Source organism: Rhinopithecus roxellana, chromosome 15 (genome assembly GCF_007565055.1).
Source record: "Rhinopithecus roxellana isolate Shanxi Qingling chromosome 15, ASM756505v1, whole genome shotgun sequence".
Taxonomy (NCBI): Eukaryota; Metazoa; Chordata; class Mammalia; order Primates; family Cercopithecidae; genus Rhinopithecus; species Rhinopithecus roxellana.
Window position 1 is genome coordinate 29,977,693 of NC_044563.1, and position 72,089 is coordinate 30,049,781.

The 72,089-nt window shown below is 37.9% G+C and overlaps 1 long non-coding RNA gene across 1 annotated transcript; it reads left to right on the top strand.

The window, feature by feature from the left end:
- Positions 1–18,258: 18,258 nt before the first annotated feature.
- LOC115893457 lies at positions 18,259–30,925 on the top strand. The gene is made up of 3 exons (XR_004053447.1): positions 18,259–18,310; positions 22,772–23,221; positions 30,621–30,925. It is a non-coding gene; the product is annotated as an uncharacterized LOC115893457 (long non-coding RNA).
- Positions 30,926–72,089: the final 41,164 nt, after the last annotated feature.

The following is a 72,089-nucleotide window of genomic DNA, read 5'->3' on the forward strand; positions in this document are numbered from 1 at the left end:
CCAGCCTGGATGACAGACCGAGACTCCATCTCAAAAAAAAAAAAAAAAAAACATAAAAAAGAAGATCATTTCAACAAATGGTGCTGGAACAAGAAGATATGCATGTGGAGAAAAAGTAAATCTCAAACTTTACCTTACACAAAAAAGTAATTAACTTAAAAGGACCATTAACCTAAACATAAAACTATAAAATTTTTAAGGTAAAATAGAGGAGAAAATCTTCATGACCTTACTGTCAAAAAAGATTTCTTAGGATATATAAAGCAGAAATCATACAAAGAAAAAAACCTTTAAAACTGGGTTTCATCAATATTCAAAGTCTTCTCACTGAGAAACATTGTTGAACAGGAAGCTGCCAACTGAATGAAAATATTCACTATATGTATATCTGACAAGCACTTATATCCAAAGTACATAAAGAACTCTTCCAACTTAATCAGATGACAAAATAAATCAATAAAAAATGAGCAAACAGCTGGGCCTGGTGGCTCACGCCTATAATCCCAGCATTTTGGGAGATCGAGGCAAGCAGATTACTCGAGGTCAGAAGTTCAAGACCAGCCTGGCTAACATGGTGAAACCTCATCTCTACAAAAAATACAAAAATTAGCCAGTGTGGTGGTGCATGCCTGTAGTACCAGCTACTCGGGAGGCTGAGGCAGGAGAATCACTTGAACTCAGGAGGCAGACATTGCTGTGAGCCAAGATGGCACCACTGCACTCCAATCTGGGTGACAGAGGAAGACTCCATCTCAAAAAAAAAAAAAAAAAAAAAAAAAAAAAAAAAAAAAAAGAGCAAACATAATAAACAGTTGTCTAATAAGCTCCGGAAAAGACATTTAAGATCTTTATTAGAGAAATGTAAATTAAAACCATAATGAGATACTACCAGGCACACATTAGAATGAATAATATTAAAAGAATTGACAATGCCAAGTGTTACCAAGAATGTGAAGAAACTGGAATTCTCATAATTCTGCTGGTAGAAACGAAAAATATTGCAATCACTTTTGTAAACAGTTTGCAATTGCTTATAAAGTTAAAGTTACAATTACTATACACCCCAGAAATTTCTCTCTCAGGAATTTATGACAGAGACATTAAAACATACAGTCATACAAAGACTTGTATATGAATATTTACTGAAGTTTAATTCATAATAGTCAAAAACCGGAAATTACCCAAATGCTCAATTGGTGAATATATAAACAAATGTAGTATATCCATACAATGGAATATTATTTAGTAATACAGAAAAATGAACTACTAGTGCACAAAGTAATGTGGATAAATCTCAAAAATATGCTAAGCAAAATAAGCCAGATACAAATGAGTATATAATATACGTTTTCACTGATATATAAAACTAAAAAAGGCAAATCTCATATATAATGGTAGAAAGCAGGTCAATGGTTATCTCAGGCACAGGTTAAATTTGGGGGACAATGCTTTATATTTTGATTGTGGTAGAGGTTACATGTCAATATAAATTTGTCAACACTCATAGCAATATAAAACTACAATACATGCATTTTGCTATACTTAAACTGTATTTCAATAAAATTGATTTTAAAATTTATACAACTCTCATTGTGACATTTCTCATCTTCTCCTAATTTTCAGTCCTCTCCAAAAGCCATGCACATGGTAGAACATGACAGGAGTGGAGGAAACACATTATCAAGGGGTATAAGTGTTGTCAGCCTGTCACAGGACCTTTAGCACCTTAACAGTGGCCTTTCCTCTTCTATTTATTCTCTGTTAGAACTATGTGACCTTCGGAAGCTGCCCAGAAACACTTAAGCATCTCAACCTTAGTGAGCATTTAGCACTAAAAACTTTACCTGAAATGATACCCCAAGTCCACATTAATACATCAGAGAAACACCTAAATTGTATAGATGTGCCTTATCAACTAGAGAAGAGAGGAAGAAGATTATAGGGAAACAAATGAATGCTGCTTATTTCCTCTATTCCGCTAATTGACATAGATACAGAATGGCAGAGGAATGACAGTGAGCTGTACAGAAGAGCAAGGAGAGAAAACAGAGCACCAGACCCCACAATTAGCACCTAATTGGAGACAAAGGCTGGAGTGTGGAGGTTGCCTTCACAAAAAAACGGTGCAGAAAACTTGAGAACCACTGCAGTGTGTGTACAAGAGACCAAAACAGAATTGGGAGAGATGACATTAAAAGTTTTGCTTAAACATGAATTAATATGCCATTTCCTGTGTTTTGTGAGAGTCTAATATCTGAATTGAACTTTTAATTATGATTGGTTATTCACTGGTATAATTGGAATGATATAATTCCTACAGATATACTTTCAAAGAGCTTTGTGGCTTATATAGATTATTAAAAGAAATTAAGTACCTCCTCAAAAGGCAAGAAGAGAAAACAGGGTAGAAAAATGGCAACATTTGGGTGCCATCTCTGAAGATGAGATCTTTTCACTGGAAAAGCACAAGATTCTTCTTAAACCCATTTTGGATTTCTGTCATCTGAACTTCCTTTCTCAATGAGACTCTGAGGATTACAGGATGCTTAGATCCCTTCTTACAAATCCAGTAATAGTTAAATTCAAGTTACAACTCCCTCCGTTTGTCTTTATTTTGATATCTTTTTAGTGTTTTTAGTTTAGGAAGTAGCACAACTGCTTTTTTACTATTTCATACATTTTAAGACCCAGAGTATAGCACAAAAATAAACGTATTCCATCTACCATAATGATGGGAGAGAACAAAGCATATATTATACATACGTGTGTTTTACTTGAGCACAGATAAGCCATCAGGCTCACACACACAACAGCTGAAGTAAACATGGTTTTAGGATATGTGTACAGGCACACAGTGAATCCACAAGAAGCAGTGGCTCAGCAAATCAGAGAGTCTTTGCAGAGGCTGTGTCTCATTTCCTATGGGACAACTGGGGGGTCCATGTTTTAAGAAATTTCATATTTGTGAAGTTATGTGACAAACAGCCTGGGATCTCTAACTGAGGTTGTTACAGAGCTTGGTCACATGGCAGGAGTAATAACAAAAGCCAACTAACCTTGAGTAATTAGTATTAATATGATTCCACTTTTTAACCTGAGATTGGGCTTGGTTGGTCTGAAAAAAAATGCAAGATTTATATTCTACGATTCTAAGTTACCTCCAACATTTTGGCAAGTAGACACAATATGTTAAAAAGAATAACACATCCTTCTAAAATTTAAATGTTTCCTCTGTAACACCCCCTTAATCCAGATGGCCTCTTTTGAAAATTTCATAAATTCTTGTATATATCCAGAAACTCTGGGTAACTCAAAACTGACTTTTGCTTCTCCTAAAGAGTACTTCCAAACTTATTTCTCATCCTCTCTATAAAATTGTAAGCTGAAATTGTCTTCAAAAATAACAGAAAGGATTTATCTTCTATTAGATTATAAACGATACCTTTTTCTCACTCATATATAAATGGGAATATCCAAAATATGAAAAAAAATGAAAGCACTGATGAAGTCAACAAGAGTCATAAACAGAACAACAGGGCCATGCATTAACTCCCCTTAGAGAGGGACCATAAATCATATCAGGACCCCTGCTATGGTCTGAAGTTTGTGACTGCCAAAGTTTATGTATTCAAATCCTAACCTCCAAAATGATAGCATTAGGAAGTGAGGCTTTTGGGAGGTAATTAGGTCACGGAGGCAAAGCCCTCATGAATGCAATTAGTGCCCTTATTTAAAAAAAAAAAAAAAAAAGGCCTGAGGGAGACTCCTTGCCCCTTCCACCATGTGAGGACACAGAGAGAAGGCAGTGTCTATGAGACAGAAAGCAGGCCCTTACTTGACACTGAATCTGCAGGTGCCTTGACCTTATACTGCCCACCCTCCAGAACTGTAAGAAATAAATATTTGTTGTTTATCAGCTACCCAGTTTATGGTATTTTGTTATAGCAGTTTAAAGACTAAGAAAGCTTCCTTTCTCCCAATTTGTACAGAGTATTAAATAATGAAATATAATTTGAGTACTTACTGTCAAAGAAGGCTATCAGGGTCACCTACAGAATTCTACCCCATATCTTTCTGTCTAGACATGCATCACCTTCTGAAAATATTACTCAATATTTAGAACCAGAATTTATGGTAAAATTTTAACTGTAGCACAAAGGCCTTGAATCAACCTAAGCAAATTGCATTTCCTTGAGATACTCAGTATTTAAGATTTGGAAGGACAAATGCCCAACTACCTATATTTACTTTCACCCATATCACCTCTCCTGAACTTGCATGCTATCGAGTAATTCTTTTATTTCTTTTAAGTTTCATTTATTTTGTATGTTTGTTTATTTGTTTGAAGAACATTTTATGACAGTCTATTTTGTGCCAGGTATTGATTTTGGTATTGAGGATATAGTAGTAAATGAAACCAAGGAAAGCCTACCCTCACATGGCTTACATTTTAATTGTTGTAGATTTCTCTTCAAGAAATATTATTGGGAGTTTCATGTGAGTCCATTTGTGTTGTGGATACAGAAACAAGTTCAGCAAGGCAAATGATAAATCAAGATGTTCTCTTTAGAAGGAATCTACAGAGATCCTGTTGGAGACATCTTGAATTTTAAAGCAAAGGCATGATCTCCTTTTATTAAAAATCACTTTTAATTTCCTACTATGCATTGGTAAAGAATGAATTCCAGGTCTTGAGACACCAGGTGACCCTGACACTGAAGCAGCTGGTTGAAAGGAAATCTGGGCTTGGTAGTAGAGGCAGGAAGTATAAATACCAGCCATGACTCTGCCCTGTGACTAAAGGGGAAATAAGGATCACTATGCCTGCCCACAGTTTATTTCTTACTGTTTATTTACTTTAAATAAATTTCATTTGTTTTCTTCTTCCTTTATTCTACTATTTTATGTCAGATGTGTTATCGATGGTTATCATTACAATTTACTCCAGAAGTTAGAGAATATCAAAGGGCTCATGATGGAACTAGAGTCAGACTCGCTATAGTAACAGATTATTAAATACTTACATATTAGAGCTTATTTTATCCCATGTCTTTTTCCAGGCACTTTACATTAACCCATTCAGTATTTCTAATAAGTGTAGCACATAGATGCTTACAAAAAAAAAAAAATTGGGGAGGCAAAAATCAGTAAGTTGTCTGAGGTCAGAAAGCAAGAATATGATGGAGCTCGAGTTGTTCTCAAGCAGTTTGGGTTTCAAAGTCTGCAATCTTAAGCACAGTGCTATAAGGACTCTAAATAAATATTGGGTTGGATTCCATAAGGCAACTTGATTTTCCAAAGATATCTCACATACCACTGGATACAACAAGTCACAGGGGCCATGTAAGATAGGTGCTTGCACTATGGACTGGATCAGCTATGACATGGACTGAAATACCCACTAATGACCCACTAATGAGATACCTGCTATAAACATGACCCTCCCTGCTTTTTAGGGTAAAGGAAAGCACATTTTATTTTGTGTACAAAATAATTGCACTATGTTAGGCAGAAACATCTGGTACTGTTGTAGTTTGAAATTTAAACATCGCCTAACTGTGTAATCTGATATTGCACAAGGGGGTGAATTGGAGTAGAGTTTTTTTTTGGGGGGGAGGGCATATGAAGTCTTTGAAAACTCTTTTTACATTTACAGAATTCAGTACCTTATGAGATCACTAATCCCTTTATAGAAGCCACATGTAGAAGCTTTTACAAAAAAAAAATACTTTTTGTAGTCAGATTGAGCTGCTTCAAAAAATATCATAAACTGGGAGGCTTATCAACAACACATATTTATTTCACACAGTTCTGGAGGCTGGGAGGTCCAAGATCAAGGTGCCAACAGATTTGGTGACTGGCAAAAGCCCACATTCTTCTCCATAAATGGTCCTTCCCTTCTAGCTTTTCCTCACATGTTGGAAGAGCAAAAAGTTTTCTGGGATCTCTTTCAGAAAAGCATGAATCATATTCATGAGAACTCTCCCTTTTACCTAATCACCCAGAAAAGGCCCTTCCTCATGTTGAGTTTACTATTTCAACATATGAATTTTGGGGTGGAAAAGAAACATTCAAACCATGGTAATACATCTATATTAAATTATTTTAAATCAAAAAGCTAGTGTTAGACAACAATGTGAATATATTTAATGCCACAGGACCATCTAAGAATGGTTCAAAATGGTAAATTTTATGTTTTGTATATTTAATCATTTATCTTTATTATCCCATTTAACTGTCACAAAAATAAAAGGAGATGTAAACTGATTTTACTCTTTACAAATGAAGAAAATTACGACAAATGGAGCTAAGCAACTTGTCTCAAGTCATACAAGTAGCAAATATAGTAGAACCAAGACTGCAATCCAGGTTTACTTGATGTCAGTTCCTATTCTCTTAACCACTGTCTTATAAAAGTTACTGATTGATAGTTCTGCACTAATATATTCCAGCGATACTGTACTTTAAAGACTTAAGAGAAGTAATATAAAGATTTTAACTAATAACAACTAAACCTAAAGTCTGAAGAGCTCAGTTACAGATCTGGCTCTTGGGTAGTACATGAATCTCAGCCAGTGACCCACTTTCCTGGTACTGAGATTTCTCTTCTGTAAAATGAAGGATTGCATCAACTGAGTCAAAATCCTCTACAACTCTGCCATTCCACAGTTCCAGACTCTAATTAGATGTCTCTCCTCGTATCCACCTTGTTAACAAGAAGAAATACAAAAGCTATTAATTCTCCATAGAACTTTGAAATTGTCCTTATATCCCCCATCTCCCTCCTCCTTGTGCCTGGGTAGAATCATGATCTGATAAAAATTCTAAGGAATATTTTTATGTGCAACCCAGATAATCCAAGGTCAGGCTGTAGAAGCTATTGTGTAACCGTTGGTTGAAAATCAATGGTACATGTCCTGTATTCAGGGACATATACACACAAATAAACACAAATCACTTACAATGACATCTGGTCCTTTGATTTCATAATGCAAATGCCAAAGGGTTATTTTATTTTTTCCAATGTCATCTCATAAAGGCAACGTATTTCATGAGGCAGGCTTTGGACTCGAGTATGAACAGGGTCATTATTGCTGAATTTTAGGATTCTCCCTGGGAATTTAGGTGTCACTAAAGCAGCCATGTTGTCTTTGGCCTTAAGCAACCAATCGATACCCATACACCAGTTCTTTTTGTCACTATGACTGGTATATAGGCTCTAATATTATTGATATTTCCATCACCCAAATTAGTTTTCAGGATGTACTGCCAGACTGGAAATACTGGGTTAGAGACTGTGCATTCCACTGTAGTATTTTAATGTAGTCGACTATTAATAAAAATAGTTACATCTGTACTATTTATTTAGTCTGTGCAGGCATTTTGGATAAGAGTTTTATAAGCATCATCTAATGTTATGGCAACCTTATATGTTAAGTACTATTATTTTTATCTTTAATTTATATATATAGAAACTTAGGCTTAGAGAGAAGAAATGATTTCCCCAAAGTCACACAGCTAGTGTTGAAGGCCTATGTGACTTCAGACCTTATTCCCTTAACCCCTTCATTATTGAGATAACGACTCCCATTGAGAATCAGCCTGCCTAAAATATACATGAAATAGAATCTTATTTAGAAATTCAAACAGTGTAGCAGAGCTCATCCTCTTTCATTACTGAAGAAAGGTTCTTTTCAATCTGAGAAAGCCATTCATTTAGACTGAGTTTCAGGAAGGAGAGACACATAGGGATATACCAAAATTGGCTGGCTAGTGTCAATGAGGCATGACCAAAGAGTACATGGGGACAAAAGCAGTGATTTAACTCCAGGTCCAGTCCCAGAGGCAAAGACTGAATCAAGGACCAAAGCCACGGTCACTTACTAGGTACGCGAATGGAGCATGCCAAGTGAAGGAAGAAATCATGAAATCATCAGTTAGCAATGACAAAAAACAAAGTAGCTAGAAATTGGTCCTTTTATAAAACTAGGTAGTAACCAGTCAGAATAGCTATTATTAAAAAAATGAAAAATAGTAATTTATGCTGGCAAGGTTGCAGAGAAAAGGGAACACTTAGGCACTGTTGGTGGGAGTGTAAATTAATCCAACCATCATGGAAAGCTGTGTGGCAATTCCTCAAAGAGTTAAAAGCAGAACTACCATTTGACTCAGCAATCCCATTACTGGGTATATACCCAGAGGAATATAAATCATTCTACCATAAAGACAGATGCATGCAAATCTTCATTGCAGCACTATTCACAATAGCACAGACATGGAATCAACCTAAATGCTCATTGGTGATGGATTGGATAAAGAAAATGTGGTACATATACACCATGGAATACTATGCATTCATAAAAAAGAATTAGATTGTGTCTTTTTTGGGAACATGGATGGAACTAGAGGCCATTTATTTAGCAAACTAATGCAGGAACAGAAAACCAAATACTCTATGTTCTCACTTATAAGTGGGAGCTAAATGAGAATTCATGAACACAAAGAAGGAAACAACAGACACTGGGGTCTACTTGAGGGTGGAAGTTGGGAGGAAGGAGAGAAGCAGAAAAGATAGCTATTGGATACTAGCCTTAGTACTTAGGTGATGAAATAATTTGTGCAACAAGCCCCTGTGACATGAATATAACTATATAACAAACCTGCACATGTAACCCCAGACCTAAAATAAAAGTTAAAATGAACAAAAATGAAAAGATTAAAAATTGGGTAGTAAAAGTAGAGGAATTTCAGTGGTCCTACTTAAAATCAGAAGATAATCTTACTTCAAAGAGGTTGAGTCATGCCTAGTCATTAAGATATAATTGTGTACCTGAGCTGATGAGCTTAAACAAAGCTAGTACGGAAAAAATGACTAGACTTCACAGTCCAGTGAAAGAGCATTTAAAAGATTGGTGCAACACAGAGACAGAGAAAAAAAAATAAAAGACTGATTCTAAATTAGATGAGCCCAGATTTTGAAACAAATACCTGCAATAGGGAAGGATAAATCATCGGGCTTATAAAACTTTATAGATATATTTAAATTGCACTCAGTATGCAATTGCTTCATAATTAAACCCTGCTGCGTAAGCTCACTCACCAAAAAGCAGGTTGAGAGTAAACCTGTTGAAAGGGTGAAGAGAGTCTTACTTGCAGACACCAAGTTCTGATTGACAAAGATTTCTCCCATTACAAAAATTGTATTTATTTTATTTATTCCTATTTATTCAGTAGAAAATACTTTTCATGTACATTTTGAGTTCTAGACATAGAGTGGTAGGCATAACAGACAAGATCCCTGCCCTCACTGAACTTGCATTCAATTAGAAAAAGTAAGTCAACAGTCAATAACAGCAGCGTGGGATAATGCAGGGTGCAAGGGAACCTAACCAGAGATATGGGGACAACAATGACTTTCCAGAAGAAATTATACTTAATTTTGGACTAAGGGATTAGTAGGAGTGATTCTGGAAAAAAGAGGCAGGGGGCAGGGTATTCTAAGATCAATGAGTAGCATCTTGAAAGAACCATAGTCTACTGGAAGTATAATCAATTTTACCAAGTGTCAAACGTTTACTATGCTCAGAGTATCATTTGCAAACAGAGAACGGAAAGACATGAGGGTGGCCAGGTTCACAGGAGGTAGAACAGCAGAACTTTGTAGGTTAAGATATTAGTACCTTTCCTGAGACAAATGGAAAGACACTGATGGGTGCCACTGATGAGTGCCAAGGAAGAAAATGAAATGATCATATTTACCTTTTAGGAAAAGTATTTTGGTTTAGCTCCAGGCTATATTAGTTTGAATGGCATGTGTTATTTCCCTGTAAACAACTGATAAATATCTTCAGTCATCCCAGAATGAGCTAATGAAATTCACTTTCTCAACCTATAAAGCTGAAACAATCCCCTGAAGCTGACACCACACAGATAGAAACAACTATGTAGTTTCTCTTTAATTACCGAAATATAATATACAGTGACAGTGACTTAGGAGTCTCAAGTGCTCCATTAAAAAATCCACATCCTCTCCATTTAGTTAATTCTGATTGCAAATTGATCACTAGCTTGCATAACTGTTGTTCGTAGACAAAAATGATGGTTCAAAATAACAAAGATAATGGACAGTAGTCTTTTTGCACCAAAATTTTTGGTTGTCTTAACCTTTTAAAATAGAACTTCACATAATAATGCCAACTGCTCATTGAATAGGTTTCAGCAAATATTGTAAAGACTTTATATGCATTATCTTACTTAACTTTATACTTCTTTGAGGTTAACACTGACATTATCCTTACCTCTCAGATAAGAACACTGAGGCTTAGAGAGGTTTCAGTAGCTTGCTGACGGATGTAGTTACCAACTGCAAAGCTTGCCTTCAAACCCACGTCTTTCCAGTTGCAAAACACATGCTTTTAACCATGATCCAATTCTGCTTCTTTTTCATAGAGTGATGTGAGAAATGTCACAGTGCAAACTATCCTATCTGGCAATGAAGGAAACCATTGAAGAAAACTGTCTATGTTGGAGCTCAAATGTGAATGCACTCTAGAACTTGGTAGAACAACACTGTTGAAAATGACAAACATATGTAATTGTTTATAATACCTTTATGTTCATCCTGCACAAGCAAGGATCTGGAAAATCAGACAGACAGAGATTTTAGGATTTAGAATTAAGTGACTATATGTATGGGAAGTTAGCCCATAACTTCAGAACAAGAGGTTAGAAAATATAGTAAAAATAGTCAGAAAAAGCACTTAACCAAAAGAGAGACTAGACAAAATTTTAGTCAAAATTAAAGATGAAACACTTCGTGTCAGCAAGACTGACCAAGTTCTTATGGTTGAGAAAGTAATGAGAGGCAGACAAAGAGATTCTGCAGGCAGTTCTTAACACACAGACCCATATGCCCTGTGTAGAGAACAGTAAGCTGGTTTGGACTCAGCCTCCCATCATTTGTAGGAGTTTTACCCATGATAGATTGATAGAAAGATTTATCATTCACCTCCACTTCAGGAAAGACACTTCGTATAGATTAGAGCCTTGAGTAGACCAAGGCATTCTCTAAAGCCCAGAAAGGCCTATACTGTAAGAGGCACTATAGGAGAATGGTTTGAGAACAACTTTCTAGAGGTAGACATCTTAAGTTTGACACACAGTTTCAGCACTAACTGTATGTCCTTCAGAACCTGCCTTATTCTCTTTATGCTTCAGTTCTCTCATCTATAAATTAAGATAATAATATCAATATCTACATCATAAGGTTGATAAAAGGAATAAATGAGGAAATCCAGTGGAAAACCTAGCACAGTGACTTGCACAAAATCATAACCTAGAAATATCATCGTCATTGCTATTATTACTATCAACACTTTCATAGTTACATACTTGCATTCTGTAGTTATTAAGATACTCCTTCAGAATACAGAAGTTTTGGTAAATTGAACAGAATTTCAAACAACAACAACAATAAAATCTTTGAAAAGTTCAAGGATCTTGAATAAGGCCAGTGTAAATTAAAGTACCAAGCAAATGAGAAAGCGCTGATGAGGTGGTAGATGTAGCAGGAGTCTAATCAGGTATGTCTTGCAATTCTAATGAAAAATTCAGTTTTATTCCAAGGGCAGCATAATCATCAATAAACTAGGTTCCTTCCCCCAAGGGGCAGGTGGGCAAATAAGTGGATATTTCAGTGCACTATGATAGCTGTGCTAAAAATTAAAACAGGAGTTTTAGTGCAAAGATAATGGAAACTTCACACAGCCTTCGAGGAGCCTTCCACACCTTAAAAGAGAGAGGGGAAACATATATATAGCTACAATTTCATAAAAGGAAAGAAAATGAGGCCTTGACTTGATTTAAGTCTTATCAGAAGGTGTTTCCATCCTCTTTCTATGCAAAATGCTTACCATCTGGGTCACTATTACAAAACAACAGTAATATTATGGAATAAAATTATAAAAAACAAGAGTAAATTTGTATTATGTCCATGCCACTGTAGAATGTCAGTGTACATGTTGGTTTCTTCAATTTTTCCACCAATAAATCTCTTGCCAGGAAGCCCCTGCTTTTGAAAGTTTCAGGGTTGATGACCTTTCATATCATGATAGATTGGAAGGAAACTCAAGTCTATTAATGGTCAGCTGGGCAAAGTAGCAGGCAAGCAGATGTACATTTTCACAATACCCTCAAAGGAGAAATTTGAATTCATTACTTATTTCCATTGATGGAGAGAATGGTTTATAGTAGGCAGAGATTTTATGAATATTCCTGAAATTCTGAAGCTCAGAAGGTGCCATCTTCAGACTTCTTGTATCTTGTGATTTTGAAAGCGTAGTTTGGTCAAGTATGTTGGCAGTTTAGCTGGAAAGTTGATCTCAGGCTCAGATGCCAGCTAGTATGGTCCCAGGGTACAGAGGACTGGCAAGGTCATCATACTGGATGACATCTGGCTCTTGCATTAATGAAGAACAATTGGGTTTTGGCCTCTTAGCCAAAGACACTCACTGAAGATATCAAACAGTTTAAATATGTCCTGACGTCAGGAGGCAAATAGCTGAGGCCCCCAGTAGAAACAAGATTCCAAATCGTGTAGAGATGTCTCACACAAGAATTCAGCAAACAGTTTATTCTTATTGCTCACCACCTGCAATGAGCCTTCCACTCCAGACATTTTAGCTTCAGTAGACTTCCATATATGACACGCATAGTTTTATTCTCCTACCTTGATTCCTGCTGGTCAACCTTCCTCTCTAGTTCTCAAAATCCTGACAATCCTTTTAGATCTGGCTCCAGAGCTATCTCCTCTATGGAAAAAGGCCTCAATTTCCCCATCTGAGAGTAGGACAATTGCCTTCCTCAGAACTCCCTCATCATGTAGTTTCTAGAAGAAAACCTCAACCATACCTACGATGATGTAATTAATACATATAAAAGAGCAACTATAAATGTGTATTCACAAAATAAGCTGTCAAACAAAATTAGCAATTTCCTAGCTTTTTCCATTAAATATACAGTTACTGGTTAATTTGTTATGTCTTCAATGAGCCCTTTTATTAGCACATAAAAGGTATAGGTATTAATGGTTTGGTTTAAAAATGTGTGGAACAAAAGCTTAAGTTAATAAATAAATCATTGTCACTTTTAGTCTTTTCTGGGAATTGGAGAAATGCCAACCTTGTGATATCTTAAATACGAGATATCTCAGTATATCCTATAGAATACCAGTGTTTGCTCTTAACATATTGGGACCTAGTGACCCAGATTCCTTAAGCCTGTGTCCAGATCTGTCCAGTCATATTTGTTATGCTTCAACCAGATACAGATTGAGCCTCCTGTGCCTGAACTACCTGAATTTTTGCCTGGCTAATCAGCTGGCAGGCAGACAGACTGTTGGACTTTTTGATGGGCCAATTGGCAAGTTCCACTGGAAATATATAAACTCAATAGAAATAGGTATAAATATAGCATTTTAGTAAGTCCTGGAGTCAGTTCTTTTTAAAAAGTACCATCTTTAGCCTGAACAAAACAAATAAGATTAGGGATTTGTATAATTGTTTTTAACAGATCTTCCTAAAATATACATTCTCTAAATGTGGAAGAGGCAACTAGGAGCATCTGTGCCCACAACATGAACCTGGTAACATAAAATGTGTTCATGGACAAACAGGAGGAGCTTTCATTGGAATCCATAGAGTGCCCTGCCTTGGGGCTGAAGGAAGTAGTTAGTATCTGTTGGGGACCTGTGGCTGTCTTCTCAGAAGGCCAATTAAAGTTGGAATTCAGAGTATCTGTGGTCTCCAGTAGCTCTCTTGACTGACTCTTGGCTTAGGGATTAGTGAACTATAGGAAGCCAAAGGTTAGACAGAAATCAGTTGGTAACTTGGCTGAGACACTGCTCCTCATCAATCAACTCCCAGCAGCATGGAAGGATATTTCATCTCTACTTCTCATATTTGGTTTGAATCAATTAATTTGTAATACTCTAGGACCAGGAAAGGAGGCTAAAAATTTTGTTTTTTTCAGCCACAGCTTTTTCTCCTAACCCTCCACTTCTCTATCTTGAACACATAATATCAACCACATTTTCATCACATTACTGTACCCAGATGATAACACTGTGGTATAAGTATTATAAGTACCATTCCAAGTATCATTTAAGATAGATGAGTATATGTATTTGATAAAGGATGATTATACAGTCATATGTAATATGGAATCCAGAGGCATGATACTTGGCTGGATTAAATTGTATCCTCTAGTATTTTTGAGAAAGTCATTTAAATTGCATTGGCCTCTATTTATCTGTAATAATAGGACAATACTTTCAGATCTACTGTTAGGGTAATAATTAAATGAAGTCATTGTTAAGAATTGTTTTTTAATCTAAGCACCAAAGTAATAAGGGATTATTAATATTTTTGTATAAAACAAAGATTATTGAGAATGGTTACGATATTCAGTTCTAGAGGCTCTCATCAACAGCACTGAATTCAAGTCCTAGGGCTGTCTGCTTCTCATTAGCTGTGTGAACTTTGTAAAGTCTCTAAACTTCAATACTGGCTGCCTCTTTTGTAAAAAAGGAGTGATAATAATTCTACCTCACAAGAGTTATTTTAACAGATTTAAATTACATAATGAAATTAAGCTCTTAACAAAGTGGCAAGGAATAAGTGCTTAATAATTAATCAGCTAGTATCCTATTGGGAAACATATGGCTCATACAGTTTAGAATAATTTGAGGAAGGTTCAATAAAGGGACAATATGCAAAAAGTGCAGCGCTGTTAGGTAACTACAAGAGATAGGGCAGAGATATTACCATCACTATATAGGAAAAAATGCAGGTGTATGGAGGTACCTGACCCAGAGCAAGAGGTTAAGAGGGAACTGCCTTGAGAAGAGCTAAGAACTTTGATGGAGGGACATTTTAGCTCAAGGAGACCTTGCATAGAGCTCAGTCTTTCCCCCCCCTTCTAATCTCTAGCTCTGTTCTCCGTCGACCAATGAAACTGGAACTGTGAAGGCAAGGAAGCCTAACACAGTCCAGAGTTCAGTAATATTTTTTTTTCTGTAGAGTCAGATAGTAAATACTTTTGACATGCAAGTCATATGGTCTCTTGTAAACAGCTAATGACATTATGTAAATGATGGGTGTTATTGTCTCAATAAAACCTTAGCCACCTAATGAGGCAACGGTTTACAGATACCTGATGTAGTCTATTCAAATCGGATTCCTGATGCAGAGGAGAAAACTGGAAAATTGATCAGAGGGGCAGATGAAGGATATCCACTTCAAGATAATGATAGCTGTCTTAACTGTTATGCATGCTCTATTATGAATATCATTTTAACTATACATTAGTTGAAGACATTATCATCTTGTTTCAGCTATATAATGGCTTTTGCGTAACCATACCAATTTTATATGGGTGTACTACAGAAAACTACAAATAATCAAAGCTATATAAGCTCCATGAAGGTAGAGACTACATTTTATTTACAACTGTAAATCCTAGGCCTACCTCAGTGTTTTGGTGTATTGCAGATGCTCAATAAATGTTGGATAGATTAATGAATCCCAAATTGTATTAGATGTGCTGAAAAGGATGAAGTCATCACCATTTCATATAGAAGCATAACATACATAGAAAAATGTACACATTTTAAATATATGGGCTCAATACATCTTGACAAAATTAATACATCCATTTAATCATCACTCAGATCAGAAAAGACAGTATTACCAGCATCTCATAAAACTTCGTGACCTTCCTCCAAGTCACTATCGCTTTTCCCCAAAAAGTAACTACTGTTTTTATTTCCATTATCATAAATTAGTTTTGTCTTTTTGGTTTGTATCAGGTTTCTTTCATTCAACATCGTGTTTGTAGATTCATAGGTGGTGTTGTAATGAACAGCAATTTGTTCATTTTCATTGTTGTACATTATTTCATTATATGACATAGCACTATTTATTTTTCTAGTCTATTGTATGGGCATATGAGTTGTTTCCAGGTTTTAGTTACTACAAGGATGGCTTCTATAAAAATGTTTGTGGATGTATTTTGTTGCCCATATGACTACATTTCTATTGGAGATATGCTTAGCAGGGGAAATAAGTTGGAAAACATGGCACGAGGTTGTTTGGCTTTAGTACATACTACTGTAAAGCCCAAGTAACAGACAAAGTGGCTGTCTAAAAGAAAATGATATTTATTTGGAATTGAGCATTGCAGTGGGAATATGCTGGGTACACTCAGGGAGGTAAAGGAAGACAAGAGTTTTTAAAGGACAAATGAGGAGAGTTGCATGAGTTGTTTTGAAACAATTATCCTTGGCTATAAGGATTAATAACAAGTGTGATGCCAGTCCAAGTTTGAACAGGCAGTTGCTGGGCAGATGTCCTCGTAGAAGCATTTTTGTGTGTGTGTAAGGGTTGCTGTGGCATTTGTGCAATGTTGTGGTTTATGCAGTCTTTTGTGAAAGTTCCTGTTACCAGGCATACTTGCACAAGAATCCTCCCTTCATGGTCTTGCCTGGTCCCATTTTTCAGGGTTTTGATACAAGTGACTCCATTTGATTCTGACAATTTCCACACTACCAAATGGTTTTCTACAGCAACCCTAATAATTTGCGCCCCACTAACAAGTATATAATATGTTTCACATCTCAGCCAATACTTAACATTATTCAACTGTTTAATGTCAGCCATTCTTTCAGGGACGTAATAGTAACTTGCTGTGTTGTCTTCCTATTTTGGGTAATGAGGATAAAATCCTTTCATTATTCTTACCAGCCATGCGGATAACCTCTTTTGTGAAATGCCTCTTCAACTCTTTTTATTTACCTTTCTATTGAGTTTTCTGTCCTTATCCTAGTATTTAGAGGCATTAAAAAAAATATTTTGGATATGTGTTTTTATTCATATACACGTATTAAAATATCTTTTCCTACCCTGTTTCTTGCCTTTTTACTTTCTCAATGGTATATTCTGAAGATCAAAACCTTTTATTCCAATGTTGCCTGATTTACCAACTTTACCTTTATGGTTTCTTTTTATGTGCTTGTACACCCTAATAACGTTAAAATATTTTTTGACATTAACTTCTACAAACTTTATCGTTTCTACATCCCCCTAAAATATATATGTATGTATGTGTGTGTGTGTATATATACACATACGTATATGTATATATACACATACGTACGTACCTATATGTATACTCATTCTAAAGAAATACATTTTTGTGTATAGTGTGAAGTAAGGATCAAGAGTCAGTCTTTTCTTATGCACATCTAGTTGACTTCTAATCATTTATTGAAAAGACCATTTCTTACTCATTGTGCATAAATCCCAGCTTTATCATAGATCAAGTGACTGTATACATGTGGACTATTTCTACATTTTTTATTTTGATCAATTGGTCTACTTGCCTAAGTTACACATCTTAATTATTAAACCTTCATAAGTATTGATATCTCAAACTCTCTTGATTTTCTTAGCAATTTCCGGCCCTTGGCATTTCCAAACATATTTTAGGATCAGCTTTTAAATTTCTATCAAAATATGACATATGGTTTTATTATGATTACATTGAATCTTTAGATGTTTGATAAGAAGTCTTATTTTTGTGGTAATGAGATTCCTAATACTTGAACATGGTATATACCCTTTTATGACTTAATATTTTGCAGTTTTTTGTTCACACATTCACAATTCCTATATTATATATATTTCTAGGTATTTAGAGTTTCAGGTACTATTATCAATGGTATCATTTTTAAATGTTCATGAGTTTCTGCTTTTGGGCTATCAGTATAAAAGTTATTTTTGTATATCGGTGTAATGTCATGAAATTTTACTGAATTCAATTACTATTTCTGTAGAACCTTTTAGATTTTCCATGCTGATTAGTCTGTTTGAGCTGCCATAACAAAATACCACAGACTAGGTAGTCTAAACAACAAAAATTTATTTTTTCACTGCACTGGAAACTGAAAAAGTCTCCAAGATTAAGGTGCAGCCCTGGTTTGTTTCTAGTGAGCCTTCTGGCTTGGAGACGACCGCCTGCTTGCTATGTCCTCATGCAGCCAGTCCTCTCCATGCATGTAGAGAGAGAGAGAAAGAGAGTGAACACATGACTCTGGTGTTTCTTCCTCAGGGCCCCACCATTATCACCTCATTGAATCTTAATTACCTTCTCAAAGCTCCTATTACCAAATATAGTTACATCGGGGATCAGGGCTTCAACACATGAATTTGGGGAGAACATAAGTCCATGACACATGTGTACAAAACTTTCATTGGTATATAATGACAATTTTTGCTCTTTTCAATATTTATGCCTTAGTTTACTTTTTTATCTTATTGTATTGCCTAGGGCCTCCAGGATAAAGTTGAATAAGAACAATGAGAGCAAATATTTTTGCTACCTACCTAATCTCTGTGGTAAATCTTTTAATATTTTCATTCAAAAGATGTTTGCTATAGATATTTTGTAGATTATCAGAAAGTTTGCTTTTATATCCAATTTGTTCAACACTAATGAGTATTGAATATTATCACTTTGTATACATGGTGAAATGACCACAGGAATTTTCTACTTTATTTCTAAAAGCTATGAATGTTATTGATTGTTGTTTGAATGTTAAGTAATTGCATTTCTGTAATATAGTTTGGAATATAGTGAAGTCAGACATTATTCATTATCCTTTTAATACATACACAGATTCAATTTCTTAATATTCTGTTTCGGTTTTTTACATCTTTTATCATGAAAAAAAACTGTCATGTAAGTATCTTTTTGCAATAATACTATCAGTAGAAGTATGCTCGCCCGGGCGCGGTGGCTCACACCTGTAATCCCAGCACTTTGAGAGGCCGAGGCAGGTGGATCGCGAGGTCAACAGATCGAGACCCTCCTGGCAAACACAGTGCAAACACCGTGCAACCCCGCCTCTACTACAACTACAGAAAATTAGCGGGGCATGGTGGCGGGAGCCTGTAGTCCCAGCTACTCAGGAGGCTGAGGCAGGAGAACGGCGTGAACTCGGGAGGCGGAGCTTGCAGTGAGCCGAGATCACGCCATGCACTCCAGCCTAGGAGACAGAAGGAGACTCCGTCTCAAAAAAAAAAAAAAGAGTACGCTGGCCTTGGCCGGGCGGGGTGGCTCACGCCTGTAATCCCAGCACTTTGGGAGGCTGAGGGGGGCAGATCACGAAGTCAGGCGATCAAGACCATCCTGGCTAACACAATGAAAACCCGTCTCTGCTAAAAATACAAAAATTAGCTAGGGGTGGCGGCGGGCGCCTGTAGTCCCAGGTACTCGGGAGGCAGAGGCAAGAGGATGGCGTGAACCCGGGAAGCAGTGCTTGCAGTGAGCCAAGATCGCGCCACTGCACTCCAGCCTGGGTGACAGAGCGAGACTCCATCTCAGAAAAAAAAAAAAAAAAAGCATGCTGGCCTCACAAAACAAGAGCTGTTTCCTACTTTTTCTAATATCTGTGTGTATTTGAGTAAGATTAGAACTATTTCTTTCATTAAATATTTGGGGGGAAAATGGTCCTTGAAGCCCCAAGCACTTGGAGATTTCTTTTTGTTAGAGATTTTAGTCACAAAATTAAATGTCCCCAAAGATATAGGACTAAACAGATTTCAATTTCTTTTTGTATAAGTTATACCAGTTTGGGTAAGTAATGTTTTCCAAAGAATTTTTTCCATTTCATTAAACTTTTCAAATATCAGCATATAGTAGTTAACAATATCCTTTTCTTATTTTTGTAATATTTTAAGGATCTGCAATGATATCTTCTTTTACATTTCTGATATCAGTAATTTGTGCCTTATTATTTTTGGTTGTTTTTCATCAGCCTTGCTAGAACTTTATATAATCTTTGCAGTGGCTGAAGGATGACTCCCCAAAATACATTCATATCTTAATATATAAACTCTTTAAAAGTTAATTTGTTTGGACAGAGGTAATTAACTAAGGATCTCAAAATGATGTCATCTTAGGTTATCCAGCTGAGCTCCTAAATCCAATGATAAGTATCCTTAAGTGACAGAAGAAAAGACAGAGAGAAGACCATGTGAAGAAGGAAGCAGATTGAATCTATGCAGTCATAAGCCAGGGAAAAACTGCAATGCTCTAGTTAGGTTTTTAAAGCCATTTCTAGATCAGTTTCACAATAGCCAGATAATAACACTTTTAAATCATTTCAATCCACTAAAATCTGTTGAAACTTCATTAATGGCCAGCACATAATTAGTTTTGACAAGTATTCAATTAAAAACAATGTATACTGCATTCTGCAGTTACAGGTTTTATTGTTTCTATTCATATATGGTAAAGTTTGCTAATCATGCTTTCCAGATCTTCTAAATCATTGTTGATATTTTGGATTATTTGTACTGTCAAATACTACTTGTTAAGCTCTCCAACTCTGATTTTATTTTTATTTTTCTATTAGAGATGGGGTCTCACTCTTTCACCCAGGCTGGTGTGCAGTGGTGCAATCTCAGCTCACTGCAACCTCTGCTTCCTGGGCTGAAACCTCCCACCTCCACCTCCCAATTAGCTGGGACCAATGGCATGCACCATCATGCCTGGCTAATTTTTTTTTTTTTTTTTTTTTTTTTTTTTTTTTTTGTAGAGACGTGTTTCCTCATGCTGCCCAGGCTAGTCTTGAACTCCTGAACTCAAGTGATCTGCCCACTTTGGCTTCCCAAAGTCCTGGGATTATAGGTGTGAACCACCGTGCCCCACCTCCAAATCTGATTTTAGATTTTTCTATTTCCCAGTTAGTTCTGACAATGTATCATTTGTGTATTTGTAGGCTTTATAATGTGCACACAAATTTATAATTGTTATGTTCTTCGGACAGACTGACCTTTTATCAATATGAAAACACTCTTTTTATCTTTAATAAATGCATCGTGCCTTAATGACTATGGCATCTGATATAAACATATTCACACCATTTTCTTTGGTTAATGTTTGTGTGGTAAAACTTTTTTATATCTATTTTCAACATTTTTGTACCTTATCTCTGTAAATTTCATTTTATAATTTATTCAATATTATAAATTTTACATTTTAATTAGAATAATCTTTCTAAATAAAATGTAGTTCCTAGGGATTTAAATTTACCTTGTCACAATTTGATCTGTCCTTGACTCATTCATATTATGTTCCTTTTTTCTCTCCTTTCCTGCTCACTTTGGAGTAGTCAGGCCTATTATTATTATTATTACTATTATTATTTTTAGTGTATTTTCTGTTCTACTAGCTATACACTACATATTATTTTACCACTACTTCAATAGTTTACCTTACAGAGGTAGTTTTCAAAGTGTCTTCCTCAAAAAAGTGGCATCTGCAACTTTTAGCAGGAATGTAAACTTTTGACCCCACCCCACCACTCAAAAAGTTAAATGAGAAACTTTGAGGGTGGTGTATAGCACTCTTTGTTTGAAGAAGCCCTTCATGTAATTCTAAACAACTCTAAAATTTGAAAATCACTGCCCTACAGTTTAAATATGTATCTTTGACTTATTAGAGTTTAATATATAATACATAAGGATGTTAAATAACTGAAGTTCTATTTATCCCTTCTCTATCCTCTTGTGTATTATTGTCATATATTTTAACTACACAAACATTTTAAACAGAGCAGTCATTTGGAGTGATGCACACATTACTTTGTTTTTTCTCTCTGTATTAGTCTATTCCCACATTGCTATAAAAAATACCTGAGACTGTGTAACTTATATTAAAATAAGAAATTTAAATGGCTCATGGTTCTGCAGGCTATACAGGAAGCATGACGCTAACATCTGCTCAGTTTCTGGGGAGGCCTCAGGAAACTCACTGCCATGGTAGAAGGCAAAGGGGGAGCAGGTATGTCACATGGCCAGAGCAGGACCAAGCAAGGGAGGAGGTACTATGGACTTTTAAATGACCAGATATCTATCGATTTCTCTCTCTCTCTCTCTCTCTCTCTCTCTCTCTCTCTCTCTCTCTCTCTCTCTCTGTCTGTCTCACACACACACACACACACACACACACACACAGAAAAACTTCATTAAGTATTGTGAAGATAGTACCAAGGGGCATGGTGCTAAACCATTCATGAGAAATCTGCCACTATAATCCAATCACCTCCCACCAGGCCCCACCTTCAACACTGGGAATTACATTTCAGTATGAGAATTGACTGGGGGCACACATCCAAACTCTATCACCCTCCATACCCACAATTACCTGAGTGTTTTCTCACCTGCCAAACCTCTAAGGCTGGGCATGCACAGCATTAGAAATCATCACGTAAAAATTGTATGTAAAAGATGGAGCTCAGGTAGACACAGAAAACGCAAGTAATGTTAATGACTAAGGGACTCATGCTACTAGACATCGATCCCTGTTGCACTGTCTTAGCTCCATTAATTTTTTCTCATAGTATCATGAAGAGTTGCTTATCACCATTAAAGAGAAAAACCTCAGGTATACTCTATGGATAATTTTGCATTATATGCCAGTGCCAACTGAAATTCAGTTAGTCTAGTAGAGTTCTACAATCCAAACATGAGTGTCTCTAAAATACAGTAGTGAAAGGATATTTTTCCTTTGGACAGAATGTTGATCAATGTATTTTACTGCTTATTTCATCTAGACTTATAGATAGCAGAAGCATGGGTATACTGATTTCTGGACATTATAAGGATCTTAAAATACCTCAATTTCCTTAATGGTATTTTTCCTTTTGCAGTGATGTTATTGTCATAATAATAATAATATATAACAACATACAACAGGTCAACCAACAAGCTTAACACCTGAGAAAAGATAGGTGCCTTCAAGAAGAAACAAACATGAGCACTTGATTACCTACAGCATACATAGCACAGAGCAAGATATAATCACCGTGAAAGTGGATGAAAAGAATTCAGCTAAGACATTTATCAAATTACTGAAGGCCAAGTGTGAACACTAGTGAAGATCAGTTGCGGTTGGAGAAATGAAGAATAAAACTCTAACCCTGGGACAGGAACAAGATTGCTGAAAAAGCTTCACCACACAAACTCAGGGGCACTAAGACTGAGGCTGAGCTGTAAGGACAGGATTTTCCCACTGTTAAAGCAAACTAAATATGGAAGGAGAAGGACTGGGTACTTCTATATTCGAGTCCTTGTAGACTAACTGCAACCTAGTTTAACAAGTAAACAAGATTGAAAACCCAATTTTCAATTACAGGCTCATGCCTGTAGTCCCAGCACTTTGGGAGGCCGAGGCGGGCGGGTCACAAGGTCAGGAGATCGAGACCATCCTGGCTAACACGGTGAAACCCCGACTCTACTAAAAATACAAAAAATTAGCCAGGGGTGGCAGCGTGCGCCTGTAGTGCCAGCTGCTGGGGAGGCTGAGGCAAGAGAATGGCGTGAACCCGGGAGGCGGAGTTTGCAGTGAGCCGAGATTGTGCTACTGCACTCCAGCCTGGGCGACAGAGTGAGGCTCCATCTCAAAAAAAAAAAAAAAAAAAAAAAAACAACTTAGAAGTATGCGCCTGTAATGATAGCTAAGTCTTAGCCAACCGCAGTGTAACAGAAACTTTGAGAATAACCTTTTACCAACCCATAGCCTACAGAGACGATGCCTGGAGGAATTTAAGGATTGTGGTGCACTGAGAGCAACGAAACTGAAATCCAACTCAGAAGTGGGGAATTCAGCCTCCCACTGTGCTACTGCTGATCCCTTTCTGCATTTCTATTCTTCCCTTTGGAATTATCTCCTCCTCCTGGAAGACCATATGTTAGTATTTAAGTGTAGATCTGTTTCCAATTATTTCTATAAGATTTATTTATTTTTATCTGAAAACAGCTTTATTTATTCTTAATTTTCAAAATACTATCCTGCAGGGCATCAAATTCTCCTCTTAGAGTTACTTTGTTTTCGAATTTTATAAATGCCTTTTTATTTTCTTCCAGCATTCATCATTTCTGTTGACTAATAAGCTATAATTCCTATGGTTACTCCTTTGGTAGCAAGATAACTTTTCCTCTGGCTGCTTTAAGATTTTAACACTGTCTTTGTTTTCCATAGCTTTACCCCTGACTGAGGTTTATAGAGCTTCTTTAGTTTTTGAGTTAAAGCATTTTTTATTATTTTTGGAAAATTCTCTTTCTTCATTTTTCAAAAATTATTTTCACTTCATTCTCTCCTTTCCTCTGGTACTTTAATGTCATGTAGATTAGGCCTCTTCACTATATGCTAAATGTCACTAATGCTCTTTTGTGTATTTTATTTTTTCTCTGTGTTTCCGATCATTTTTTTCCCTCTGTTCTATTTCTCTGTATTACAGGTCACAAATCTTCTCTTTGGATTGTCAAATCTGGTATTACACGAATCTTTATTTTCTTAATTTTAGTTATGGCATAATTTGGTCTCAAATTTTTATTTGTTATTTAAAATATTTATTCATCAGGCACAGTGGCTCACTCCTGTAATCATACTTTGGGAGGTCAAGGCAGGCAGATCACCTGAGCCCAGGAGTTCAACACCAGCCTGTGCAACATGGTGAAACCTCATTTCTATAAAATATATAAAAATTAGCCAGGTGTGGTGGTGCGTGCCTGTAATCCCAGCTACTCAGGAGGCTGAGGTGGGAGAACCCCTGGAGCCCTGGAGGTGGAAGCTGCAGTGACCTAAGATCATGCCACTGCACTCCAGCCTGCGTGACAGAGTGAGACTCTGTCTCAAAACGGAAAATAAAAAAAGATTTCTATTCACCTGTGACACCCTCCATCTTGCCATCTGCTTTCTTAGACATATTAATTGTAACTACTTTTTAAGGACACTATTTCTTTTACCTATTTTTTTCTATTAGTGTTATCTTTTTGTGTCTTTTGTTTAGTTTTGTAATTTTTAATGCACTTATTTTAAATAAAGTAGTTCTAGAAGTTCTAGATGAGTCTTCATGTCTAAAAGTCAGAGAACAAGTCACCTTAATCCAATAGAATATAAAATATTTCAAAGCTGAATTTAATTTTTTTTTGTAAGTTCTAATCTATCTGTGGTTTACTTTTACTCCTATGATGTAATCTTTCAGGGACTCCAAATGAAAACTTGGGTTATCAGGGTGCCTCTTTTATTGGAGTCAATAAAACTCCAGCATTTAGGTTTATAGCCTATAAGACTGCCAGAAATTCCAATTATCTCCTTAACTACTTAATTATCCCCCTTTAACTTGACTTCTTCATATATAAGTCCATGTTGCTTATGGTTGGCAAATGTGATGAGGATGAGAGAAGTCTGGGATGTCGACATCACTTTTCTATGCTTGCTTCTTGTCCTGTATCTTGATTCATCAAGTGTGAGCTGCTTAGGCAGCCCTGAGCTTCATTAAAAAAAAAAATCTGCACAAATGCATGAGACTGTCAAAAAGCTGTTTTGAACTTCTTAGCTTCTTAGTAGCAACTTACTACAAAGCATCTCAACCTTTTGAGTCATGACTCTTAGGCATCAGTGAATCTCTCAGAAAAAGACGGGCTAGTATGTTCCATTCACTTAGCACAATGTTTTTCCTTTCTCTGAGATGTAACCCCTCTATTCAGATACTTTAATATTTCTCTGATGCCTTAAAACAATTTATTTTAATTACTCTATCCATCTTTTTCTGTTGTTTTTGATGGGTGGATTCATCTCCTAGCTAGAAGCAGAAATTAAGACAAACTTTGGGAAGTTCTTGAGAGAAGAGACAGCGAATTGGAGCTTAGTAAGAATTATGTAGCATAGAGATAGTGAAAAATATTGCAAAGAGGTGAATCAGTATTGAAAAAATTTCAGAGGCAAAAATAAGTCTGTAGTGGTAGAGGGTATGTGTTAGAGACAAGATTTGGCAGGCAGTCAGTTATTGATTGAACACCAGCTACTGGGCTACATGCCAATAGAATATAAGGACATAGTGCCTTGTTTCTGGGACTTGTATCATTGGAGAGGAGATAATAGAGGTTACCAAACAACGACAAAGCAAGGTTTCATAGATATATGCCTTATAATTTTTAATATATACTTTTTATTCTAAGGGAGTTCTGATAAGGGAGAAACCAAGGACGGCATTTTAGATGGGACAAGAAAAAAATGCTGTTTTTACCAGGCAACAAGGAAGGAACATAGAGCATATAGGATAAAATAAGGAGAGGGAACAAAAAGTGTGGTATAGTGTTTGAGTGGTTCTCAAACTTCAGCATGAGTTATACTCACATGCAGGGTTTAAAGACTTCTGGGCTCCATCTCCAGAGTTTCTGATGCAATAGGTCTGGACCAGGGCCAGATAATTTGCATTCCCAACAAGTTTCTAGGTATGCTGATACACTGATGCAACTGATGCTGCTGGTCTGAGAGCCACATTTTGAGAATCGCAAGTACTACTAAAAGAATAGTAAAAGAAAGTGTAAATAATAGCTGACAGAAAGGCAAAAATGAATTTTTTAAAAAGTACTTGCTTCAGATAATTTATAATGTGCTTAATTTGGTGGAAACACAGGGCATGGGAATAGAGTTCTGCATGTAGGATCATAAGTAATTTGTGATGAGAAAAAAGAAAAAAATTGGAATTTGCTAAGAAATGTGATGGTCGTGCAACTAGTAAGAAGAATAATTACTTTATAAATCATATTCCCTGAGCCAGCATCTCGTTATCTTGATCACTGTGTAAATAGTGCAGTTTCCCTATCCAATATTTTTCCTGAAATCCAGGCTGATTATTCTAAGAGCTGTTAGTAGCACTCCATGGTAATTGAACTTATTAATAATTATGAGGAACAGAATCGCTAGACAGCATTTTTGCTTTAATTATACACCATGTGACTGTGACTATCCACATTACTGGGACAGAGTTTGGTTGAACTATCCCTTCTGATATAATGAAACTAGGTGAAACAAACTTCCTTTAATATTTCAGAAAAATCAAATTGTACTTAGATATAACAAAGTACTTATATTTAAAGTCAACTTCAGAAACATCAAGTTATCTGTAGAAATAGCAAATGACTTATATGTTTACAGAAAATGAAAAGAAAACATTGTTTTGGTGTTAAAATTAACAATAAAGGAAAAATGAATAATCAGCATACTTCTCTGTACAATTAAAAGGTTATGTTTATTTTAAACATTGAATACAAATTTGATTGTGGGAAAAATGGTCAATGTCCTATTCTTCCATCTTTGCTTGGAAAAGTCTAAGTGTCTTCAATAATTATAAAACTATTTTCTTTAAGTAAAATGCATGTGATTGTTTTAGGAAAGCATAGCATCTTTAAAGAAGGTACAAATACTCCAGCAAATTTCCCAGCTTGTCCTTGCAGGCTAGTCTAACAACTGGTGATGGGTTAACTTTCACTATTTCTGAAAATTCTTGTATAGATAAAAATCACAGTGGAAATCTCCAGAACTCAGTAGATTAGTACATTAACAATTTGAAAAAGGTAATGAATCTGGGAATAGAGTAGATGAAAACCTGGGGAAATGTCAACTGTGATAACATCAATAATGAAATTCATTCTATTCAGGTATAGATGAGATTCAGTGAACCAAGTCTCAGCTCTTCAAAATGATTCTAAAATGTCCAGTAGTTTCCATCCCCCTCAACCTGGGTCTGATCTGCTAGCAGTGAAGGAAAGGCAAATTAGATTTTTAAGTTTTAAGCGCCAGGTCAGCAAATCCCTTATTGGTTCTTGGCTGTTTTAAATAATTGAATGTGTGATTTTATTAAGCAGACATTAAAGACACAGGAAGTAAAATACTCCCTGGAATGAAGAACCATTCTGATTTAATCAAAATAGAATGCCCTCCTCTTTTGTAGTAAAACATCAAATTGTCTGTGGTTACATGGAAATAATTCAGGGTCCTAGAATTTACTACCTCCTTCAACACTGTATTAAAACACACTGTGTCCTCTCAGAAATGTTCCAGTCTTTGATGACCAAGCAAACACAGTCAGGCCTCCTGGGGTTGATGGGGAACTATTCTCTCTGGATCACAGCTCAGGAAGCTGTCTGCTAACATTCCTGTTATTTTCCCACAGGAAAAACAATCAATCTATAAAATAAAGTTTCCTCTTGCTTTCTGTAGCTTAACCAGATGTGCTAGGGAGTTGAATTGTATGTTTGTTAATTTCAACATGCGTTGAATATTCTTATGTTTTACCTTATTTATATATAAAGTATGTTAAAAAATGAAATATTTTTTTTTCTCTGCCACAAACATAGTTTTACTAGTGTGGAGTCCTTGATGAATGTTTTCTATGCATGAGAATTCTTTAATATGCAAAGATCCTATACTCTTTCTTTCAATTCTGAATATGGCAAACTAGTTCTTTAAAGGGTTAGACAGTGAATATTTTGAATATGTAACTATACCATCTCTGTCATAACTATTTAACTCTGCCATCATAGCACTGAAATCAGAATCAGATAGACCTGAATTTGGCATCCAGTTCTCCCATGAATGACTTAGGCTAAGTTATTTACTGTCTATCAGCCATAATTCATCTGCAAAATGGAAGCAAGATCTTTCTCATAAGCATGTTAAGGAGCTTGCTATTGAGTCCCTAGTATGTGCCAGGGACAGCAGCACACAATTTCACCAAGTACCTCATCCTCACAATAGTGGCATATGAGGTAGGATTAGCTCCTTTGAGAGTTATGGCAATAGGTTCAGGGAGATTAGCTCTGGGTCACACCACTAGTACAGAGCTGTGGTTCTGAACCAACATTTCTGAGACTCCAAAGTCCTTTGTTCCTTCTAATCTGTGTTACCTGGCTCTCACTGTACTACCTATTAGGAATGAGAGGGCATATTAAAAAAAAAAAAAAAAAAAGTGACTAGCACATTCTGTGGCCTGTGTTAGATGCTAAATAAACATTGGCTTTCTTTCCCTCTCTAGAGAAGCTATCAAAATTTGTTAATGGGAGCACTCGAAACACAGCCTGATAAATCTTCCTGAGGTGAGGAGAGAGGGGGGAAGATTACAAAGAGTAGAAAATCCAGTAGTTGTCTAGCTCTCACGCAAGAGTAGTTTCTGATGGGAAGCAAAATAGGGCTTGAGACCTGAAGCCTGGCTGCAGCCACAAAGTCTCCACAGAGAATATGTGTCTGTTAGATTTTAAATCCCAGATCCCACATCAAGCATGTAGCATTCTCATTACTTTCAGAAGCTTTGGTTCAGCATGTCCAGGAATTAAGAATATTCAGCAAAGGCATCTCCTAAGCTTGCCTTTTGCTGCAGCAGCTCAGATGAACCAGAGTATATGGCAAGGGCAGTGGGAGAAAAAGAGGCTTCTAGATTCAGGCTTCTAAGTACTCAGTGGTTCTACTTGACCCTGAATAACTTGGCTGCCCGTATGTTATCCCCTTCTTCTTTGCTTTTAAAGAAAAGACTTTTGATGGGTTTGACATTCCTTCTTAGGAAGCATGCTGTGGGGCTCCAGAGAACATAACTACAATTACACAAGGCAAGTGAACATTTTTTAAGGACTATTACAAAGATGCCATACCAGTCATGGTGACTAGGCTTTGTTGCGCCAGCAAAGTAGGCCTGAAATCTCAGTGATATAGTAAAACAAAGATTTGCTTCTTGTGCTTGTAAAGTCTGCTTCCAGCAAGTTGAGTGACTCTGGGGAAGCTGGCCGTGGCAGTGACTCAGGATCCAGGCAATTTCCATCCAGACTCTTGGATGCTTTGGTCCAGAGGTGATATGCATTATTCAGATTTACAACCCTTGTCCAGAGTCACTTGACCTCTCCTCATTGCAAAGAAAGTCAAAAAACAATGCGGAGTAAGGGAGCCGAGACAAACCTGTGGAAATTCAGTCAGCCATAAATGTCTCTGCCAGAGGTGAGCCTTCTATCAGTGCAATGGAAGTAAACCTTTTTCTGAAAAGGTTTTGTGAAAAACACAAAACCATTCAGTGTTCTTCACATTGTCTTTAAATTCCAATAGGAGACTACAGTGTATGACGAAATGCTATTGAGTAACTCATTATGGCAAACATGAATCGCCTTAGGCATGGCTGAATTTGCCCTAACTCTTGTTTTTTGCCCAATATCTTAATACCTGAGAGGTGCCATGTTTGTGTTGTTCCATGAGGTAGAAGCAAGACCAATGATATTACCAGGTTTTGCCTTTATGTCGTCTACTTTGAGCCTAATTCATGTTTCGACTGACCAGGGGAGAAATAGCAAAGGGAACTCTGGAGTTAACGCTTAGGTTCTGAGCCCTTTTTTTTTTTTTTTTTTTTTTTTTGGTGGGGGATGGTGTTGTTTTTGTTTTTCCTAGGGAAAAGGCAGGAGAGCCTGAATGGATCACCAGAATCCTCAGACAGGGCTAAAGGAAAAGAGTTTGTCTTTCAGTCTTCTCTGGTATAAAGTTAGGTAGGCCATTCTCAGAATTTTATCTGAAATACAGTGTTAGAGAAACACACCCAAAGTATCTTCTAGGCAAGAGAACCAGGAGAGAGTTGAGGAGTTAGGAGGAGCTCAAGGTTACAATAGGGGAATCTGAACAAATTACTCTGGTGGGCTAACTTTTCCAGCTTTTTTCCTTTTCTTCTGTTTGTACAGAGTAAGATCATTTAAAGGGACCAAAAATGGATGAACATACTGGGCACTATGGACTAAAAGATCTTCGGCTAAAGAAGAGATGAAGACTCATTCAACTACAAGTGAATTAAGGAGCTCTGAGAAGGCAAAGCCAGCCCAGGAGGGTGGGAAGATTAAGAACAGTGTGCCTTGTCTTGATACACAGTTGTGGTATAGGTAACAAAAACTGAGTATCCAACCTAAGATGGTACCCCTCACCAGAATACCACCAATCCCTTCCCTGTAAACACAGTAGAAACTCCTATAGAAAGTTATAAAGCAGAAAAACAAGGTATCTTTTGTAGAGTAAAGAATGATTATGGAGGGAAAACACCAAATTAATTGTCACAGCAATAATTGTGTCATTCAGTGGAACAGTAGCTCTAAGGAAGACAGCAGTAACATTCAAGGTACAGCCATTCTTCTGGAACGAGTCCCATCAATATGAAGCTGGAGTCAATGGTGGTGACAGTGGTGACATTGCTGAAAAGTAAGAAAGTTGAGGGAGGGATTCAGGAGAAACATTGCTGTTGGAATTAGACACCCAAGATCTAAACTAAATGGGATTAGTAATGATAAAAGGATACAGGGTTGATTTCGGCCATCACCACTTTGCCTGGAAAAACAGGAACCCAATGGTATGGTTGAATGCTCTAGAGCTACTAACAATAAAATGGGCTGCAACAACACACACACACACACACACACACACACACACACAAAGTGAGATTCTTGTTAATGGGGATATTTAGGAAAGGGTGGGATGCTCACTCACCCAGGTTATTGCAGAAAACATCCTGCTTTGAGAAATTGTGGAGGATGCCTAAGGTCACTTCTGACATCTATGGAATTGTAAAGTCTGTTTCCCAAGGGGTATAGTTTTGTCAGATTGTGACTATGTATTTGTGTATGTATTGTGTATGTATATTTGTCTTCCTATTAGACAGTGCTCTGTCAACCCATGGTTGTTTTGAGAATCAAAGAGATAACATGCAGGAGGATGAAATGGGAACAGATTAGCACAAGATGTTCATACTGCCTAGTAATCATTGCTTTCTCCCTATTTCTGTCCCTGTCATCAGGTACAGCTATTCTATTAAATAGCTGCTCTCAATACACAATGGAAGTGCTTATTTTAATATCTGTCTGAACCTGGATATTGATTGGGAGCAAGGTTGGAGATTAGTTGATGAAGCTACATTTTGCGGGGGGGGTTTTTTCCACTAGAAACCGCAACAGGCAGAGACAAAGTTTGTGAATCCCAGTGCATCTCTTGACAGGCAAGCCTCTAAGCTTTCTCTGAAGCCTTCCCCACTTCAGCTCTTGAGGTAACACGATTCCCTTCCCCACCCCAGCCAGGTGTCCCATTCACTACCAACCTGGAACAGAAGGAAGCTGGATGTTATAACTTCCCTTCAGGCTGGGGCTGACCACAGAGTGGTTCTTCCTCTTCTCAGTTCTAAAGCTCAAGCCTGCTCTGCAGCTTCCATTGGAATAGTTTATGTTTCCCTTTCAGGCCTTCCATGGTGAGGCCCTGCTCATTTGGATGCAGTGCAGCCTACCTCCTGCCAACATGATTTTTCTTCCATTCTTGATCAACAAGTCACAAGCCTATTTGGCCTTTTCCCAGCAATGAGAGATGCATGGCTTGAGGTCAAAAGGAAAGAAAGCCAAAACAGACTCTTCCTCTGCCTAGTATTTATCTCCCATTTGCCCTTCACCTCCTCCACCATGCCAAGGTGTTTTCCTACTCCAAGGCTAGAATTCACATCAAAGGGAGGAAAGACTAGAGGAGAGAAAAGAGGAAAGGATGGGAAGGAGGAATGAAAAGACAGAAGGATGAGAGAGGAGGAAGAGAATGGGAGCAAAGAGGGAAGCAATATGTTGAATTGCTTGAATAAATACAGAAAGGAAGAGAAAAGAATTATCTTTCTATTCTGGAAATAGGGTCACATACTCTTATTATTCCCACTGGCTTGAAGCAGAAGCCACAGCCTAAGCCCTTTCCTATTCCCCTCCACAAGCCCTCCAGCTCCCTCTGCTTGGATCCAGCATGCCCAGCGAAGCACCAGTTGTAGGTTTATCCTTAGATTCACAGGTTCCCAAACATGGAGACAATAGTTGACTCACTGCTTGCTTGACTGACAAAGAAAGAGCTGGCTGGGCATGGTGGCTCACACCTGTAATCCCAGCACTTTGGGAGGCCAAGGCGGGCGGATCACGAGGTCAAGAGATTGAGGCCACCATCCTGGCCAACATGGTGAAATCCCGTCTCTACTGAAAATATAAAAAATAGCTGGGCGTGGTGGCACATGCCTGTAGTACCAGCTACTCAGGAGGCTGAGGCAGGAGAATCACTTGAACCCAGGAGGCAGAGGCTGCAGTGAGCCAAGATCACGCCACTGCACTCCAGCCTGGTGACAGAGTGAGACTCCGTCAAAAAAAAAAAAGAAAAGAAAAGAAAAGAAAAGAAAAGAAAAGAAAAGAAAGAGAGAGAGAGAGAGAGAGAGAGAGAGAGAGAGAGAGAGAGAGAGAGAGAGAGAGAGAAAGAAAGAAAGAAAGAAAGAAAGAAAGAAAGAAAGAAAGAAAGAAAGAAAGAAAGAAAGAAAGAAAGAAAGAAAGAAAGAAAGAGGGAAAGAGAAAGAGCTATTAGCTATTGTCTGCTCCCTATGATCTGGGCTCTATTCCAAGTGAGCCCCAAGTGTTCTTGCCTCTAGTTTTCCTCATCTTATGTAAATCTTACTCTTAGCTTCATTTTCTGATGAAGAAACTGAGGTTAAATAAGTTGCCTCAGGTCATAAATCAAGAAAGATGCCATGATTCAGTCCAGAATGGTCTGCAGCTGGACTCATGCTCCTCATCACCCTGTCCCCTGCTTCCCCATCCACCCAACACTGCTTCCTATGAAGGAAAAGAGAGGCAGGTCAAATGCTTATCCCAGACTCCTAATTCACCTAAGCTACTACATCCTCCAATGAGAAAAAGTATGACTTTCTCAAAATCATTGGGGATTTGGAAGATGCAGCTCCCTCATGGAGGTACTTTGGAGCAAAGTAGAGCAGGTGCTTGGATAAATCATAGTACTGGAAAAAAAATGTATCCAAGCTGTTTATTTCAGAAATGAAAACCCTAAGGCCCTCAAACCTGAAAGAACTCATAAACTTTGCTGAGTGTAGCTAAAACCAGAGCTGTTGAATTAAAGAACCTTAGAAGACATCGATATTTCATCAAGTCTAAGCTATTTGTTTGTATCTGCCTCTATTTTAAAGATGTGTGCACTAAGAAACGCCAGTAACTGGTCTATCTTTGAATTATAGTATCTACTTTTCTGCAAAATGTGGAAGGAGTTAATGGCAGATGTCCTGGTCAATTTTACAGAGGTATTAGAGTCTGCCACAGAATAGATGGTGATCAGAATAATGATCAGGTCAAGTGAGGAGGGCTGCATTTATGGTGGCTGGATACAGTAATCAATCAATAAAGACACGTTAAATGCATGAATAACTTGAAGCTTTAAAAGTAGAAGGAGAAACAAGTGAAGATTTTTTATGACGTTTCAAATATGCCATTTTAAAGTCTTCCCTGATGATAAGAGAATTCCATAAGACAAGTTCTGAAAGCTTCCGTGTTAAGGAACTCTTTTGGTAAATAAACTGAAAAGAACATTTTTGATGTTGGGACAAAAGTATGAGTGGGCTCCAGGATTTTTATTTGATTTGCAGTTTCATCAGCCTTCACTAGTATGGCAAATCGAAATGGGAGACAGACTTTAATTATCCTAGTGACCTTTAGACAAGGCCCCAGAGTCTGGTGCCATAGGTTGCCATCTGAACACAGCCTCATCAGAGATGCCCTCAGGGTTTATGAATTGTTCTGCTTGTTTTACATTTGTCCCAAATCACCTGCTACTGTTAGCTATCATTTTATTTATGTCTCCACAAATGAATACTTTTTAGAAATGCTACCTCACAGTATAATATAATGGTCAGATAGAATCCTGGGCTATAGGGAAAAACAGCTCTTATTAAAATTGTGTCTCCATCACTTAATAACTATAAGTAATATCACATTATTTAATCTCTCTGACCTCTGTTCAGAGCTCATCTATAAAATAGATGGGGGTAATAATGTTCACTAACTTAACAGGTTCTTAGAGCAGAGAATGAAATATGCAAGTATTCTGCAGAGATCTCATGTCTAACCTTCAAGAAGTTGCCCATACAATCCAGACCTGACCCAAGCAACTCCTCTCCTGACCACTAGTAGACAATAATATAATGACTTCATCTCCCTTCCCCTCATTTTACTTTTACAAAATAAACTTCTCTGGCTGACCATTAAGTAATTTAATCCCCAGGCACTATCAAGTTGAAGTCTGAATTAAGACTGTTACCCAGCTTTAAAGGACAATTTCAGGCTAGAGTGAAGACAAATTACTTGAGAAAAGAGGTTTGATTCAATTTATGCATATATTCACTGTCCCTGTGGTCAATGAACAGGGTCTCATTTAAAATTCAATTTGGAGAATTATGGTACTTCTGAATGAGAGGAGAAACATAAATGAAATGGGCCACAAAGTGGCATTAATCTATTTCATAAGGGTTAGACACAGCTTGACAAATAAGAGAAGGGTCTCTCTGAGAGGTCTCTGCAGGAATAATCCTGGAGGAAGAGTCAAAATGGTAGAAGAAGAAAGGCACTGTTTCTCTACATATTCTGATTGGTACTAGGGAGCCGTCTCTGGCAGCTTCCAGAAAGGAGAGGAAGAAGGTATGACTGAAGGGAGGCAGAAGTCAGAGAAGCTCTGTGTCCCCTTTTTCTTAGCTAGACAGGCACCAAAATGATGCAGTTATTCTCAGAGATGCTGCATTAGACCACTCACCAAAAGTTGCCTTGCGTCACAGAGAATTCTCCTTTCTCTGTATTCATAAGAATTTAATATCTAACTTCAGCCCCTTGTATTTGAAGCTGCTCCTAAAACTCAGCTTTGGCATTTGATCTCTCTCAGGAGGGTCAATTAAAGAAAGACTACTAATGTTATTTTTTCCCTTTCATGGTACAAAAGGTAACTCACCTGGCACCATGGAGTAATAATTAAAGAACCACATCCCTTCTTGCAGAAGCTATGAAGGAAGAAAATACGTTCAGAAAATAGAATTCAGACAGGAAAAGGGAAGCAACTTTTAAGCATCCACTCTGCACCTGGTTTTCTATATATCATTTCACATAGCACTCATCACAGCCCCTTGACCTGAAATTATTATATTCATTTTAAAGATGGGAGAACTGAGTTTCAAACAGGTTAAATAGCTTGGCCAAGGTCACATAGCTGCTAAGTGGTAAAGTCAGGTTAGGAATTCTAACCTGGCAAACAGTCCTAATTCAAACTCCAATGCCATAGGTAGTACCTGGGGATAAAATACTTTAATACCCAACTAACACCCTAGAGGAAGAGCTTGTTTTGCCAAAATGCAACTTGGAAAAGAAGGTAAAATTATTAGATCATTATTCACATATGATCCTTGTTCTTGACAAATCATTCTCTTTACTAAACAGAAGCAACTGTCAGATTGACCAAGAATTTCTTCTTCTTCACAAGGTTTTTAGGTTGGTGCTAAATGATTATGGCTGGTGGAAAAGTTATCCTTTCTTCATATACACAGATACACACAGAAGATATACACATACACATCAGAGAGTTTAGGAAGGGTAATCAAAAGAAATTTTATATACTCATCTTCATCACCATCATCTTCATTATCATCACAGAATAAAGCTTAACTAAACAGGTAAGGACTTTCCTTAACTACCAATTTTAACAAGCTCTTCCTTTGCCCTCAGTGGTTTTATAGTATTTGAAACAGAACTCTTAGTCCATTCTGAAAACCAGAAAAAAAAAAAATCCACTCTTCCAAATGCTTGTCTTTCAAGTAGAACCAGACAACAAACTATAAGTTCACTAATGCATATCTTTAGAGAAGACTGTTGAGACCTTTAATAAATGTATTTCTTTATTATCCTCCTCTATTCTTTTCTCCCTTCCTTCTTTCCCCATTCCTTTCCTCCTTCCTTGCTTCTTTCCCTTCCTCCTTTCTCCAGCAAATGTTTACTGAGTGCCTATGATACGATTAGCACTGAACAAAGCCCCAGGGATAAAACTCTCATCCAGGCCTAATGTAACCATTGAATGGAGCTGTGTGACTAGTGGAGGAGACAGAAATTAATCAAGTGACCACACAAACCATTGTGCAATGGCAATTCCTGCAGATGTACTAAAGAAGAGGTGCACAGGGCTCCTTGAGAGACTGGCTGGTCAGGGAGGGCAAGGAAAGCTTCCTTGAAGAAGGGATGCTTGATTTAAGATAAAAAGCCAACTTTTCACAGAGGATAGGGAACAATGTTCAGGCAGATGGGGCAGCATGTGCAACGGTCCTGTGGCAAGGGGAATGTGGCATACCGGAAGGAATGCACAGATGCCAGTGTAGATGAAGGACAAATGCTGAGGGTAAGTCTGTTGCAAGATGAGGTTGCAGAGATGAGTAAGAGCATAAAGGGACATGTATGTCATTTTAAGGAGTTTTTCATGAAACCCTCATAAGGGTTTTAGGTAAGAGATGACTTGATCAGGTTTGTGTTTTTAAACCTTTATTATTGCCTAAATGTGAAGAATTGATGATGCAGGGCATGTGTTTGGTAGGGAACACAAATAAGTTCACCAGCCCACCTTGAAGTTTTGTTCTCACTACATTTCCATCACCTCATCTACCTGCATGCATCCCGTGGTCACCCCATCCACCTGCATGCATCCCGTGGTCACCCCATCCACCTGCATGCACATCGTGGTCACCCCATCCACCTGCATGCATCCCGTGGTCACCCCATCCACCTGCATGCACCCCGTGGTCACCCCATCCACCTGCATGCACCCCGTGGTCACCCCATCCACCTGCATGCACCCCGTGGTCACCCCATCCACCTGCATGCACCCCGTGGTCACCCCATCCACCTGCATGCACCCCGTGGTCAACCCATCCACCTGCATGCACCCCGTGGTCACCCCATCCACCTGCATGCATCCCGTGGTCACCCCATCCACCTGCATGCATCCCGTGGTCACCCCATCCACCGGCATGCACCCCGTGGTCACCCCATCCACCTGCATGCACCCCGTGGTCACCCCATCCACCTGCATGCACCCCGTGGTCACCCCATCCACCTGCATGCACCCCGTGGTCACCCCATCCACCTGCATGCACCCCGTGGTCACCCCATCCACCTGCATGCACCCCGTGGTCACCCCATCCACCTGCATGCACCCCGTGGTCACCCCATCCACCTGCATGCACCCCGTGGTCACCCCATCTACCTGCATGCACCCCGTGGTCACCCCATCTACCTGCATGCATCCCGTGGTCACCCCATCTACCGGCATGCATCCCGTGGTCACCCCATCTACCTGCATGCATCCCGTGGTCACCCCATCTACCTGCATGCATCCCGTGGTCACCCCATCTACTGGCATGCATCCTGTGGTCACCCCATCTACCTGCATGCATCCCGTGGTCACCCCATCTACCTGCATGCATCCCGTGGTCACCCCTGGTCACCCCATCTACCTGCATGCACCCCGTGGTCACCCCACCTACCTGCATGCACCCCGTGGTCACCCCATCTACCTGCATGCATCCCGTGGTCACCCCATCTACCGGCATGCATCCCGTGGTCACCCCATCTACCTGCATGCATCCCGTGGTCACCCCATCTACCTGCATGCATCCCGTGGTCACCCCATCTACCTGCATGCACCCCGTGGTCACCCCATCTACCTGCATGCATCCCGTGGTCACCCCATCTACCTGCATGCATCCCGTGGTCACCCCATCTACCTGCATGCATCCCGTGGTCACCCATCTACCTGCATGCATCCGGTGGTCACCCCATCCACTTGCATGCATCCTGTGGCTACAATTTTTTTTTCAACTCTTGGTCCCCACACTGGACATTGCCCCACTTTCTTTTTTTTTTTTTTTTTTTTTTTATTATACTTTAAGTTCTAGGGTACATGTGCATAACGTGCAGGTTTGTTACATATGTATACTTATGCCATGTTGGTGTGCTGCACCCATCAACTCGTCAGCACCCATCAATTCATCATTTATATCATGTATAACTCCCCAATGCAATCCCTCCCTCCTCCCCCCTCCTCCCTCCCCATCATAGGCCCCAGTGCGTGATGTTCCCCTTCCCGAGTCCAAGTGATCTCATTGTTCAGTTCCCACCTATGAGTGAGAACATGCGGTGTTTGGTTTTCTGTTCTTGTGATAGTTTGCTAAGAATGATGGTTTCCAGCTGCATCCATGTCCCTACAAAGGACGCAAACTCATCCTTTTTTATGGCTGCATAGTATTCCAAATGTAAGGCAGCATGTAGCATGTTTTCTACTGATGCTTAGTGATTACAGAAAAGAGTTTCAGCAGAGTGCAGAAGGGGTAATGTGTATATATATATATATATATATATATTTATACTGAACTTTGGATTTTACTCTCTATAAGCTCTCTGCATAATTTCTTCCAGGATTATCTAACCAAATTTCTTTTGCCTTCAACTCCAACTTACTGCCATCTTGCTACACCTTTTTCCTACTGTAAGCTTGTTCCTCCATCTTCTCTAAATCTCAGGATCCCCCAGATCCCTGTCTACCTCTTACCAAGCTCAAAGTTGCTGCTTCCATCTAAGTCTCTGCCATATATATCAAGGCAGTGGAGAACAGCACAAGACATAGAAGACTTTGTCTTTCATATCAAACAAGCCCAGAGAAGGGTTTGTCATAAGCAAAGGAGAAAATATCTTTCTAAAAAGAATTCTTTTTCCACGTAGCCCAGCAGTTTAAAGTACAGTTGGCTTTTAAAGTAGCAATTATTTCCTTTTCTTTACATATGTCAGAGTCCTTTGCTTCTGTTTTACTTACCTGAATCTATCCAATTATGCCCTATCAACACCAGAATGCAAGATGTATGAGGGCTGTTTTATAAAAAATGACTGTGGCAAACCAAAGCCAGAAATAAAGAAATTAAATGGTCAGTACCAAATTAGGAGAGAGGAGAGAGGAGAGAGCAAATACGTCCTTAGAAACAAGTAGATAAAATAGATCTGTGCATGAATTTGGGAATGGAAAAAAACAAACTAGCTGTAGGAAACAACAGCTCCCAAAAGACACTGAGAAGTGATAGCAAAAATAACAATAGAGACAGAAAGGAAGACGTAAAATAGAGAATGAGAAAATATGAAGGCTCTCAAGATGAACAGAACAATTTGCCAACATGCATGTCATTTCTCTCATAAATTAACTTCCTTGATGGGCTTAATTGTTTGAACAAATGAGATGGAGCTATTTTCAGAATGATTATTTATTCTAATCACCAATTCCCTTACAGTAAAAGGAACAGCAGAGAAGCCAGGCTTTTTCAGGCTTCATCATTTTAGTTAAATATTTACACATTCCCACTGACACTAAAAGTAGTTGCTGGTTCTTGGACCTCTGAAAGATATGGGCTTAGGGTAATAGAGAGTTTAGGTATCTGCAGGTGGGTGTCTCAGAGAAGGAAGGCATCTCTCTGTGCATTGCCTGCTGGCAAAGAGCTGGGTCCTTCTCCTCAAACCTGTTTTACCCATCACCAAGTCCAGAGTCCAATCAAACCTGCTCTCAGGACCGCCTGACCAGTTTATCTTTGAATTGTATTGAAATTTTACTTTACTTCTTTTCTAAAATTCTTAATTAGTACTCCATACTGTAATAAAATGAGAAGGATAAAGAAAAAATTATTTTATATTTATTTATTTGTGCTTTCATTAAGTCCATAGGAGCATAAATCAATTAATCTCTGTAGGATTAAGAACTAGGCTTTAGCAAGAGAAGGTTTAGTTTCAACTCCTGACTCTATCACTGCAAAGCTGAATGACCTTAGTTAGGCTACTTACTCTCTCCAAACCTCAGCTTTTTTTCCTTTAAAATGGGGACAGTACTAGTTTCTGTCTCATAAGGCTGTCATGATAATTAAATAAGGTAAAACTTTAAAACGCTTCAAATTGTGACTGTCACATGATAAACCTCAAAAGTATCAGTTATTGTTACAGTATTACTTCTTATTATGAGTAATAGATGAAGTGATGTACTTTAAGCATAGTAATTCTTCCAGATATGTATGTCTTCTTGTGGGTTCCTTCAAAAGTAGACCGAAACAAGGATTTGAGTGCAAGAAATTTGTGTGGGAAGTGCAGAGATAACCTTCAAGGACACCAGAAAGTGATATGAGGAGGGAAGGCAGTAAATACAAGCTGAGTTAAATCAGCAACCATGCTGGGTGGCTAAAGCTATTCTGTAGGGAATTTCTAGGAAATTATGGTATATCACTTAAAGATGAAGGGAGTTAACATATTTATATGCTCACTGGCTTCAGTAATTGGTTGAGGGCATCAATTACCCAGCATTTCTAGCCTACTGTTCATGGCAGTCATTTTCTGGAAAAAGCCCTTAGGCAAAGAGATACATGTACTAGAAGTTGGATAATGTCCAAAGCACAAAACAGACATCTGAAATTAATAACTCATGGCATCAAATACAGCAGCTTTCAGGATACAGCTCTGGACTAAGGCAGGTTACTTTCTTAAGTAACCCGAAAATTTAAGTGGTCTTGGAAATAATCATACCACCAGGTGGTTTCCAGCCAAGCTGGCATTTTGCAGATTTGACCCAAAAGAGAATTATATCAATTTTTTCAAAAGCATTAAGAGAAGCAATATGGAATATAAGCATCATTATAATAAAGAAATTAAAAATGGGGGGTACAGAATTTATGTATTTAAATCTTGACAGTCACATAACTAATTTATGATTTTTCTTTTTTAAGATGGAGTTTTGCTGTTGTTGCTCAGGCTGGAATGCAATGGCGCAGTCTTGGCTCACTGTAACCTGCAACTTCTGGGTACAAGTGATTCTCCTGCCTCAGACTCCTGAGTAGCTGGGATCACAGGTGTCTGCCACTACACCTGGTTTTTCTTTCCCCTTTTTCAGTAGAGATGGGGTTTCACTATGTTGGTCAGGCTGGTCTTGAACTCCTGACCTCAGGTGACCCACTTACCTCAGTCTCCCAAAGTGCTGGGATTACAGGCATGAGCCACCGCGCCTGGCCTAATTTATCCCTTTTTCACCAAGTTATACAATCTCTGAGCCTCTCTTCTTACTTTATTAAATTGGAAATAATATTTACCATTCATGGTTTTTAAAGTCATTTGAACATATCAAAATGCTTTACAGTAAGGAAGTCTTACAATTGTCAGGTCTAGATAACTGAAGCTGACCCCTTTAAAAAAACTAACAACTTTTGTGGGCCATTTTTTGGTGGAAATATTTCTATCATGATGAAAACACAAATATCTGATAAACTGTATTTGATAAATATTATTGAATTATTTCTCAGAGCTGTAACACTGCAACAGCAATGCTCTCCAGGCTAATGTGATATGTCACACTATTTGCTTTTATTCTTTCTTTTCCCTCATGGCCCCTTCTTATTGCCATTAGTTTCTATGGCAACTAAATAACTAAGCTCATTAAAATTGTAACCCAAGTTAACACCTAATACTAACCAAATAAGTGCCAGCTAGCTTGAGGATGTGCACCAACTTAAATAAGCTTGTGACTGTTATTTTTCTTGCTGCTCAGAGAAATTTTTCACTTAATTTCAGATTTTTTGCTGTATTTAAATAGTTGAGATTGTCAACAATCTGCTCATTTTATAAAAAGTAGTGTTCTACTATCCACTGACTGTGGCATTAGGGAAGATGGGGCAGAAAGGGAGTGCTTAGAGAGTCCTCTAGAGGTACCTTATTCATTCATTCATTTACTCAGTATTTCATTCATTCATTTATCCTTTCAAAAAATAATGCCCACCCCCAATGTAAACTGTAAATATAATAAATACAATAAGGAATAAAACATTTACCTCCTTATAAAGAAAAAGTCTAGAAATACAAATAAACTTGTATAACTGATTAGAATTTTATCATACTCTACATGAATTATTGTGTTTTATCAAAATTCGTGTTATAAGACAGTTACAGGTAAAGCCCTTTGGAGTTTAGTGTTCAAAGAGAGGAGAAAAAATTCTTTTAGTTTGGGAGATCAAGAATGATTCAAGAAAAGAGTTGAAATAGTAACCGAGTCTTTGAGCTTGGGTAGAATTTGGATTCAGAGAAGGTAGAGAGAAAGGTCATCAGAGGCTTAAAATGAACAAAGACATAGAAGCCTCTCCTAAGCGAATATAGAACATAGAATAAAAAGTGATCTGTTTGAGATAGATGCAAAGGAAGTTATGGGAAATAATGTTTATAGAGTAAGAGTGGCCTGAAAGTAGAAGGCATTGAAAGTCTAATAGGTTTGGACAATGGGAGACATTGAATGATTGTGAACAGGTATTGGACAAGGTCATGGCTATGTTTGGAGTGTTCTTGTATTAGGTTGAACAGGAACAGGCTGGAGTAGCAGAGACCAGTAAATAAGTGTTAGGAACAAGAGAAAAAAGAAATGAAAAAAAGAGTTATGGCTCACTGAGGAGAAGAAATCTAAATGGTGTCTCCTAAGGAAAAGACAGAGGAAGAAAGAGGAACAGTCTTGGGACCTTGACAAAAGCAGAGGGCCAATCTGTATCACTCAGCTCCAAAAATCATTTCTTTCTCTTAGAAATGAGGTGATCCATCATGAACTCATTCTGCTTTCCACTTGCCTGTCATCAAAACATTTATCTCAAAGTAATTGCTCCTTAGTCATCTCTCTCCCTAAAGAACAAGTGCATGAATCATAATTTCTATTTTACAGCAAGAAATAAGGAGGCATGAGAAGTTCTGAAATTCACTTATCATTCAAAGTTCAGGTAGGGGCTAAGATAATAACCCAGGATGTCAATGAAGAAAAACAGGTCTAAGCAGAAGAGTAGCTTACTCAAGTTCTAATAATGTATATGATAAATAATAGGCACCCAATAAATATATTATAAATTAGTGACTGAATTAATGAGAGAGTGAATAAATCAAAGAAGGCCATGAATCCTCGAAGCATTTGACAAGTTATTGAAACAAGTTCTAGATGTGACAGCAAGGTTGCCTCAATCTTTTATGTTCCTATTTTTCAGTAATTTTATATGCATAACAATCTTCAACCTGTTCAAGTTGAGTCAAACTTTATTCAATCAAGTCAAAATTATCCATGTGTTATGATGAGATTTAACATACATTTGAACAACAGCAATGAGCCAGCCAGTGTACCAGACTCCATGGATATAAAGACATATAGAGGGATCTTGACCTCAAGAAGCTTACAATCTGGAAAGAAACGTTATTAAATAATAATTATAAACTGTGACAGGAGTTAAAGTAGACTTTTTAAAGTTTGCAACATGAGCTCTGTAAAGAATAAAATCTGAATTCTATTTTGCTCATTCTTTAATTTCTAACTTTTTAAAAATCAGAGGAATGGCAATAATAATCTTTGACTATTTCACAGGGTTATTGTAAGGGATTTTCTGAGTTAAAAACTTTGCATACCTTACCTTAATGTGAGAGGCTATTACAATTACTTAGATATGGCATTATTGCCTCAACATTTCAAATAAGCTAGTAGCAAAGTTTTTCAGATCTAGAAACTGATGAAAGCAGCATCCATTGACCAAAATCTCAAAAAGTTCTCTCCAATTATAGAGTTTGAATGACTAGCTAAGGAGGAAATTCTGTCACCAGAATTTAAACTTTTAGGTAGAACTTTTCAGGCAGACAATTTTTCACCCCAAAACTTTTCAGGCAGACAATTTTCTCTGAGAAATGACAGATAACCAGTCCCTTTAAATATGTCAGGCCACATAAGAAATTAAAAAATTCAATCACTTAAAACCAAATTATTTAAAATGATATATAATATTGCAGTAAGCAGTAGCTCCTTTTTGCTTTGACTCAGATGACAACACTTGAATTCTGATTACATTCAAGGCAAAGAGATGTATTTTTCATACCAACCTTGAATTGCATTCCTGCTGTGGCCTGACATGGAAAAATTGTTAGGGTTTATATACAAAAGCTCATCATGAAGAAATGAAATGCTTTTTAAGTAAGTTTGCTTCTGGACAGAAAATGAAATTCATATCTTACCTCTGATGAAGGCTGAGCACAGCTTGAGTCTGGGACACCTGCAAGAGACAACAGCGGGAGGTGGATTTGGTTCATGGAATGTTTTCGGCAATGGTTCACTTTGTATGCAAGTCTCAAACTGGATTCTTCACGAGGTAAGCTAGTAAACTGGATTGCATATTGCATGGATTTATAATTCATGGTATTAAAACAGAACAGTGAAGTAAAAATTAAACAGAAAAAGCAACTTCTTATTTTCTTATTGCAGAGCTACACCCACCATAAGCACCTTAAATATTGCATCTGTGCCCAATTATTATCCTGGAATTAATGAATATGTGAAGTTTGGAACCAGAAGAAATCTTGAAAATCATCCTCTTCATGATGCCAGTCCTGATACCTTGTCATTTTTAATTTTTAGATGAAGAAATTGACAATAAGAAAAGTGAAGTTTCTGTCCTAAGAAATGGAAAAGAAAATACAGTGCATTGAGCTTCTGTCATGTGCCAGACACATTATCTATGGGTGCTGTGTGTCACAGATTAACCTCATAAGGCCAGTTCCCCAAGGTGAAGTGGCTATTTCAATTTTTGCTCATCTTTTACATCATTTTGTAGCATAGGGCCTCACACTTAGCAGTTGCTCAATAAATATGTATGGCATGAATTAATAACTGTTTTATTAAAGACAAAGACACAGAATAAGCCAGTGGCAGAATATGACTTAAGATTCAATTCTCCTGACACCTAAAGCCCTGTCCTTTTTACTGTGTCACAAACTCATCCACAAGTTTTCTGAGTATATGCTACCAAAGACAAGTCTTTGAGAGCAATGAGTCCCTGTTATATCTACTCCTGGGTGAATCCACACAAAATAGGTCCCTGTCTTATTTCAAGTTAAAACTTATTTTCCAGCATTTTGGGTAATATCTGGTAATTGTTTGCTGCTCTGTCTTTTAAAATAAATTTCATTAATAGCCATTATTAAAATGTCAAAAAAGCAATAGATGTTGCTGTGGATGTGGGGGAAAGGGAATGCTTATACACTGCTGAAGGAAATGTGAATTAGTACAACCTCTATGGAAAACAGTATGGAGATTCCTTAAAGAGCTAAATTAGATCTACCATTCTATCCAGCAATTCCACTACTATCTTCCCGAAGGAAAAGAAGACATTATATTCAAAAGACACTTGCATGTACATATTTATAACAGCACAATTCACAATTGCAAAGGTGTGAAACCAGGCTGGGCGTGGTGGCTCACATCTGTAATCCCAGCACTTTGGGAGGCCGAGGCGGGTGGATCACCTGAGGTCAGGAGTTCGAGACCAGCCTGACGAACATGGAGAAAACCCATCTGTATTAAAAATACAAAACTTATCCAGGCGTGGTGGTGCATGCCTGTAATTCCAGCTACTCGGGAGGCTGAGGCAGGAGAATCACTTGAACCCAGGAGGCAGAGGTTGCAGTGAGCCGAGATCGCGTCATTTTACTCCAACCTGGGCAACAAGAGCGAAGCTTCATTAAAAAAAAAAAAGATGTGAAACCAAACTAAGCACCATTGACTAATGGGTGGATAAAGAAATCGTGGTATATATACACCATGGAATACTACTCAGCTATAAAAAGGAACAAAATATGTATTTTGTAGCTACTTGGATAGAGCTGGAGGCCATTATTCTAAGTGAAGTAAACAAGAGTGGAAAACCAAAAACTGTATGCTTTCAATTATGAGTGGAGGCTAAGCTATGAGTTATGCAAAGGTATACAGCATGATATAATGGACTTTAGAGATTCAGAAGGACGATGGTGGAAGTGGGGCTGGAGATAAAAATCTGTACATTAAGCACAATGTACACTAGTCAGGAGACAGGTGCACTAAAATCTCAGAATTCACCACTATATAATTCATCCATGTAACAAAAAAACCACTTGTACCCCACAACCTATTGAAATAAACCTAAAAAAAAATCAGTGAAAATTAGAAATACTATTTTTCCACATACACCATCAGAGGGCTTGCTATTCAACCACAAGATTATTTAAAAGGAATTTGGGGCTATAAGTTCATTAAGCCTTGTGCTCTTCTAATTAAACAACTTCAAACTTAAAAAATAAACAAATAAAATAAATGTCATTAGGAGATATGCTTTTTAAATAGTTTGATCAAGGTAAAGTCTAGAATAATAAACAATCCAGTCCAAGCAGCATGCCCATAGTGGTTTAGAAAATTAAACGATAGTCTTAAGAATAAGAACAAGATTAAATAACCTCTGACATCCCATTTAGCTTTAATATTCTATAGCACTGTTTAAATTAAAATTTTGGGAAATGACTGGGCGTGGTGGCTCATGCTCGTAATCCCAGCATTTTGGGAGGCCAAGGCAGATGGCTCACTTTAGTTCATGAGTTTTAGATCAGCCTGGGCAACATGGTAAAACCCCATCTTTATTTAAAAAAAATAGCTAGGGATGGTGGCAGGTACCTGTAGTCTCAGCTACTAAGAAGGCTGAGGTGGGAGGATTGGTTGAGCTCAGGAGGTGGAGGTTGTGGTGAGCTGAGATCACACCACTGCACTCCAGCCTGGGTGACAGAATGAGGTCCTGTCTCCAAAAAAAAAGAAATTTAAATTGAATGTTATTATTTATTTAAATTAGAAATAATGATAATTAATTTAAATAATTTTATTATTTAAATCATACATAATAAAAGTTGGAATTAAACAGCATACAAAGTTTACAAAAAATTTCCATAAATACAATTATTGTGATGACTAAATACTACAAATACTCTACTTAGAATAACGCCTGGCACACAGAGCCTATCAACAAAAATTTGCTTTCCTCATTATTATTATTGATCATAGCAATAGTTGGATTTGCAATTTGAAGTTAGTGAACCATAGGTAAAGGCATCAAGTGAATTGGATTTGAGTTAGGTTTCTCCTTCTACTAGGTGTGTGTAATCTGGAGAAACTTATGTAACAATTCTGAGTTGTAGTCTGCTCACCTGGAAAATGAGGACAATACCCTTCTCATGATTGCTGCGAAAATTTAAAAAGATGCTGTCTGAAAAAACTAACGGTAATAGAGCCTCATAATAGCAGGGACAAAACAAATGTTGCTCTTTCAATAATTTTATTATTGTTATTGTTGTTTAGTCACAATATTCAAGTGAGAGTTTCTGCTACATTCATTTTATTGAAGAGGAAACTGAAGTTTGTAGAGGGAAAAATAACTTGAACATGTTCACCCAACCTCTAAGGGGGGCAGAACTCAGATGATAAATTAGATTTACTGATTCTTCCTTTTTTTTTTTTTTTTTTTTTTTTTTTTTGAAGATGGAGTCTCGCCGTGTCGCCCAGGCTGGAGTGCAGTGGCGTGATCTCCACTCACTGCAAGCTCCGCCTCCCGGCTTCATGTCATTCTTCTGCCTCAGCCTCCCAAGTATCTGAGACTGCAGGCATCCACCACCATGCCCAGCTAATTTTTTTGTAATTTTAATAGAGACGGCGCTTCACCATGTTAGCCAGGATGGCCTCGATCTCCTGACCTCATGATCTGCCTGCCTTGGCCTCCCAAAGTGCTGGGATTACAGAAGTGAGCCACCACGCCAGGCCCACAGATCTACTGATTCTTAAGCAACCCAGTATCCACTTAGGCCAAATTTCTTTGCAGAAAATAGTTATTTCCTGCCATGGCTTGTTAGTGAAAGCTTATAGGTCTATATACAATAGGTTAATAGATTAATATTTTTGTTGGCTTCCAGAGGCTAATAGGTTAATATTTGTTGGTTTGCAGAGTCGCAATGCCTTAAACAGGCACGTTTCATAAGTGCATCTTTTGAAACAAAACTCTTGTGATACTTAGAAAAAAAAATGGAAGAGGATTGTGTCTATGTCTCAATTTGAGAAGTGCTCTATATCTTAATCACCTGATTTAGATTCACATGTATATTAGTATATCAAAGGAGTCCCACACAGGATACTTAAAAAAAGGAATCTAACTCTATTTGGCTCCAGATTTCCTGAAGTATTTGAACACAGAAGACCTCTTAGGAGCCCACAGAACCCATTTTGGGAAATATCACCTTCCATGATGCTGGGAATTACAGATATATTGGCAAATTGTTAGGAGAGATAATGAAGAACAAGATAGAGTTTTACTTTCCTTTCAAATTCCACAATGTATATGGATACCTGATGTACATTATTATATTTGAGATTATTAAATACCTTGCTATAACTTTTGAAATACAAAAATGAGAATGATAGTTAACAGGAAATACTGGACTAAGGTCGAAAAATGTAGGTTATTGTCCTAATTTTTATAACTAACTGTATCTTTACAGGATTGCCTTGCATTAAAATCCTTTCTCTGCCATTTAACAGTCATGTGACTTTGGGCAAGTCTATGAAGTCTACAAGCCTCCACTTACTCATGGGCAAAGTAAGGATAGTAATAAATACCTCTCATGGTTGCTACCAAGTTGACTGTAAAATGGGGCTGATATCACCTACTTGAGATTGTAAGGATGAGGATAATGCATGCAAAATACCCATCAGAGTTGAAGCATGGTAGACATCCAAACATTTTTAGCTGTAAGTATGACCACTTTAACACTTCTCATCTGTACTTTTCTTTTTCAGTAAACTAGTTGATTCAACACCTGCCCATCACTCAGTGTTGCTGCCCCCAGTTCCATTTCTTCATTCATTGATTCATTTGTTAATTCTCTTTTCCTTTTATGTGTTAAGCAGTTGATAACAAACTGTATACATTGGAAGAAGCACACGGCATAGATGAAAATGGTATACTCCTGGCATTTAAAGAGTACACAATTCAACGAAGATAACAAATGCTACTTCAGATAGACATTGTTTAGGGCCAAAAAAGAGATGTGTAAGAGGTATTATGAGAACACAGCAGAATGGGAAAAATTACTCCTTCCAGAAAGAGACAAAGAGATATTGGGAATGTTTCCCTGAAAAAAATAATCTTTGAAATAGACCTTAAGAGTTTGAAGAGGTGCTCATAAGGCAAGAAGTTGTATCACTAAACACTGCTACCATGTATTAGTCTTTAAAATATGCCAGGAATGTGGAAAGTTGTAAATCCACATTAGCGGCAATCAGGACTGATAGTGATGTCCCCATGTTAACCATCTTGGTAAACATATTCTGAGAGATGACTGGCTGCCTCATCCCTAAATGTCCCCCCTCAGAGGATTGACATCACAATGTGATTGGGCTCTATAAATTATTCTTGTTACTTTTATCTTAATTCTTTCCCAATTCACATTTTGATTAAATGTTAAAAAGAAACTATGTGGCATCTGAGAAAGAAAATAATCATCAATGAAAAAAAGGATAACTTCTTACTTCTCTATTTCCTAATGTGTCTTCATTAACACACTGCTGTGGTCTGAATGTTTGTGTTTCCCCAGAATTCATATGTTAAACTCCTAACCCCCAAAGTGATAAAGGAAGTGGGACTTTTAGGAAGTAATTGGGTCATGATGATGGAACTCTTTTGAATGGGATCAGTATCCTTACAAAAAATGATCCAGAGAACGCTGCCCTTTTCACTGTATGAAAACACAGCAAGAAGGCACAATCTTATAAGTCAGAAAGCAGGCCCTTACTAGACACCAAATCTGCTGGTGCTCTGACCTTAGATTTCCTAGGCTCTGGAATTGTGAGAAATAATTTTCTATCCGTTGTAAGGCACCCAGTTATAATATTTTGTTATAGCAACTTGAACAGCCGAAGACATACAGCTTCTCAAATTACAGCTGTCTTTAATATCTGCATGTATGCCGTTTTAGTTCCTTATTCTAAATTTTAGCATTTTATTTTTAATTTTAAAAAACTTGTATTTCCCCTTTAAATCATGGCAAACACATAATTCATATGTTATCTTTTGTTTTTGAAAAAAGAGGATGTTTTTCTGTGCCAGGTATGTGTAACATTTATTTTAGCTCATGTCTTCTACTTCATTAAGGTTAAAATTAGACTGGCTTGTAGTATTTCTCAAAGGGAATTAAAATTTCCAGGGTGCTTACATTCCAAAATTCTATTTTGGAACTGATTTCTTAAGTTGGCTATTAAGTTGACTCACTGGTCTGGGTCTTACTTTGGCAATCACTTAGCTGCTCTGTACTTCCTTTCTTTTCCAAGAAGATCTGGGGATCATGGTGAAGGGCTCACATAGCAGCAGGTAACTCAGCCAGCTATCAAGGCACTCAGTCGAACAAAGGGAAATTTACAATATTATAGCCTACTCCCCTCAAAATGTGGCTGTATTTATAATTAGCACTTTTCCCTTTCTAGTCACCTCTTTTTTAATAATCCGAGGGTGGGGGCACTGAAGATGACTTTTTTTTTTCCTACCTTATGTGTGCATTCTTCTAACAAATATTTATTGAGAACCTACTGTGTGCCAGGTGCATTTCTCAACATTGGCAATACTCTAAGAACAAAGCAAATTACCTACTCTTACTTTTTTTGTTTTGTTTTGTTTTTTTGTTTTGTTTTTCCTTTGTAAAGGAGTAGGGATAGAAATAGCTGCCTTGAATCCTTGTTAGAAGAATTAAATGAGACTTGTGCAGAAAGCACATAATAAAGCACCTTATACACCACTAGTAATAATATCATCCCCACCAAGATGAAAAATAATATTAAAAGGAAGCTTAGCCTTCCTCTGGACAATACCAGAGCAAAAATATCCCTTACCTTCTACCAGTGAAGGCAAGAATAGTAGCAACTAGGAGACAGAAAATAAATAACCAAAAAAAATTATGATAGATTATCAAAGTGTTAAGAAAACAAAGCATGGAAAAGTTGGTAGGGAGTAGGATAGCTACGGGAGAACAAATTGTACATTGAATCATTGAAGACATGCCCACAACCTACTTCATAGTGCATATGACAGCTGTAAAAATCAACAGGAAAGAATGCCCATAGGAACCATCTTTCACACTTCATAGAGTTATATCAAAATGTATTTATAGGATGAATTAATCCTTGCTTTTTTTTCTTTTGGAATAATTTCTTTTGTGCATTCTATGAAAAAACAGAATTCACTCTAAAAAGGTATAATTATTATGATGAGTATAAATTTACAAGCTCTGAGCAATAAACCAAATTAAAGGTGAGAAAGCTGCCATGGAATCTCAATCTTGTAACCCAGGCTGCTAGAAACCGACATGATGGTGATCCCCAAATGGAAACCTGCCAAACGATAACTCCAAAGAAAGGCACAGTCATTCTAGCTCAACAGACAACAACAACAACACCCCCTGTTTCTTCATAGAAGAAATCTTCTTCTGGTCCATTTGCATGTGCTATAGAATTTGTACATCTAGAGGGGATTAATAGACTCGTTCTCTGGGCCCATGTGTGCTTTTGGAATGAAATCTCTGCCCTCAGGTGGAAATTAAGAACAAAAAAAGAGAGGTTGGTGCGTTGTTTAGGTAGAGGAAAGATTCTTGTTGATATTCCCTAACCAGGATACTTGTTTCCTACCATTTAATAAATGGAAGTGAGGAAGGAAATTAGAAGGATCTGCTATTACACTTGATAATTGAGATAGCTACAAAAATTTAACAGCATGCCTGTGGAAAGGGTCCTAACATGGAAACAAGATGGACCAAGAAAAAGCTCTCTTTAGTGTTGATATTTGTACTGACTGCCCTCCCCCTCCTAATCTTCCATACTTGACTTCTCCCTCTTGATTTTTCCCTTCTATCCCTCACCCTCCACAAGCTCCCTTAGAAGGCAGTTATCATGTGCATTATGTCCTTAGCCAAGGGAATACATGGAGCCCAATTCAGTAACCTGGGTGACCTATGAGTAAGTCATTTTTACTTTCCTTTCATTGTGACCCAGTATTCCTTGCCCTAGGAAACAAACTTGTTTCCCATTTTTAACTCAAGTTTCCATCTTAGACAACCTTCTGAGAATTTATTTCCCCATCTTTCTTCTTAAACCTGAGGTCTCTCTTATTATTGTTGCTGTTGTGATGATGAATATGAGAGTGGTAATATTTTTGCGCCAGACATTTATTATATTCTTCATGTATATATTCTTCATTAATCTTCACATGAAAAATTCAAGGTAGCGATTTTTACTTTGTGTGTATTATGCAAAGAATTATGGATATGGCTTTTGGGCAGAGTTAACCTCAATCAGATTCATAAAAAGCCCATAAAATTTTTATGGGAGATGTACCAGCTTGGACTAAAAAAATAGAACTCAAAATGAAGAGGCCACTAGTTCTCCAGATTTCAACAAGAAAAAAGCATGATGATAAAGCTACCTAGCTACACACATGGAAGACTAATTATATCTTAGTGGGCACAGACATAAGCCCACAGCTCAGAGCCAAGAGCAGAAGAAAACAGGATAAAAGAATTACTTTCAGGAAGCAGAAGTTGGTCCTAATATAAGAACATGTTTTTCTAGAGTTGAAGAACCTGACAATATGGGCCCTTCAAGCTTGATGCTGCAATTAGGATGAGACATTTGTGGGTCCTGTGATGGAGTTGAGTATATTTTGCACATAAGAGAAATGTGAATAATTTGTGACCAAAGAGCTAGAAATTTACAAAGGTTACTAGTCAATTGTGGTAAATTGCAAAACACAGCCATATTCTTCCATTTCTATTACACAAGCCTCTTTGAACTATGACTTTGGCATTTGTCTCATCAGTATGTGCAACCTACTTTTTCACTTCTTGCACTTGAGATGAACTGTGATTAGCTTTAACAAATAGTATGTAGAGGAAGTAACATTGTATGACTTCCAAGTCAAGGCCTCTAGAGCCATTGCAGCTTCTTCCCTTTTTCAAAAGCTGAGACCACCTTGCTGTGAAAAAGGCCAGGATTAAAAACCATAGACGAAGGGAGAAGTTGGTCATCTAAGCTGCTTCACCCAACCCTTGTCATCCATCAGGTAACTGTGGCTGCCTGAGGAAGCCGAGGTGAAATCTGAAGAAAAACCACTCCATCAATCTACAGAATCATGAGAAAAAATAAACCTTTTTTTAAAGCCACCCTTTTACGGCTTAGATTCAGCTTTGTTATTCACCCATAGATAATGAAAACACCCTGTGACACACGTGAAATCATGTAGCTATCACCTATCTCTAACATCTGCAACAGAGATATGATAATACCAGTTTTCCCTTCTTTACACAGGTATTAACATAATTAAAGGAGGTCCTGAGCATTTGAGTAAAGCTGAATAATAATGCTTTAATTTATACTGCCTCCAATATTTTTCAAAATAATATTACATTCAAGTAATATTATTCAATATAAATCTTGGCTACAAATTTCTCAGAAGAAACATCTGTATCAATAGTAGTAAGAAAGTGGCAAGTGGCTCAATAGCTGGGACAGCACAGAAGAAAGGAAGGAAGGAGAAAGAATTAACTCTGAACTATCAACCAAAACAAATAAATTGACTAAAATAAACATAAATATTATTTTGTACTTAAGTATAAAGCTTAAGGTAAGTTAAACCTTGATGTTACAGAAGCACAGATACCAGTGTTGGAAACATTTCACAAGACATGGGATTCAACCTCTTATACAGAATTCAGGCCAGTGTATACCTAGGCTTGGTTGCACACATTTAGCAATAAATAATTTGCTTTCTCACTAAGTAATATAGTTTATTTCAATGCAGCTAAAAATGTTAGATTGTCCCTCTTTTGCACTGAAATCTGACAGTTTACAAAGAAAAAAATCTCACTAAAGATTTTCATTTATCTAAATCAGATTTCCCCAGATGTTAGCCTCAAATAAGATTGACCAGACCCTCCTGTAGTACTTGTAAACACGTATATTCCAAGTTCATTTACCCTGACATGCTCAATCTGGATCCCAGAATTTTTCAGTTGTGTGCTAGGTCATTCTTATGTGCACAGAGGCCTGAGAACCTCTGCCTTATGCTCTAAGTTCCTCAAGGATAGAAACAACATCCTATTTGTCCTTATATTTCCAGCCGTTGGCATACTCCCTGGTATATATGAGAATTCAACCACTTTTCTCAAAGAGGAGTGAATGGAAGTGTAAATGATGAATGAATGCCTTGTACGGCTCTCAGATTTGAATACTATCATGTCTCACCAGTCTCTGTTTCAGTTTAGATAGCATTTTAAATGGAGCCAAACCACACACATGACTTTAGGAAGGTTAAATTTTAGAGATATGACCTAATGCCAAAGTCCTAATTCTTACCACAGGGTAAGTGGTTAACATACAGTTGTTGAAATATTTTGTTTTGAAACTTTTGCTAGTCTATTTTCCATTATTTGTTACAATATACTCAGAATAATTGGATTTTTGTCCTGATAACTGAGATTTTAGTTAATCCTTTGGTTTGACAAACTGTTGATGACTCTAGTCCTTCTGTATAGGAGGGATTTGTCAATCTCTTTCCAAAATTGTCACCTGGCCCCAAGAGTACCTAGCCCAGTGGTTGAGTTTCTTTGAACTGCTGCCTGACTCCCTTGCAGCTGCCTTCCCAGACTCGAGTGGCACCTATTCTTGCACATCCTATTTCTGTGATATACTCCTCAGCCCTTCCTGAAAGTAACTACTGTCCTGAAACCATTGTCTACTCCTATTTCTTCATAATATCATTCCCTAACTCCCTCTGCCTTTCATTTATAGCTCACCTTCAGAATCCAGATTCTATTACCTGAATCTTTCCACTGAAGTGGAATATCATCATATTTGACTGCTTTATTCATTTCCAGTTTGTGGACCAGAGTACAATGTGCCTTGCAAATAATGAAATAGTAGGAAATCATTTCTCTAATTGGATTTGGAAGCTGAGAGTTTAAACTAATTATGTCCCATTCTTCTTTTCCAGTTGTGCTTGGAATCTGGAGTCAGCCAGAAATGGACTTGAGACCAGACTGTACCATTAACACGTAAAAATTACCTAACTCCTCTAAATACCACTTCCATCTGCAAAATGGGAACAACATTAGTGTTTCTTCATTAGATTGGTGCCAGATAGTGTGCTTTGCACACTGCCAGGTACACAGTAAATTTTTTATAAGTGGTAGCGTATTAAACTGTTCTAGCATTGCTATGAAGACATACCTGAGACTGGGTAATTCATAAAGAAAAAAGGTTTAATTGGCTCATGGTTCCACAGGGTGTACACGAAGCATGATAGTGGCATCTTCTCAGCTTCTGGAGAGACCTCAGGAAACTTACAGCCATGGTGGAAGGTGAAAGGGGATCAGGCATGTCACAATGGTAGAACAGAAGCAAGAGAGACAGTAAGGTGCCACACAGTTTTAAACAGCCAGATCTCACAAAAGTCATTCTCTATTGCGAGGACAGCACCAAGGGGTTGCTGCTAAACCACTGAGGGAAAACACACCCCCATAATGCAGTCACCTGCCACCTGGCCCCACCTCCAATACTGAGGATTACAATTCAACGTGAGATTTGGGTGGGGACACAGATTCAAACTATATCAGGTACTATTGTTAGGACTCTGTATGGATCCTCTCCAGGAGTCCATCATCTAACATATGGCAATAAAGTGTTAGGAAACAGTGCAGGCATTTTTCAGTTTCTTCTAAGATAAGAATGCATCTGTATCATCCCTAGCGCATAACTCCTCTTGCCTAAAAATAGAGCACCTTCTGCTTTGTGTCAGGAACTATCATTATTCCATTAGCAGCTTTGCTGAAAGCCACCGAGAGCTCAGCAGAACCACTGTGTCTGCAGCTTGCTCTTTGACCCCCTAAAGGACCACAGGGACTGAATTTCATTCCACTCTCTGGTACTTCAGGCCACACATCCCTCACAGCTCTCCTTGTCACTTACAGCTCATACCTTATTAATATATGTATCTCTTCTTGCTAGATAGGAGGAAATCCTAGAAACCACCAAGGTCATGCTTATGATAACTGATCAATCCATTCATTCATTTCAAGGAAGTGACTAATTACAAGAAGGTTACAAACATACTGAAAAACAATGTATGCTGGTTAGGAAATTTGCATTCTGGTTTCTCCCTGTGATAAGAGAGACAGATGACAGTTTAGGACAGCTATGGGCTACTAGTTTGTGACAGCTGAATAAATATTAGTATTTGGCCCTGATACAAAGTCTAATTCAAAAGGGAGCTGCTTCCATTTTTTTTTCCTCTAACTTCAGGAATTATGGATTTGACTAAGTGAAAAAAAGTAATGTAAAGCTTAACAATGGTGAGGTAAAAATGATTATAAAATAACTACAGATGTGCATTTGCTGAGTATTCACTATATGTCATCCATTATATTAAGGGAATAAGGCATACTAGTCACTTAATGTGTAGAAAAGTTAAGAAGTAAATATCTGTATTCTACTATATAGAAGAGGGAAACTAATTCTGATAGGTTGGGCATTATGTCTAACGCCCCCAGTGAATGGGAGGTAGAGCCAGGATCCTAGCACTGATTATGTGGCTCCGGAGTCAGACATGGGCTCAAGACCAGTAAATGTTTTCTATAAAAGGCCGCATAGTAGATATTTTAGTCTTTGTGGGCTGTATTTGTCACAACCACTAATTCTACTCGGATAATGAAAAAACAGCCACAAACAATATGTAAATGAATGAGGGTGGCTATATTATAATAAAACTTCAAAGAAACAGGTATATAGCATACTCCTGCTCAACACAATGAGTACACTGAGCTTTATGAAAGTAGCCAGCACTCTCTTACAAATTTGAAACTAGATGGGCTTTGAATGAAGATTCTGCCTCCCCATCACCTTATCAACCTTCTCCTTTGGCCCCAGGCAGTGGGATGAGCCTTGAAAGAAGCTGTAATGTTTACTCTTGCTGCAAACGAAGCCAATGGAAACTTGGCCCTTGATCAGCAGCCTTTCAGCCTGGACAAAGTTGGGTCAGAGTAAATGTATTTGTTCATCACCTTCCACCTTCAGGTTAACTCTTTTACATTTCCTAGCAACAAAAAAAGGGAAAATAAATAAATAGTTTTTTCAAACTGAAATTCTTGTATGGACACCCCAATAGGAGAGTGGCAATTCTGACAAACTCTTTCATCTCGCTGTTAGACACTGCACCAGAACCACTGAGTAATTAATTGATCACTATTTATTACAGTGTCCTACTTCCTGATGAAATAATCAGTCATTACTAAGTAGAGAGGCTGTGTCATGCAGTGAATGGACTCTGAAGCCAGACCTCCTGGGTTCAAATCCTGGCTCTGACATTTGATCGCTATATGACCTTGGAAAAATTAACTCATTTTTCTGTGTCTCCACTACATATCTGTAAAAGGACGGCGATTACTAAATTCATAGTGTTTGGTAAGAATTAAATGAATTGATATATGCATAGTAAGTGTTTGGAAAAGTACCTGATGCAGGCAAACACACGATAAAGACTAGCTATTTTTATTAAAGAACATGGGGGGAAAATCTTAATTTGGCCATTTTTTTTAGTAAGGAAATATTGATTGAGCTTATACTCTCAACAATGGTTCTTCTGAATGAGATTAAGGAGCTTAAACTCCAGTAGCCATTATAATTTTGAGCTCTGTCAGGGTGATTTTGGAAAAATGATGTGCCAGTTGCATTAAAACACTGTAAGTATAATTGCCTTAATTCACTTTAAGTTCCTTGGTATATATCAGCAGCATCTATCAAAAGTCTCATGTGCGCATTTCTGGAATATAGTGAGGAAAACACAAGATGGTATATCTCAGGTGGAGCAAGAACTAGAATACGATTCTGAAGTGAAATATAAAATCAAAACTATCAGAGAAAACACCGAGGAACTGCAATTCATAATAATCACTTACTTAGATTGTAGTTAAGGTCATGAAATTGTGGTGGCCCCATACTCTTCAATGGATTAAATTCCTTTATGATAAGTTATAACTGATTTTTATCCCTAGGCAGAAGTGGAATCTAGTAGTATCCAAAGCTTTTTTGTGTGACAGTGGATAAGAATTATGCTATTTACAATACATGTAACCTTAAGAATCATAATCTGTAAATTGATATTCTCATTTGTAAAATAAGTATTCAAATAATAATGGCTGTCTCATTACATTATTATGCAATGTACATGAGATAGCACATGTGAACTACCTAGTATGGAGCCAGTTACAGAATAAACTTATTTTATTTTTATTTTTGAGACAGAGTCTCACTCTGTCACCCAGGCTAGAGTACAGTGGAGTACAATGATGTCTCACTGTGACCTCTGCCTCTTGGGTTCAAGTGATTCTTTTGTTTCAGCCTCCCAAATAGCTAGGACTGCAGGCACAAGCCACCAGGTCCCAGCTATTTTTTCTGTATTTTTAGTAGAGACAGGTTTTGCCATGTTGTCCAGGCTGGTCTCAAACTCCTGACCTCAGGTGATCCACCCACCTCAGCCTCCCAAAGTGCTAGGATTACAGACATGAGCCATCGCACCCGGTCTAGAATGAACTTTTAAAAATCTTTCCCCACCGAGCTCAGAAATGTCTACTGTCTAGAGTCTTTATCACAATGGAGTATGTCCTATATTATTCAAGCCTCTTCAGCTCCTAAAGGGGGCATATTGAGATCCACTGGATACTGTGGCAGCCTTGAAAACATTGTGCACAGAGCTCTTGCTATGGGGAATAAAATTGGTTGATAGTCCCAGAAGCTTCCCTTTTGAATTTATTCCCCACATTCATGCCAAGGCTCCACCTTCTATGGTCCACTCCCGTCAATGGCTGAGCAAGATGAAAATACTAATGCAGGTCCATTCTGTGAGACACCGGATTCTTTTAACCAAAGTGCCTCTGACTTGAGGATGTCTCATCAGCATAGTCAGCACTTTCTTTGAGTTATTATAAAGCCTCTAGACTGAGACTCTCCCTGCACTGTGCTCCTTCCTCACTCTCTCTTGCACAAGCGTCAAACCTGCATGGTGGGGTGAAGTCTCCTCTTCCTCCTCTGGCTCCCCATCTGATCCTTCACAGACATTTCCCCCCAAAAATGCAGCTGAATTTCACTGTATCACCTACTTTTTGTAGGACCCAAAATGATACAGACAGTCAGAATTTATTTATATACATCCTGACCTAATAGGGTTTAACTGCCTTACCCTTATTCCTGGCTGTATTTTTTCAACTTTTCTATTAATTATTCTATTAATTATTCATTACAAACCTACTCTATATAGAGCACTTTATATAGAGTTTTCAAGACTATGACTTCTGCTCTAATTCCAAGTTAGATTCTCATGTCCAACTAGTCAATTCTGCCAGAAGTCAGTGTTTTTACTGCTTTGATCAGCAATACCGTTATTTCCCCTCACCCACACACAACACAGTGTACTGTGAACTCTGGTCCTTCTTTTGTAACTTCCCATTGGCTGCCCCATCTTGCTAATGAAGTTTTTCTGGGCCTCACGGCACCTTCCAAAATGGTCTGTACAAATCATGTAATTGTCAGGAGATATCTGATTTCTTAATGGTGATTATTAAATGTGAGACTTATAGAGACAAATCCTTTATTACTGGATTTAAGAAGGAACTTAGACATGAACTTTTCCAATCATGACTTTTCACAGATGAGGAGTCCAAGGACAAAGATACTAAGAGACTTTGTTGAGGTCAAGCACAGAATGGAAATGAGACCAACAAAAAAAAGAAAAAGTGCTGTCCTCCCAAAGAAACAAAAAGCCTAAATAGTAGATGCAGCAACTTTCTGAAGAGCTCCAGCACCCACAACTGAAGACAATAAACAGGAATTTCAAAATGTCATGTGGGGACAAGGGTTCCAAAAAAGAAAAGGCTGGATGCTTTTAAGGAGTTTTGTATAATAAAAAAACTGCTAATAAAATTATGAGTAAGAATAGCATCTAGACAATCAAGTGCTTAATAAATAGATTTTAGACATTAAGGGTTCTTGCTTGAATATTTGACTACAGGCTCAAATATAACAATGAGTGTTCCGATAATCACCACATGCAAATATAGCCATGTAGGCCTTCCAGGTAAGAAGAATGTAATTTATATGAAAGGACATTTTTGTTTTCCTAACAATAAAATTGGATAATTTACCTATGAAATTGTTATCTTTTTCTATAAACATAATATATTTTTTCTCCTAGAGGGAGAGTCATCTTTTTGTCTTTGTTACGTACAGCTCTCTACTTCAACATTAACCATACATTAGGACAAGAAAATTTTCTTCCATGAGGGGAAAATTTGATTCATTTCTTGATGTTACATTGGCTATTTTCATTTCTTAGACCAATGATCTACAAACCCTAATGAGCATATCACACAGAGCTATCAGTAAAATTTTTGAGTATGCATTTCCCAAGAAATAGTGATTTATAAGGTATACACAAGTAGTATATTAGTTGAACATATTGTGAATATTATAATAAAGAAAAATAGATTTTGAGGAAGGATGAAATAAATATTAATGAAATCTCTAATATTTTGTTATCTTCCTCATGGATCATTTTGAATATCCCACTTTTTAGACCACTGGTCTATTCTGTGAATGAAGAAATAAATACCCTCTGTATTTAATCAAAACAAAACTCCATTTCATTTCTTTGTATTCATAATTCTATCAGGATGCATTCAAACCACTTTTTCTACTATCCTAGCTCTTGACATTCCTTAGGTTATCCGTATAGATAATACCTCACTAAACCTCCTAGATCAAGGCTTACGAACAAGCTGACAATGGTAAAATTAAACCAATAAACATATTATGCATGGACTAAACACTGTTGCTTAACTATCTGAACTCTAAACTCTATAGGAAGTGAAAGTTCTATCATTTACATAATCCCTACCATTCTTTATTATCTCATGCCTGTCCGACTTCACTCATTTACATTGTGGCAGATTTAAAATAACCACAAATTATTTGATGCTCTTCCAAGCCAGAGGTAAGTTTATTGCTTCTCCCTTTGAATCTGAGTTAGCCCTGTGATTTGCTCTGACCAATACAATGTAGTGGGAAATGATACTGTATAAACATATGATATATGCAACTTCTGTTTTCACACATTTCCCATTGAATTCCAGATGCCACTCTGTAGGAAGTCTAGGCCATATGGAGAGGCTATGTGGAGGATAACTGATGCACTACAATTAATACCCCAGCTGAGCTCCTAGCTGATAGCCATTACCATTCGCAAAATATTTGAGTAAGTAATCTTAGACATTCCAATCGATTCAAGCCTGTTGATTATTACTGAAGTGGTTGACAACACATAGGAGCAAAGGATTCACCTGCTGAGCCCAGCTCATGTAGAGAATTTTGAGTGAGAATAAATGGCTGTGATTGTTCTAAGCCAACAAGTTGTGGGGTGGTTTCTCACATGGCAATAGAGAACCAAAATATCTATTATCTTGAAATGGCACACGGATTGGAATATCTTCCCTATACAGACCTTCAATCTAGTTGGGTTTGACTAAAATTGGGTTTCTCATTTGACTTTACATTTGTATTCTCCATATCTTTGCTTTTAACAGTTTTTAAAAGGTTTTGTGCACCTATATAAATTCTAACCCTCTTTCCACGCAGAGGTGGTTACACATTCCAGTTCCTGTGTCCTAATCAAGTAATCATGTATGTGAATAGTAATAGCCACTAACTTGGAATTATAAGGAAGACTGAAAGACATTTTGTCTATATAGGGAATCACAGAGTGTCTGGCCCACAGACAGGAAGATGATCTACTATTGAAACTCACTTCACGTATTTAAATAGCCTTTATCTTTACTCAACCTAGTATTATTTTTTTTTTGAGGTTTTATTGTATTTTATGTTTTTTATTTTTTTATTTTTTTTATTTTTAATTTTTTTGTTTTTTATTATACTTTAAGTTCTAGGGTACATGTGCATAACATGCAGGTTTGTTACATATGTATACTTGTGCCATGTTGGTGTGCTGCACCCATCAACTCGTCAGCACCCATCAATTCGTCATTTATATCATGTAGAACTCCCAATGCAATCCCTCCCCCCTCCCCCCTCCCCATGATAGGCCCCGGTGTGTGATGCTCCCCTTCCCGAGTCCAAGTGATCTCATTGTTCAGTTCCCACCTATGAGTGAGAACATGCGGTGTTTGGTTTTCTGTTCTTGTGATAGTTTGCTAAGAATGATGGTTTCCAGCTGCATCCATGTCCCTACAAAGGATGCAAACTCATCCTTTTTTATGGCTGCATAGTATTCCGTGGTGTATATGTGTCACATTTTCTTAATCCAGTCTGTCACAGATGGACATTTGGGTTGATTCCAAGTCTTTGCTATTGTGAATAGTGCCACAATAAACATACGTGTGCATGTGTCTTTATAGCAGCATGATTTATAATCCTTTGGGTATATACCCAGTAGTGGGATGGCTGGGTCATATGGTACATCTAGTTCTAGATCCTTGAGGAATTGCCATACTGTTTTCCATAATGGCTTAACTAGTTTACAATCCCACCAACAGTGTAAAAGTGTTCCTATTTCTCCACATCCTCTCCAGCACCTGTTGTTTCCTGACTTTTGAATGATTGCCATTCTAACTGGTGTGAGATGGTATCTCATTGTGGTTTTGATTTGCATTTCTCTGATGGCCAGTGAAGATGAGCATTTTTTCATGTGTCTGTTGGCTGTATGAATGTCTTCTTTTGAGAAATGTCTGTTCATATCCTTTGCCCACTTTTTGATGGGGTTGTTTTTTTCTTGTAAATTTGTTTGAGTTCTTTATAGAATCTGGATATTAGCCCTTTGTCAGATGGATAGATTGCAAAAATTTTCTCCCATTCTGTAGGTTGCCTGTTCACTCTGATGGTAGTTTCTTTTGCTGTGCAGAAGCTCTTTAGTTTAATCATATCCCATTTGTCAATTTTGGCTTTTGCTGCCGTTGCTTTCGGTGTTTTAGACATGAAGTCCTTGCCCATGCCTATGTCCTGAATGGTACTACCTAGGTTTTCTTCTAGGGTTTTTATGGTATTAGGTCTAACATTTAAGTCTCTAATCCATCTTGAATTAATTTTCGTATAAGGAGTAAGGAAAGGATCCAGTTTCAGCTTTCTACTTATGGCTAGCCAATTTTCCCAGCACTATTTATTAAATAGGGAGTACTTTCCCATTTTCTTGTTTCTCTCAGGTTTGTCAAAGATCAGATGGCTGTAGATGTGTGGTATTATTTCTGAGGACTCTGTTCTGTTCCATTGGTCTGTATCTCTGCTTTGGTACCAGTACCATGCTGTTTTGGTTACTGTAGCCTTGTAGTATAGTTTGAAGTCAGGTAGCGTGATGCCTCCAGCTTTGTTCTTTTGACTTAGGATTGTCTTGGCAATGCGGGCTCTTTTTTGGTTCCATATGAACTTTAAAGCAGTTTTTTCCAGTTCTGTGAAGAAACTCATTGGTAGCTTGATGGGGATGGCATTGAATCTATAAATAACCTTGGGCAGTATGGCCATTTTCACAATATTGATTCTTCCTATCCATGAGCATGGTATGTTCTTCCATTTGTTAGTGTCCTCTTTGATTTCACTGAGCAGTGCTTTGTAGTTCTCCTTGAAGAGGTCCTTTACATCCCTTGTAAGTTGGATTCCTAGGTATCTTATTCTCTTTGAAGCAATTGTGAATGGAAGTTCATTCCTGATTTGGCTCTCTGCTTGTCTGTTACTGGTGTATAAGAATGCTTGTGATTTTTGCACATTAATTTTGTATCTTGAGACTTTGCTGAAGTTGCTTATTAGCTTAAGGAGATTTTGGGCTGAGACGATGGGGTTTTCTAGATATACAATCATGTCATCTGCAAACAGGGACAATTTGACTTCTTCTTTTCCTAACTGGATACCCTTGATTTCTTTCTCTTGCCTGATTGCCCTAGCCAGAACTTCCAACACTATGTTGAATAGGAGTGGTGAGAGAGGGCATCCCTGTCTTGTGCCAGTTTTCAAAGGGAATTATTCCAGTTTTTGCCCATTCAGTATGATATTGGCTGTGGGTTTGTCATAAATAGCTCTTATCATTTTGAGGTACGTTCCATCAATACCGAATTTATTGAGCGTTTTTAGCATGAAGGGCTGTTGAATTTTGTCAAAAGCCTTTTCTGCATCTATTGAGATAATCATGTGGTTCTTGTCTTTGGTTCTGTTTATATGCTGGATTACGTTTATTGATTTGCGAATGTTGAACCAGCCTTGCATCCCAGGGATGAAGCCCACTTGATCATGGTGGATAAGCTTTTCGATGTGCTGCTGAATCTGGTTTGCCAGTATTTTATTGAGGATTTTTGCACCGATGTTCATCAGGGATATTGGTCTAAAATTCTCTTTTTTTTTTGTTATGTCTCTGCCAGGCTTTGGTATCAGGATGATGTTGGCCTCATAAAATGAATTAGGGAGGATTCCCTCTTTTTCTATTGATTGGAATAGTTTCAGAAGGAATGATACCAGCTCCTCTTTGTACCTCTGGTAGAATTCAGCTGTGAATCCATCTGGTCCTGGACTTTTTTTGGTTGGTAGGCTATTAATGATTGCCTCAATTTCAGAGCCTGCTATTGGTCTATTCAGGGATTCAACTTCTTCCTGGTTTAGTCTTGGAAGAGTGTAAGTGTCCAGAAATTATCCATTTCTTCTAGATTTTCTAGTTTATTTGTGTAGAGGTGTTTATAGTATTCTCTGATGGTAGTTTGTATTTCTGTGGGGTCCGTGGTGGTATCCCCTTTATCATTTTTTATTGCATCTATTTGATTCTTCCCTCTTTTCTTCTTTATTAGTCTTGCTAGTGGTCTGTCAATTTTGTTGATTTTTTCAAAAAACCAACTCCTGGATTCATTGATTTTTTGGAGGGTTTTTTTGTCTCTATCTCCTTCAGTTCTGCTCTGATCTTAGTTATTTCTTGCCTTCTGCTAGATTTTGAATGTGTTTGCTCTTGCCTCTCTAGTTCTTTTAATTGTGATGTTAGAGTGTCAATTTTAGATCTTTCCAGCTTTCTCTTGTGGGCATTTAGTGCTATAAATTTCCCTCTACACACGGCTTTAAATGTGTCCCAGAGATTCTGGTATGTTGTATCTTTGTTCTCATTGGTTTCAAAGAACATATTTCTGCCTTCATTTCATTGTGTACCCAGTAGTCATTCAGGAGCAGGTTGTTCAGTTTCCATGTAGTTGAGCGGTTTTGATTGAGTTTCTTAGTCCTGAGTTCTAGTTTCATTGCACTGTGGTCTGAGAGACAGTTTGTCATAATTTCTGTTCTTTTACATTGCTAAGGAGTGCTTTACTTCCAATTATGTGGTCAATTTTGGAATAAGTGCAATGTGGTGCTGAGAAGAATGTATATTCTGTTGATTTGGGGTGGAGAGTTCTATAGATGTCTATTAGGTCCCCTTGGTGCAGAGATGAGTTCAATTCCTGGATATCCTTGTGAACTTTCTGTCTCGTTGACGTGTCTAATGTTGACAGTGGAGTGTTGAAGTCTCCCATTATTACTGGATGGGAGTCTAAGTCTCTTTGTAAGTCTCTAAGGACTTGCTTTATGAATTTGGGTGCTTCTGTATTGGGTGCATATATATTTAGGATAGTTAGCTCTTCCTGTTGAATTGATCCCTTTACCTTTATGTAATGGCCTTCTTTGTCTCTTTTGATCTTTGATGGTTTAAAGTCTATTTTATCGGAGACTAGGATTGCAACCCCTGCTTTTTTTTGTTCTCCATTTGCTTGGTAGATCTTCCTCCATCCCTTTATTCTGAGCCTGTGTATGTCTCTGCATGTGAGATGGGTCTCCTGAATACAGCAGACTGATGGGTCTTGACTCTTTATCCAGTTTGCCAGTCTGTGTATTTTAATTGGAGCATTTAGTCCATTTACATTTAAGGTTAATATTATTATGTGTGAACTTGATCCTGCCATTATGATATTAACTGGTTATTTTGCTCGTTAGTTGATGCAGATTCTTCCTAGCCTCGATGGTCTTTACATTTTGGCATGTTTTTACAATGGCTGGTACCGGTTGTTCCTTTCCATGTTTAGGGCTTCCTTCAGGGTCTCTTGTAAGGCAGGCCTGGTGGTGACAAAATCTCTAAGCATTTGCTTATCTGTAAAGGATTTTATTTCTCCATCACTGATGAAACTTAGTTTGGCTGGATATGAAATTCTGGGTTGAAAATTCTTTTCTTTAAGAACGTTGAATATTGGCCCCCACTCTCTTCTGGCTTGTAGAGTTTCTGCCAAGATATCTGCTGTTAGTCTGATGGGCTTCCCTTTGTGGGTAACCCGACCTTTCTCTCTGGCTGCCCTTAAGATTTTTTCCTTCATTTCAACTTTGGTGAATCTGGCAATTATGTGTCTTGGAGTTGCTCTTCTCTAGGAGTATCTTTGTGGCATTCTCTGTATTTCCTGAATTTGAGTGTTGGCCTGCCCTACTAGGTTGGAGAAGTTCTCCTGGATGATATCCTGAAGAGTGTTTTCCAACTTGGTTCCATTTTCCCCCTCACTTTCAGGCACCCCAATCAGACATAGATTTGGTCTTTTTACATAATCCCATACTTCTTGCAGGCTTTGTTCATTTCTTTTTCTTCTTTTTTCTTTTGGTTTCTCTTCTCACTTCATTTCATTCATTTGATCCTCAATCGCTGATACTCTTTCTTCCAGTTGATCGAGTCGGTTACTGAAGCTTGTGCATTTGTCACGTATTTCTCGTGTCATGGTTTTCATCTCTGTCATTTCATTTATGACCTTCTCTGCATTAATTATTCTAGCTATCAATTCTTCCACTCTTTTTTCAAGATTTTTAGTTTCTTTGCACTGGGTACGTAATTCCTCCTTTAGCTCTGAGAAGTTTGATGGACTGAAGCCTTCTTCTCTCATCTCGTCTAAGTCATTCTCTGACCAGCTTTGATCCGTTGCTGGTGATGAGCTGCGCTCCTTTGCAGGGGGAGATGTGCTCTTATTTTTTGAATTTCCAGCTTTTCTGCCCTGCTTCTTCCCCATCTTTGTGGTTTTATCTGCCTCTGGTCTTTGATGATGGTGACATACTGATGGGGTTTTGGTATAGGTGTTCTTCCTGCTTGATAGTTTTCCTTCTAATAGTCAGGACCCTCAGCTGTAGGTCTGTTGGAGATTGCTTGAGGTCCATTCCCGACCCTGTTTGCCTGGGTATCAGCAGCAGAGGTTGCAGAAGATAGAATATTGCTGAACAGCGAGTGTACCTGTCTGATTCTTACTTTGGAAGCTTCCTCTCAGGGGTGTACTCCACCCTGTAAGGTGTGGGGTGTCAGACTGCCCCTAGTGGGGGGATGTCTCCCAGTTAGGCTACTCAGGGGTCAGGGACCCACTTGAGCAGGCAGTCTGTCTGTTCTCAGATCTCAACCTCCGTGTTGGGAGATCCACTGCTCTCTTCAAAGCTGTCAGACAGAGTCGTTCGGGTCTGCACAGGCCTCTGCTGCTTCCCCTGTTGTTTTTTAGCTGTGCCCTGTCCCCAGAGGTGGAGTCTACAGAGACAGGCAGGTTTCCCTGAGCTGCTGTGAGCTCCACCGAGTTCAAGCTTCCCAGCCGCTTTGTTTACCTACTTAAGCCTCAGCAATGGCGGGCACCCTTCCCCCAGCCTCGCTGCTGCCTTGCGGTTAAGTCGCAGACTGCTTTGCTAGCAATGAGGGACGGTCCGTGGCCGTGGGACCCTCCCGGCCAGGTGTGGGTATAATCTCCTGGTGTGCCCATTTGCTTAAAGCACAGTGTTGGGGTGGGAATTACCCGATTTTCCAGGTGTTGTGAGTCTCAGTTCGCCTAGCTAGGAAAAGGGATTCCCTTCCCCCTTACGCTTCCCAGGTGAGGCAATGCCTCGCCCTGCTTCAGCTCTCACTGGTCGGGCTGCAGCAGCTGACCAGCACCGATTGTCCGGCACTCCCCAGTGAGATGACCCCACTACCTCAGTTGAAAATGCAGAAATCACCGGTCTTCTGTGTCGCTCGCGCCAGGAGTTGGAGACTGGAGCTGTTCCTATTCAGCCATCTTGCTCCGCCCCTACCCCTAGTATTCTTTAGTTGAGTGATTACCCATGTCCAGAACTCTGTTCTCAAAGATGTTAGTACATTCCTTTCTACCCTTTGGAACCTTGGTTCTAAAAAGATCAATGAAGAGAGTTTCTATCAAACAGCCAAAGCCCTTCCTCCAAAGGGAAATATTTTCGTCAGAATAAGCCCAGTAAGGAATAGAAAGTCAAGGCATATTTGTTGAATTAATGAATAAATGAGCAAACAAGATGGAACAGCTGTACTCACCCAAAAATGGGGAAAAATTATTTCAGATACCCTATGTTTTACAATGTGTTAGTGACACCTTATATTTTATTCAAAAATTATATGATCATAAAAAATAGTTATTTGGGATATAATTCATGTTATATAATCTTATAAAACATAATCCATAAATATGTACAAATCAAAATAATGTTGGAGGCATCATGCTACCTGACTTCAAACTATACTACAAGGCTACAGTAACCAACACAGCATGCTACTGGTATAAAAAAAAGATATATAGACCAATGAAACAGAACAGAGGACTCAGAAATGACCCCAGACATCTGCAACCATCTGATCTTTGAAAAATGTGACAAAAAAAAGAAATGGGGACAGAATTACCTATTTAATAAATGATGCTGGGAAAACTGGCTAGCCATATGCAGAAAGCTGAAACTGGATTATTTCCTTACACCATATACAAAAATTAACTCAAGATGGATTAAAGGCTTCAATGTAAGACCTAAAACCATAAAAAACTCTAGAAGAAAACCTAGGTAATACCATTCAGGACATAGGCATGGGCAAAGACTTCATGACTAAAACACCAAAAGCAATGGCAACAGAAGCCAAAATAGACAAATGGGATCTAATTAAACTAAAGAGTTTCTGCAGAGCAAGAGACTATCATCAGAGTGAACAGGTAACCTACAAAATGGGAGAAAATTTTTGCAATCTATCCATCTGACAAAGGGCTACTATCCAGAATCCACCAAGAACTTAAATTTACAAGAAAAAAAACAAACAACTCCATCAAAAAGTGGGCAAAGGATATGAACAGACACTTCCCCAAAGAAGACATTTATGCAGCCAACAGACATATGAAAAAATGCTCATTATCACTGGTCATCAGAGAAATGCAAATCAAAACCACAATGAGATACCATTTCAAGTCAGCTAGAATGGCAATCATTAAAATGTCAGGAAACAACAGGTGCTGGAGAGGATGTGGAGAAATAGAAAGGTTTTTACACTGTTGATTGGAGTGTAAATTAGTTCAACCATTGTGGAAGACAGGGTGGCACTTCCTCAAGGATCTAGAACAAGAAATACCATTTGGCCCAGCATTCCCATTACTGGGTATATACCCAAAGGATTATAAATCATGCTATTATAAAGACCCATGCACACGTATGTTTACTGAAGCACTATTCACAATAGCAAAGATTTGGAACCAACCCAAATGTCCATCATCGATAGACTGGATAAAGAAAACGTGGCATATATACACCATGAAATACTATGCAGCCATAAAAATGGATGAGTTCATGTCATTTGCAGGGACGTGAATGAAACTAGCAACCATCATTCTCAGCAAAATATCACAAAGACAGAAAACCAAACACTGCATGTTCTCATTCGTAAGTGGGAGTTGAACAATGAGAACACATGTACAGAGAGAGGAGAACATCACACACCAGGACCTGTTGGGGGGTAGGGGGATAGGGGAGGGATAGCATTAGGAGAAATACCTAATGTAAATGACGAGTTGATGGGTGCATCAAACCAACATGACACACATACACCTATGTAATAAACCTGCATGTTGTGCACATGTTCCCTAGAACTTGTATAAATATGCCAAATTGTAAAGATCATCGAGGCTAGGAAGAAACTGCATCAAATAACAGGCAAAATAACCAGCTAACATCATAATGACAGGGTCAAATTCACTCATATTAACTCAATTTAATACTGAGTGACCATATTCACTCAATATTAACCTTAAATGTAACCAGGCTAAATACCCCAATTAAAAGACACAGACTGGCAAACTGGATAAAGAGTCAAGACCAATCAGTGTGCTGTTTTCAGGAGACCCATCTCATCTGCAGAGAAACACATAGGCTCAAAATAAAGAGATGGAAGAAGATCTACCAAGCAAATGGAAAGCAAAAAACAGCAGGGGTTGCAATCCTAGTCTCTGATAAAACAGACTTTAAACCAACAAAGATCAAAAGAGACAAAGAAGGCCATTACATAATGGTAAAGGGATCAATTCAACAAGAAGAGCTAACTATCCTAAATATATATGAACCCAATACAAGAGCACCCAGATTCATAAAGCAAGTCCTCAGAGACCTACAAAGAGACTTAGACTCCCATGCAATAATAATGGGAGACTTTAACATCCCACCATCAATATTAGACAGATCAACGAGACAGAAGGTAAACAATGATATCCAGGAGTTGAACTCAGCTCTGCATCAAGTAGACCTAATAGACATCTACAGAACTCTCCACACCAAATCAACAGAATATACATTCTTCTCAGTGCCACATCACACTTATTCCAAAATTGACCACATAGTTGGAAGTAAAGCTCTCCTCAGCAAATGTGAAAAAACAAAAATCACAACAAACTCTCTCTCAGACCACAGTGCAATCGAATTAGAACTCAGGATTAAGAAACTCACTCAAAACACCACAACTACATGGAAACTGAACGACCTGCTCCTGAATGACTACTGGGTACATAATGAAATGAAGGCAGAAATAAAGATGTTCTTTGAAACCAATGAGGACAAAGACACAACATACCAGAATCTCTGGGACACATTTAAAGCAGTGTGTAGAGGGAAATTTACAGCACTAAATGCACACAAGAGAAAGCAGGAAAGATCTAAAATTGACACCCTAACATCACAATTAAAAGAACTAGAGAAGCAAGAGCAAACAAATTTGAAAGCTAGCAGAAGGCAAGAAATAACTAAGATCAGAGCAGAACTGAAGGAGATAGAGACACAACAAACCCTTCATAAAAGCAATGAATCCAAGAGTTGGTCTTTTGAAAATATCAAAAAAAAAAAAAAAAAAAATAGACCGCTAGCAAGACTAATAAGAAAAGAGATAAGAATCAAATAGATGCAATAGAAAATGGTAAAGGGGGTATCACCACCGATCCCACAGAAATACAAACTACCATCAGAGAATACTATAAACACCTCTACGCAAATAAACTAGAAAATCTAGAAGAAATGGA